The 72,089-nt window shown below is 41.1% G+C and overlaps 1 protein-coding gene across 1 annotated transcript; it reads right to left on the bottom strand.

Annotated features, from left to right (window-relative positions):
• Positions 1–22,654: 22,654 nt before the first annotated feature.
• Positions 22,655–70,362, bottom strand: SH3BGRL2 (SH3 domain binding glutamate rich protein like 2). The gene is made up of 4 exons (XM_084624479.1): positions 70,088–70,362; positions 47,428–47,613; positions 26,745–26,825; positions 22,655–25,204 (listed from the first exon to the last, which is right to left on the bottom strand). Exons 1-4 carry the CDS (start codon positions 70,130–70,132, stop codon positions 25,190–25,192), a joined length of 327 nt encoding a protein of 108 aa, XP_084480605.1. The 5' UTR covers positions 70,133–70,362; the 3' UTR covers positions 22,655–25,189.
• Between the last annotated feature and the right edge of the window lie 1,727 nt (positions 70,363–72,089).

Genomic DNA, 72,089 nt, shown 5'->3' with positions numbered 1-72,089 from the left:
CAGGAATAGGAGCTTGCAAAAGAGACACCTCAGCTAACAGGTGGGATTGAAAGACTTAAATGTCAGTGGGCTACTAACAGCTCACATTGAAAACTTAAGGCACTGGACAGTGGGGCTGAAAAGATGAGTTCTGTTAATGCTAGCTTTGCCACACACTGCTAATGTTCCCTTAGAGTCCCTTAATCTCTCTGCCTCGGCTTCCTGTCTGTACAATGAGACAATAGTACTATTTGTATTGCAGCCCTGGTGAAAGGCACAGTCGGAATTGGAGTTCTATGGGGCTGGGTCCTGTACAAACATACAGGAAGACATGATCCCTGCCTGGAAAATTTTACAATCCACTTGAAGTGTATGTAACGGTCATGGCTATGAAGCAAAGTTATATGCACAGGTTGACAGTTTAAAGCCCCGTCACACAACTTGTTTTTAATAACTAGTATGCTCTAACCCCAACTGCCACTCTACCTGGCATCATCAGGTAGATAGTTTCTTGAGGTCTCCTGTGAGGAAGCAGGTCTTGAGGAGGGATTTGACAGCTAAGACCGTAGTCAGCTGTCCCTTGGGTACAGTGAATTGAGGCAAGTGCCCCGGGCCACATGCTTTGGGGGTCCCCACGTTTTGATAAAATCATGAGGAGGTGGGGGAGGGGAGGAGGAGCCCTCCAGCCAGAACCTCCGCCTCCCACCAGTACCGCCTGCCCACCAGTGGGCCCCGCTGATCAGCGCTTCCCTCCCCCTCTCAGTGCTTGCTGCAGATCAGATGTTTCACGGCATCAGGAGGTGCTGGGGGGAAGGGGAGAGGAGCAAGAGCAAAGCGTGCTCAGGAGAGGGAGTGGAACTGGGCAGGGCAGGGGTAGGAAGTTGGGGTGGACTGGGAGTGGGGCCTGGGCAGAGCCTGGGGGTGCTCAGAAGATTATAAACTTGGCACTTATGTCCCAGGCCCCACACCCCACTAAGGATGGCCCTGACAGTAGTGGTGGGAGGGGTGATAAGAAGAATTCATTAATGATTGTGAGGTACTTTGATACGATGGCGATAGGCACCATATAAAGGCCTTTATGTAACTCTCATAGCCTGGTTAGAGTACTGTAACTCACTCTAGGGGGAGGCCACATGGGAACTCCAAATTGTGCAGTATATCTCAATCCACCTCTTCAGCAAAAACTGCCGGGAGCACTTTACACCATTTGCTCCATAGTTGTCAAATATATAACTCAAGGTCTAGGTTCGAATCTCTAAAGTTTAGTGGGAATAATTTATTGCTATTTTAGGCCCCAATCCTATATCCTGAGAATGTCAGAAGCTGGGAATGAGCGTCAGGATGGATCACTTGATGATTACCAGTTCTGTTCATTCTCTCTGGGGCACCTGGCAATTGGCCACTGTTGGAAGACCGGATACTGGGCTAGATGGACCTCTGGTCTGACCCAGTATGGCCGTTCTTATGTTCTTAATGCTTACCCACATCTTTGACTTTACTCACAGACACAAATGTTTGCAAGATCAGGACCTTAGTGACCACCTCCCTGTGATGGGCCAGAGAGGGTCCCCACCCCCATGGGGAACCACACTAGCACAATGAGAAGTCATTGATTTTTTTTTTCATTTATGCATTAGATGTCCCCGTCTACCATTGTTGGTTTGAATTCGGTTCAGAGTTGACCAAAATGACCATGGAAGGTCAAACCCAGGAACCTTCTGTATTTCTAAAGTCTTGTTTAGCCCAATCTGCTTTCCAAGCTTTCTTCTGATTGTAGCCTGATTGCATGAGGCTAAACAAATGTTCCCAGAAAGGCTTGCGGGACTTAAGATGTTCTGGGGCGGGGGGCTTTGTCAAGTTCTTGGTGAATAGGAAGACACCTGTTTTTTCTGGATTTGCTGAGCTTTGCAGAATGTCGCAGCAGTTTGGTATATCGGCAGGGGAGAAATGTTACAGAACGGGTAGCCATGGTGTTGGAGTTGACTGAAGGGTTCCTGTGATGCACCTCATCACTATATTCAGCTGGGTATCCACAAGTCGCATGTGGCTGCATCTGCTCCATATTCAGCTACTGAATATATAAGTGCTATTGCAGATGTTTGCAACGCTGATGCACCCCAGGTTGTACCTTATGTTGGCTCTTGTTTTTATCTTTGCAGCTATCTTCTCAAGGTCATGGAAGATGAGGGTGTGGGTGAGTTTCACTCTGAGATATGTTGGAGTGTAATCATTTTACACATTTTTACCATAGAAATCTACTTTTAGTGTGTTTTTGGCACTCCTATTATCAAAATGAAATGCACTTACTATTGTTTTTCCAGGCTTTGGTTTGAGCCTCCCTTTCTGGAAGTATTGTTCCATAATTTGGAGGTCCTCAGTTAATGCTTTCTCAATGTCCTGGAGGTTTGATGCTTGAATTGTCATGGCAAGATCATCTGCTTATCCAAATTGGCGTTTTTTAGCTGGAGGCATATCACTTTATGTAAATATGAAAAAGAGTTGGCACAAGTACAGAGCCTTGTGTTAGCTCATTGTTTGTTACAGGTGAGCTGGTCTTATTACCCAGGTACACCCGAAGGCATCTGTTACTCAGCATGGTCCATAGCAGGCAAAGTGTTTGGTAGCAAGGTATAATTTTAGCAAGTTTCAGCAAAAGGTCCTTAATCCATAGAGTATCATATGCAGATCACAGTTTGACAAATATTTCTGCACCAGTCTTTAGGGTTTTTTGATAGCCAGCATCAATGTGAGTTGTGAGTGCCAGAACATGGTCACAACAACTGTCATAAATATAAAGGGAAGGGTAAACCCCTTTGAAATCCCTCCTGGCCAGGGGAAAGCTCCTCTCGCCTCTAAAGGGTTAAGAAGCTAAAGGTAACCTCGCTGGCACCTGACCAAAATGACCAATGAGGAGACAAGATACTTTCAAAAGCTGGGAGGAGGGAGAGAAACAAAGGGTCTGTGTCTGTCTGTATGCTGGGTCTTTGCCGGGGATAGACCAGGAATGGAGTCTTAGAACTTTTAGTAAGTAATCTAGCTAGGTATGTGTTAGATTATGATTTCTTTAAATGGCTGAGAAAAGAATTGTGCTGAATAGAATAACTATTTCTGTCTGTGTATCTTTTTTGTAACTTAAGGTTTTGCCTAGAGGGGTTCTCTATGTTTTTGAATCTAATTACCCTGTAAGATATCTACCATCCTGATTTTACAGGGGGGATTTCTTTATTTCTATTTACTTCTATTTTTTATTAAAAGTAGTCTTGTAAAAAAACTGAATGCTTTTTCATTGTTCTCAGATCCAAGGGTTTGGGTCTGTGGTCACCTATGCAAATTGGTGAGGCTTTTTTATCCAACATTTCCCAGGAAAGGGGGGGTGCAAGTGTTGGGAGGATTGTTCATTGTTCTTAAGATCCAAGGGTCTGGGTCTGTAGTCACCTAGGCAAATTGGTGAGGCTTTTTACCAAACCTTGTCCAGGAAGTGGGGTGCAAGGTTTTGGGAAGTATTTTGGGGGGAAGGACGCATCCAAACAGCTCTTCCCCAGTAACCAGTATTAGTTTGGTGGTGGTAGCGGCCAGTCCAAGGACAACGGGTGGAATATTTTGTACCTTGGGGAAGTTTTGATCTAAGCTGGTAAAGATAAGCTTAGGAGGTTTTTCATGTAGGTCCCCACATCTGTACCCTAGAGTTCAGAGTGGGGGAGGAATTCTTCCTGCTCTGCTGTGATGCTAGACGAACTAGGAAAAGGCAATTCCAGCTGCAGTAATCTCATTAAAATGTGGGTCATTCTGTGTCATTTCTAGTTTAGTAATTTACTGTAGCTACAAGAAATGGAAAATGCCACTATTTATAGTTACAGATAAAGCAAAGGGATTAATTAAAATCATTTTAAAAGGAATCCATGGCTTTGTTTTTAATTTAACCTCAGACTTGTAACACTTTTTTTATATAAGGTTTATTTTCTTTGATGTAGTTTAATTATAAATAGACTAGAATAGCTGAAGGTTGTCAGATTTGCTTTAAGGCTATGTCAAACAAATTGTTTCAGTCTCGATAGCATGTTTGTATATTCTGGAGCTTACTCATAGTTTTTAATGAACATACACAACAAAAGCACATGCTGGAGGTCAAATTAAAATATGCCATTTAATGAAGCAGTTTCACATCCAATAATTCTATAGAACTCTACTGCCCTCGTCCCATGAACATTTCAAGGATGTTCTTCTTTTGCCTGCTCCTCTGTACCAGGAATACAATATTTATCCCAACAGCTTATAGGCAACAATAGTTTTTCAATCAAGATGAAATTCATACCTGTTCAGGGGCCAGCACAATGACTATTCATCACTGAAGCACTCAAAATATGGGAATTTCACCCTTCGTGAAAGATGCCATGCTGGTTTTTTTTCACATATGCACGATCATCCATCCCTTTAAGCTGACATCAGGTGAAAGTTAGAATGGTCATGTGATAAAAGTTTTGAATCTCAGGTACTATTGTGTGCTACTACCAGAGTCCGATTAATAACTTGGTGGTGCTCTTTCAGATGAACTTAGGGAATGTCTACACATACAGTGTTCAGCGGCACTGCTGCAGCACATTGGTTGAAGAAGCTCTATGCAGACAGGTGAAGCTCTCCCATGGGCATAATAATGGCAGAAGTTGTGTTGACAGGAGAAGCTCTCTTGCCAACACAGCGCTGTGCGCACACAGCCTTAGTTTCTTCTTATTTTACAAAAAAGAAATATTGTATATTTGAAGAGAATGTCACTCGTCTCACTTCTGATTCTGATATGTGAGATGTTTGTTTGAACTGCTGTGAATATAATAAGCTCCCATCTCTCCTTTGGAAAAGCAGAGACTTTCAAAGCTATTGTAAAAATCAATTCGATTTTTATTTATTTACCAGTACTTTTAACATTAATTAACAGAGAACGTACTTTAGTCAATCTAATTTTGGACTATGAAATATGCAGATGAGAGCTATCTGTTTAGACTATTACTTAGCCAAAGTATATAGCTTCAAAGAAACAACTACACAGGTTAAAACTAGTTTGCTGCATTTGTTAACCTCGCTGCAATAAATCAATGAGACAAACCAAAAGCATGGGAAAAGTTAATTGTCCGGTCACTTGAAAAAGTTTGTCGAGCCTTGCATTAAACAACTGGCTTACCCTTCCATTATGCTCCAAACCCTCTGCCTTGTGGTGATACAATTAGCCTTTTTTAATCTTTTTTTTTTTAAATAACTCTGAGAAACCTGAGGTTAATTCCAGAGAAGGAATTTTCTAAATTGTAAACATTCAACTTTTCAGCCTGAAGTCAGTCTCTGAAAGACTTCACTTTACTTTTAATGACAGACAATCTCCTGCATCTAACTCAGTCTTTGATGATAACATCTTAAACGTGTGGTCAACTACTGATTCTGTCAGCAACCAATCAGCAGCCACAGTTGTACTGTAACTGAGGCAGGAGTGGCATTTGCTGTTGATGTCCAGAGTTTCAAAGAAGCATCTTCTGCTTCTGTAACAAAGATCAAAGATAATGGGACAAGTTCCTAAAATGAAGTGAGCAAACACTACACAAAGTAACAGATTGGGTTGCAGATCTCTGAAAGCAGCAGAATCCTATTTAAATATTTGTGCATGTGCTGTTCCAATTGATGGGGGCTGCATTTTTCGCTTTTTTAAATATATTAGTGAAAAAATGCGGTCTCCAGTTTTAGTAACACAACGGGCGATGTGGTGGTTGAGGGACACTGAGGCCTTGAAGGCACAGTGGGACATGGAGCTAAAAGCCAAGTGCTGCCAGCCCTTGTCTTGAGTGATTATTGCATAATGCCCATTTCCCCCCTATTTGTGTGGGGGTGTCTGTGGGTGAAATTCACCCCTGGCCACTGGGGCCCATTCAGGGCCTGCCACTCAGGCTTCATGTTAAGGGTTTAAATAAGCTTCATGCAGCTTAAGTGGTGCCCAGGGGCTTGTGAGGGCCCTCTGCACTGCAGTGAATTTCATTCAACAAGCTCCAGTTTTTGCCACTATGTCCCACAATTACTGGCACACAGCAGAAGCTCCTCTTTGAGAGGGTGCGAGCAAGCCTGCAGTGTTTGGCTCACGATTTATTTGTGGGGGGGTTGGTTTTTTGTTTTTGTTTTTTAAAAAGGGTTTTACAAAACAATGTGAATAGAAAGGGGGTGTTTTGTTTTTCTAAATTTTAAACAGTCCCCAGCTCTGTTGCCCTACCTGTAGGAGAACCAGGAAGTGCCTGATTTCAATGTCTGAGCTGAATGAAATGCCTTCAGCCCACAGCCCACCAATTTTTGGAAAGCAAATTGGATTTTATTTGCAAATGTTACCATGCCCCTGAACAAACGCATGTAGACAAACATACTGGGCACCACCATGGCACTTCCCCATCTCCATTTTGGGCACTTACCTCAGCCAGAAGCACTGTACTCTGGCTACATATGCTGAAGAATGCAAGGAGGAGAGTACTGCCTAAAGCTGCCTGCAGTACTAGTGACCTAGGGGAGGCATTTCTGGGCTCCAAATCAGCAAGTTCTGAGATGGCAGCTCTATAAACATCTCCGTCCACAGCTTTTCAAAAGTATAGCAAAGACTACACATGATACCTCTGACTCACATTCTTACACTGTCCATAGCTGATCTTTGGGGACCATGGTTTTACTTGTTCTGCCTAGCACCTGGGTGCTTGAAAACTAACCATAACTGTTAACAGCAGGTAAGTGACTATACCTTGGAACATATGCCATTTAAATTGATAGGGTCCCTCTACACCTTTCTACTTGTCACATCATTTATTACAAAGACTATATTGGCCAAGATTTGATCATGCTATAACATATGTCTTCTGTTCAGCCCTCTAGATCAGTGGTCTCCAAACTTTTAGGCTCGTGCACCCCCAGGGTGAAGACCGGAAGACCTACCGCAGGTGCGCTGCTGATGGAAGAAGACCAGCCGTGGATGTGCAGAGTTGTCGCCGAAGGAAAAAACTGGCAGAGTGCCATCCAGCGGCACTCCTGCTGCCGCGCACCCCTGGGATCTTCTTGCGCACCCCAGTTTGGAGACCACTGCTCTAGATGTCAGCATTACACAGGTCATCTAGTCAGTGCTTTTAATACACACCTGTGAAACCTAATGGGTCAAAATCATCAGTGGTATAACTCCATTAATGGACTCCATTCCATCAGGGATAAAATTGGTCCTCTAACAATATGTAAAGGGGTGGATCTTAAACAAAAATCAGTTAAGGTTATTTATTTTTAAAGTAAATTTTTTTCTGGATTTCTCCTAGGTTATCATCACTTTTAATGTGCATGTTTATATATAGCTGATCCATGAACATGCAAAGATGGGTCCTTTTTTCTGAGGTTGCGTCTTCCTCAGAGGTAATCTTGCCAAAGCATTGTGTGACACCTAGTCCCACGCTTCCAACCCCCCTCTCCCACCCCCCAGGTATGGCTTCATCCCCACTAGACTATGGCAACAGGGGAAGGTTCTTCTATAGCTTACTGTCTGTCAGGCAAGACAATGTTTGAAGGAGCTGTGCAGCCTGATGGCATCCTGACTGATCGCTCTAAAATGGATCACTACAAAGGTGTTAAAGAAGAGTAACTCACTGGGCCTTTCTCCTGCCTGATCAAAACTGTGGCGAGGGGGATTAGGAGAAGGAAGCCATCCCCCTAAATTGGAGGAACTGTATTGACAGTGGGGGGACTCTCACTACATCCAGGATGGTTTGCAGGTTCTCCTGCCCATTTTACTCCATTCCATGTTTTTGTGAGTAAAGAGTGTGAAGTGCATGGATACTAATTCTAGTGATGGGGGCCATCAAAGTTACTAGATCGAACACCCACTCTCATTATATAAGATGAAGTTCTAAAATTGGAAGTGGGGGAGCAGGGTGTGGTGGTGGGGAGCTGGGTTCCTTTCTGCTCCCTGTGCTGGCGGCTGCTAAGCATCTTGTTAATACTACAGTTGGTCAAAAAATTTCCATCAAAACTTTTTTCAATGGAAAACTCATTTTTGACTAAATGAGAGGTTTTTGCTGAAATTCTGTTTTTCCTCAAACTGAAAAACATTGTTTTTCCACAATTTTTTTTTTAATTTTCATCCCTTTTCCCCACATGGAGAGAGGGGTGGGCAATATTTTTAACCATCTCTAATTATAGTTCTAATTAACAAAACTTTAAGGCTGTAGTAACTTAAAGACTTAGTTTCATTTACACTAAGTCCCCTTTATACAACCATGGCATTGCAGAGGGGGCCTTAAAATAGGTGTAACTATGAGTTACCCTACTCCCAGCTCCCTTTACACTACTAGGGGGTGGAAGGAGCCTAGTGTAAATGAGTGGCAGTTAGTTTGAGAGGACACCACCCAGGAACAGGAGTCATGTTGTGTGGGGGGTGGAGTATCCTAAGATAGGTTTACATGAGCGTAACCTGGAATGTTAGAGCTGTAAGGGGAGGCCGGGGGGGGGGGGCAGCACATGTGGTTGTGTGTTGGCTTCCCTGCTCATGTGGTTTCCTGGGGCTTTTTCATATCACATAGACATCAACTATATTATTGGGGAGCATAATGGGCATACTCTGTCCCTAGCCTCTGATGCCCCAGACACCTCTCAGACTCCGTCTAGTTGGTGGCAACTTCATGTGAATTTATTTAAATCCCCAATGCCCCTTCAGTCTCTCACAGCAATGTATTTACAGTGTTTCTTTAGCCTTTTACCACAGGGCCAGCAAGGAACAGCTTTCCCTTTCGTTAAGATCTCAGCCCACACAGGGCTCATCTAACAAAGATCCCCACCCCCACATTTCCTTCCTGTGTCATCTTATACTCCTCAGCCAATGGTCTTATACCCTCCCAGCCTGATCAGCTAATGAGCTGCATAGTCCCTATCCACCTGCTCCACAGGAACTGATCTGGGTGCTGGCTCACCTGTTAACTTCCTGTGACAGAGTACAAGAAGCTATAACTTTCCTTCATATTGCTGACAATTTCGGAAGTTTGATGAATGGATTATTTTTTTTTCTTTACTTGCCCACTGCATCCCTGTCCTGCCGGGCTGATGCAGGGTAGACCTGGTGCAGTCTCTGGAGCAGATGTCCATTTATTTCTTTGGCTCATCACTGAGACTGAGTGTCTGGGTGAGGTGGAAGAGGATTCTCCAGAGCAGCGATGTAGTTACACTTCCCAGTTGGGGAATAGAGTTTAGCTGCTGGGGCCTTGTGATCTGGTGCAGGGGGTTGAAGCACTGCTCAGGTTTGGCACCAGTGCCTCCCCGTCATGATGAATGAGGGGGTAATGGGTCAAAGTGGAGTGGGTGGCACTGTGACCTGGTGCACAGGAATTGCAGCGCTGCTCAATTTTGGCCCCACCATTGTCCCAGCATGCTGGAGGGGCCAGGGACAGGGGGAACTGAGCAGGCAATCAGCAGCACTGCTCCCTTCCTCCATGGCTGTGAGGTGCACTGGCTAAGAGGGATGGGGGAGCTCTCACTCTCCCTCATGTCTGGGCTCTGAGGCAGCATGAGTCTCTGTCATTCTGGGGGCAGATCCCATTGCTGCCCCCTCCCACCTCAGCTCACAGTTACAGATGTGGGCTGGACTCCCCTCCCGCTCTGCCTGAAAGCCCTGATGTAAGCCAGTGGCAAGGGATGCAAAGGCCAGAAGCAGAGACTTAGCGGGGGTTGTGTGTGTGCACCCCCAGAGCTGATCCCAACCCAGTGTCCCCTCATATCCAGCTCTCCCTGAGGGCCAGGCCCAGCTCAGTGCTCTGCTATAGGGGTATGGCAATAGGGCAGCAGGGGTGACTCAAAACCATGTTGTTGCAACACAACACACAAACCCAAGACTGTACTATCCTGCTTATAAAATGGATACAATATCTATATTAAAGTCAAACAAGTTTTTTATTTAAAACTATTTTATTACATATTTATCTATTTTGGAGAAAAAATAGCCACCCAGACAAGGTTCTATTAATTCTAAATATTAAACTGAATTTTTTTAATTTTTATTTTGTACAAAATGAAACAACAGCAAGCAAAGTTTTTTGTTTTGTTTTTTTTTGTTTTGTTTTTTCCATTTTTTGGAAAGAAACCAAATGTTTCCTCAACAAGTTTGAGTTTGGTTTCTGAAGCCCAACAGGTCCCAGCTGTAGAAAATTCTGAAAGCAGTTGTGACTCAAGTGAGGCTGTTGGAAAGAACCAGAAATTTCAGCTACCTAGGTCATCAACTTATGCCCTAAACTTTTGGCCTGATAGTTGGAAACAAAACCAGTGGAAGGAATTTAAGGAGAAGTACCCCTGGCTGGACTGCAAGGAGAGAAAACTCGGTAAGTACACATTAATACTGTGAATTCAAAAGGTAGCATTATGTATATGAATTCAACCAAACATTCTAATAGTTCTTATACTAAATTATATGTATACTTCTAAATGAAAGGAGGACTTGTGGCACCTTAGAGACTAACCAATTTATGTGAGCTACAGCTCACCATCAACTTCTAAATGAGTGTTCCATACACATTGTAGCTTGCCATCAGATGGTGTTGTTATAAATCCAAAGAATAATTTCACACTTTCTATCTCCTAATGCAAAAAGTTTTGACTCTTTCTCTGTGTGGGGTATATCGTAAGAATGATGGCTAACTGGTGCATCTGTCAATCTGCAGTGTGCCTGGCTTTTCTCTTTGACTGTTATGTTAGCAATAAGCAACATGGCTGTGGTATTAGCTGCACTGTGATAGTTTATTGAAAACTTTTCTAAAGTGACCACCTTTGTATTACATGCTGCCTGGGCCAACTGGAGTTTTTCAAGAACAAAGTGCATCTCTTGATGATGCCTGGTGCAGCTACTGTGTTGAAGCGTCTGGCAATAAAAGTAGAAATATTAAGTTGGCATCCTTCAGAATTGAAGTTAAGTGGATTCCAGAGCTCATGGGATAGTGCATAAAATCCAAGAGCAGAGGAAAGCAAATGTGCTTTAAAAAAAACAAATAAAAAAAAAACCATGGCAGCAATTTCAGGAGTCATAGATGAGGCAAGTGAGGCTGTATTTTGAATTGCTTATTATTTTGCCAAGAACAATCGCTCACTCACAGACCATGAACATCTGAGTTACAAGAACCCAATGAAGGAAACATGGGGGAATTTTTGCATTCACAATATAGCGCAACAGGCATTATGAATCGCATTGCAACAGTGATGTGGAAATAGGTCACCATTGTGAACCATTTCAAAGGCTTTATGGAAAATTCCATATAACTACAGCTGTTTCTCCCAAACATAGAACAAATATTTACTCAACACATCTGCCTTTTCTGCATTATTGATGATTCTACCATTTCCATCTAGTAATGAACCAATACCATTGTCAGAATTCTTTTTATTCTTAATATACTTTAAAAACTCCTTATTGTCATTACCTCTGCTGGCCACAGATTTCTCCTTGTATCCCTTTGTTTCTCTTATCAGTTTTCCACAATTCCTAGCTGCTGATATATATTCACTACTATCATCTTCCCCTTTCTTCCATTTTATACTCTATTTGTAGATGGACATATTTTATAGCTGCCTTCAATTACCCTCCAAATCAGATCAGATTTTTAGTGACTAGAGGTTTCTTCCTCAGTTGTGGGATTATGGCTTTTGGGGCAGCTATAAAATTCCCAATGATCATTCATATTTTTGTTATAAAAATTCTCCCAGCTGATTTGACTCATACCTGTGTTCAGTTTAGTTTTCTCAGATTTCTGGGTGAGGGCTTAAACTACATTTTTATTTAATTTTAAGAGAACCCCCCCATAGATATTGAACCCAATCCTTGTTGCTGCCAACCCCACCTGGCACAAGGGTTACACTTATACTGTTTTATGCTGGGGTAAATATTGGCTTCAGTGGAGTTACTCTGGATTTACACTTACTTAAGCGAGAGAAGACTGAGGCCCCTACTTTTACTCTCTCTCTCTCTCTCACACACACATATATACACATTTTAACTATAGTCCTCGCTACTTAAATTGTTTTAAGGTGTTTTTTCTTTTTGTGTGTGTGTTTTTTTTTAAACACTCTCAAGGCCTGTAGGATTTCAAAGAGCACATCCTGGCCCCCCATTTCTGACACTTTGGAATTAAACCGAAGTTAAAAAGAGTAAAGAAAACGTTTAATTCATGCACTTCCTCCACCCCTTTAACATGCCCAGGAACGATGATGAACTGTAGTATTAGCTCTCAAAGGGCTAAAACTAGAAATTGTTACATGGCAAGACTTTTTGCCATTCCTTCATTATAGCTCTAAATTAAGTAGTAATTTTGTTAGTCTAACCAACAGAGGAGCTGATCTTGATCTCAAATATACTGGTATGAAATCCTGATCCCCTTGAGGTCAATGGGAGTCTTGCCATTGACTACACAGGGGCTAGGAATTCACCCACAGGGCTAGATTCTGCATGTTGCTGAGCACTTTAGCCCAATCTATCAAGGCACTAAAACTCCTATTTAAATTCAATAGGACTGCTCCCATGCTTAATTTCTATGGGACTAACACGCTTTAAATTAAGCGCATGCTTAAGAGCTTTACTGGATTGGGACTAAAGTGCTCAACATCTTGTAGAATCAAGCATGAGATCAGAATTGGATCTAAAGAATAAGAAACTGGAGGATCAGTGGTCTAACTAGAAATAAATCTGCAATATTTTAAAATGTGTAATCAAAAAATTGTTTGAAAGGAAGGGGGGGGGGAAAGCTATCCAGGTTAAAGAAGGATGTAGGTGACTTTATCATAGATTAACTACATTTTAAATACTCCTCCTGTTCTAAAAGCACAACTGCTACTTCTTGTATTGCTCTCCAAGCTCTCTGCTGATGGAAGTGCTTTGTGAAGTTTGCTTTGCTGATATGCCACTGCTTTTAGAAATCTCCACCTCGAGACTGATGAGTACTTCACCGACAGACTTCAGCATCTATGTGGAAGCCTCCTTAAGTTAGGGAGGCACTGCAAGGGCACAGGGGCCTGTGTGCATGGAGCTCAGGGCAAGATCAGGGTTTAAATGAGAATCAAAGGAGAGGACCTCACAGAAGCAGACAACTGCAAGCTCAAAAGCCTTTGAAGCAAAGGGATGTGAATGATAAATTATGTTAGACAATGAAAGGCCTGTCATCAGAACAGCTACTAAGTAAACAACACTCCTCAGACATGGCTATATTTACTTTGCAGAGCAACTTTGACATAAGAGCTGGATACTGAAAATACTTCTGAAGATCACTTCCTTTGTAAAAACTCATTTTAAATTGCTTTGTGAAAACTGCTCAAGTCAGTTTCTGCCAATTTACTTTTAATGTTGGGTGAGGGGATTGGTTCTTTTTTTTAAAAAAGAAAACTTTTGTCAGTTCAAAAACCTCTACCTTGCAGAAGGTTATATATTAGCAGCAGCAGACCTGAAAACAAACACATTTGCAAGCCCTTTTCAGATGACGTGAGATGACAGATGAGTTAGTGCCCACACAATAAATAGGGAGACTTACTCCAGTAGAATTCTTTGCAAAGTTGCATTTAGCAGAGATTGTCATATGGCAATAGCAATAAGAGAAGAGTAAGCATAAGTTGGCAAAGGACTTTGACACAAATAAGAGAACTGCAGACATAGCTTTAATTAGACAATTTACAATTTAAATTATAAAACATACTTTAACACCTCAACACTCTTGGTATCACATTTAAGTGTAATTATCAGCTGCATATATATCAGTGTTTCAGACAAGAGTACTATGTATGGAAAGTTATGGTAAACTATCCACAGTCCCTTTACACAGAAGGAATACAGACTATTTTAAAAAGAAAAAGAATACAAATGTAAAGTTAACACTAGCCGCAAACATAGTTACTGGAAAGGATTACATTTCTGGGATTCTTGCAACTTCACCTTGTGACAGCACCAACCGTCCTCACTAGAAAAGGAATTGGCTGCCCTTGCCATTTTTTGCGGAGTGTTCACGTTGGTTATCAAATCTGCTAACTAATCATTTCTTACAAGACAGGTGTGAGATATCAATATTCCACTAACTAAGAAAGTGGCTAACATTCGATGCATTAACAAACTGAAAAGAAATATCTGTTTGGCAACAGAGTAAACTTATCTTCAGCAAATGTCAGAAAAAAGCAGTCTCACTTATCCATCGTGACATTGTGATCAGATGGATAAAGACAATGTAACAGTTCTTTATATTTCTAATATTGCTTATTGTGTTTCTTAATCCTTCAACAATTGCTTGCCAGGGAAATGACTCACTTGCCCATGGATCTAGTTGGAAGCAGCTCATTGTCCTGGTTAGGCAGTGAGCATGAAGTGCTCATTGTTATTTATTGGGCAGTTGTACACATGACTGGAATTGGCTGCCCTAGTAATCCATAACCCTGGCATTTTATAGTATAGAAATGAGTTTGCAAAACCTAGCTGTGAATGAAAGACTACTAGATTCTGGGTTGGTATAAACTGATGTAAATTCACATCAGAAAAGCTATACAGATCCTCTGGTGGTGTAAGTCTGATCCAGAAAGAGTGCCCCTATAATGTTTGCGGAGTTGCTCTAGCTGTGTCATTTCTGTATGTAGAAGGGTACGCCAAGGAAATACAGGGTAGGAACAAATGGTCAGTTTTCACAATGGAGAGAGAGAGAGAGAAAAAGTGAGGGTCCCCCAAGGATCTGTACAGAGACCTGTGCTATTCATCATATTTATTAATGATCTGGAAAAGGAAATGAACAGTGAAGGGGCAAAAGTTTACAGATGATACACAGTAGTTAAGTTCAAAGCTGACCAAGAAGAGTTACAAAGGAATCTCACAAAATTGGGTGATGGGGAAAACAAAAAAAAAGAAAAGAAAAAAGGGCAGATGAACTTCAACAGTGGTAAGTACAAAGTAATGCACACTGGGAAAAAATAATCCCAACTATACATATATAATGATGGGTTCTAAATTAGCTGTTATCACTCAAAAGAGATCTTAGAGTTACCAGGGATAGTTTCTGAAAACTTCAGCTTAATACACAGCAGAGGTCTAAAAGGCTAACAGTATATTAGGAACTATTAGGAAAGGGACAGAAAATAAAACAAAGTATCATAATGCCACTATATGAATTCATGGTATGCCTACATCTTGAATACTGTGTCCAGTTCTGGTCACCCCATCTCAAGAGAGATATAGTGGAACTATAACAGGTTCAGATAAGGGCAACAAAGATGATCAAGGTCATGGAATGACTTCCACATGAGGAGAGACTATAAAGATTAGGACTGTTCACCTTAGAAAAGAAGAGACCTAAGGAGGGGATAAAATGGAAATCTATAAAATCATGAATGGTGTGTGTGTGGGAAGTGTTTTTACCCTTTCCCACAATACAAAAACCTGGGGTCAACCAGTGAAATTAACAGTCAGCAGGTTTAATTCAAAGAAGAGGAAGTACTTTTTCACATAATGCACAATTAACCTGTGGAACTCCTTGCCATGAGATGTTGTGATGGCCAAAAGTATAACTGCATTCAAAAAAGAAAAGGTCCATCAATGGTTATTAGCCAAGATGGTCAGGGATGCATACTTGGGGCAACCCTAACCTTCTAACTGCCAGAAACCAGGATGGGAAGACAGGCATGGATCACTCCAACTGCCCGGTTCTGTACACGCCCCCTAAAGCTCTGGTACAGGCCACTGCATGAGACAGAACACTGGCTAGATGGGCCATTGGTCTGATGCAGTACGGTAGTTCTTTTGTTCTTATGAAATGTGCAACTTGAATTCTTTCCTGTGGTTCCCTGTTGAATCACTGAAGCTGCAAATTATGACCACAATATTAATACTGCTGTCATGATCTGAACATATGAGGCTTGGGATGGAGTAACTAATGTAGTTCCGTGGACAGCTCAACACTAGGAAAGTGGGGGGAGAGAGCCATAAAAACAGTAGATTAGGGTCATACAGCCAGTCCTAAATATCAAAATACTTTTTGCCCAAAGTTTTGTAGGAAAGCATCCTTTAAGAAAGATATAGGTATGTGATGAATATTGGCATTCCTGATTTTAACTTATTTGCTGGTCTGTACTCATCTGAGCAATGGAAAGGTGGCAAAGAAAGGGGGAAGGCATTGCTGGCTTCCTTAGAAACTCTTTGAGACGTTAGTACAAACTTTTGCATTGTAGAAGCTAAAGACACATCAAAACATACATTTTCTGGTGTGTATCTGGAATTCTGGATTAGCACAAATTGTCAATGCAGTATGATATATTGTATAAAAATAATAAATGGCTCAAACCCCCAAATGCCACATTATATATGAAAGTGTTCAAAAAGGCAGTATCCCTGCTGCGTGATGCTTAAAATGCACCATATCTTGTACCCCATAGACAAAGCCAAGGCTTTAATGGCCACCATTTATCCACAACTAGGTGTCCTAAATCCCTCACGTGTCACTGAAGTATATGCCCACCTACAAATCAAATACACGATGAGTGTGTGTTTTAGTGACAGTTTGGTACTCAGCTTTCTATAGAATAAATTAGCTTAGTTTTTGGTCTCTTCTCTCTACATTCCTTCAATGCCTCACTCTTCAGTCTCCTAGTCCTTCCCCTCCAATGAACTTTTCTACCCTTCTTCTACCACTCCAAATCTCTCTCCATTCATCCATCCATCCCTTCTTTCTTCCCTGTTTTTGTTCCATTCTCCACCTTCAAGCGGTGCCCTCCTTTTGCTGACTTTCCACTGCCCCGATCTTGATTTTCCTCCCTGCCATTCTCCCTCTCGGATTATTTCTTGCTGCCTATTGAGTAATTGCCTGCACCTTTTCTCCTCTCACGTTCCCCTACTTTGGGCTCTCTGCCTGTTGCTTCTTGAATCCCAACTGCAGTTGTGTGTGTTAGTAAGGTGGTGCTGCTGGTAAAACAGTAGAACCTCAGAGTAACAAACTGATCAATCAACCCCACACCTCATTTGGAACAGTAAGTATGCCATCAGGCAGCAGACACAAAAAAGCCAATACAGTACAGTACTGAGTTAAACAAACTACTAAAAAAAGTTTTTAAAAAATTTGACAAGGTAAGGAAACAGTTTCTGTGCTTATTTCATTTAAATTAAGATGGTTAAAAACAGCGTTTTTCTTCTGCGTAGTAAAGTTCCAAAATTCTATTAAGTCAACGATCAGTTGTTACAAACATTTCAATGAACAACCTCCATTCCCAAGATGTTTGTAACTCTGAGGTTCTACTGTAGTAGCCTTTGTGGCTGGCTTCCCTCCTTGTTCTGCTCTGCAGTGAGACAGGCAACAGAGAGCTGATATGCCAGCAGAGGATCAGCTTTTCAAACATGGAGTGATAGCCTGACTCCATTGAGATCAATGGTAGTTTCCATTGGCTTCAACTGGGCCAGGATTTTACTTAAGCCCTCATATATATGCTTTTGTATGTACAATATCAGTTGCCCAGAATTAAATTCAAGCAAAATTTTGCATTCAAGATCAGAAACTAAACTGAGCCTTTTCTGAAAACCTGGTCCTAAATAAAATAAATGGAGAGAGAACGCTGTAGGATTGAATTCAGAGTAGCAGCCGTGTTAGGCTGTATTCGCAAAAAGAAAAGGAGGACTTGTGGCACCTTAGAGACGAACAAATTTATCTGAGCATAAACTTTTGTGAGCTACAGCTCACTTCATCTGTGAAGTGAGCTGTAGCTCACAAAAGCTTATGCTCAGATAAATTTGTTCGTCTCTAAGGTGCCACAAGTACTCCTTGTTCTTTTTGTAGGATTGAAGTCATTCTTTAATTTGACTGATGTTGAGAAGTGCTATTTTTACCTTTGAATTTAAAAAGTGCTTTGAAACCGTAAAATAGCACTGTTCTTACAAGTAACAGAAGGCAGAGTCCTGCAATAGAATCCTACAACTTAAATTAATAGACAACAGCATGATTTTTTAAATCAGGATTGTTTTGAACAGACTACCAGAGAATTAACTGTAAAAGCTCAGTATTTCACAAATTGACTGCTAGACCACACTACATTATACAGTACTTTTTAGAGGATGCAGTTCGAAAAAGAGAGAAGCTTTCAACTCAAGTCAAAGATTTCCTATGACTTGTCTAAAAGCAAACCGAGTTCTGTTTTTCAGATTACTAAAACATCTAAATAACAGAGAGAAAATTGTTTAAATCATGTTCCTTTGTATGAAAACCACTGCTCCCCTAGTCAGCTGGATTAACCTTTTAATCCTTTTTTTCCCCAAAGTTAACCCATTTGGGTTTCTGAAAGCTGCTTTAAACACAGAGACTACTGGCTCTGATTGTCTTTTCACACCAGTTTATACTAGTGGAAGTCTAGAGACTTCAATGGAATTACTTCTGATTTACACCACTGAGTGAGAGGTCAATCAAGCCCAGTATATTAATGTCTGATGAGAGAGACAAGGTAGGTGAGATAATCTCTTTTATTGGATCAACTTCTGTTGGTGGATGGGACAAGCTTCCGAGCTTCAGAGAGCTCTTCCTCATTTCTGGAGAACGTAACCAGAGCATCTAAGAAATGTATAATGCTATATAATGATGGCATCTACTTTTTACCTGCTTATGGTAAATATTTGGAATTGCAGAAGCTTTGGAGAAGGCTATACCCTAGAATCAGTGTGCTGTATATTTCACTGCCTATGTATGAGCTTGGAGCAGGGCATGAAAAATACACTTGTACATATAGCAGAGAGAAGGAAATTTTCCATGGTAATCGTGAGGGCCATTACTGCAGAACTTAAGCCTTCTTTTAAAAAAGACAACATCAATTTAAGGTTCTATCACTTATCACTGTAGAAATAACATTTCAAATGGAAACTGATGTAGTTCTGGGAGTTGGGGACTTCATACTTATCAGACACCAAGTAATCCGAGGCTAATATGAAGGATGGAGCCCCCATGCTAGTTTCTGGGACAATCCAGCAGCTGGGAGATGGAAGGCGTTTCACCAGGGTTTTGCTCCTGACCTTCACTTCTGCCTCTCTTTCATGTGAGAATCTAAGTGGTTTTGTTCTCTGGCTAGTATCTAGGTGTTTATTAAATAAATACACAAATACATGGCATTTCATGACAATCTTTAGAGTAAGGTCTATAGAACCCTGTTGATTTTAGCTCTATTAAATTGTGTAGCGTTAATTCACTGTAGACTTGAATTATGTACTCTGGTAGCAATTTATGAAAGTAACTTGCTTATAATAAAGCTAAGAGCCATAACACCAAATAAGTCTCAGACGTTTCTTACTGTAATATACATGTATGACAAACATAAATAAATGAAAATCTAACTTCACGACGGGTCTAACTGAATACTCATGAAGTTAACATCAAGAGTCCGTCCATTGACTTATCTTAGAAAATAAAGCTAAAGTTGCAGTCCAAGAGATACCCCTCACCACCTAGATAGGAACTGGGGAAGCCAGTTAAAAAGGAGTACAAACTTTGAGAAGAATTGAGTATTTTGCTACCTGATACTTTTATTTAAAAGATTTTTGTGTAAATATTGCAGCTGATGAAAGATTTTTTTATTCAATGTCAATCTTTGATGAGTGAAACAGACAAAATGAATGGTCAACACCTGGAGGACACTGAGGAGAACTGTCAGCCCTGTACTGGAGAAAAAGCTTTCTACAGGCATAATGTAAAGGTATTAGACACCCTTTGTGCACATGCCCTAGAGAGCACACACAATGTTCAGGATATTGAGGGTATGAAAGCAAACAGAAAGGAATCATATGCAGTGATTAAGCTAAATGAATTCAATGCATGGCACCTCTGTGTACAGAATTATATTTTAATAGGTTTACGATTTGAAAGCATGTATATGTTAAATGGAAGAAAGGATACTACATGTGCAAATAAGAGGACATCTGGTCAAGCTACTCTGCAAACCTAGAATAATTTCCATCCCTTCAGCAAAATCTAGTTGTTTCTGTCCAGTGGTATTTGACACAACGCAAATCTGATATACTGAATCACAACCTCCTTCCAGTCTCGCTATTTAGACATACTTGTTCCAGTCCAAATCCTCAGCTAGTGTAAGTTGATAAAGCTCCATTTACTTCAGAGGAGTTATCCTGGCTTACACCAGTTGAGGAACTGGCCCATTTTACTGTATGGATAGCATTTACTTTGTACACTTGACTTCCCTGTGTGCCTGAGACCTCTTATTTCCCTTATCCGATGGTAATACCTCTCTACACTGGATAGAGGAATCTACAAACTGGTACAGCGTGCATGGCAATGTTTATGCCAAAGATAATGAGCCAATTTTGGAGGAGAGTAAGGGGGAGAAAATTGCATGGTAGAGAATGGCTCTAAGGGAGCTGCAAATGATGTAACTTGTGCCTTTTGTCAGCCTCTTACAGAGAAAATTACACCAATTTAGACTCATTTAGCCTAATACCTTATAGGGAACACCAGAAAGTGCCCCAGTCAAAACAGTAGGTTACATTTATTTCAGATAAGCCTAAGGAAACCTGGTTTTATACATTAAACATAGATATGTAAAAAACACCCCACCACTTATGAAAATTTAGAAAATGGGCGCAGATCTTCAGAGGGTATCAATTGTCATAGTTCCACAGGCTTCAATGGACCTATGACCATTGACACCAACTGAAGATCTGCCCAACTCTCTTGGCACTCATACTAACTAATCCAGTACTTAAAATAAACACCACAAGCTAATGAATTGCTACTATTTAACACTCTGAGGCTAGGTCTTGATCCTGAAGGTATTCGGGACATTGTGATTACCTTGTAAGGCAATAGGAATAGAGGGTGCTCAGACTCTTGCAGGACAGGCCTCATCCTTCTGCTGGAAGCTATGACAGTACTGTGATGCTCCTCCATCATGGGCTGATTCAGGCAGACTAGTAATGTGTGAATTAATTGTGTTATTTCACTGATTTCTTTGGCATATTTTACTGCAGGGTCCTGATGATTTCCTTGAATTCAGCCATTATTTATGAGATGGTGTAGTATATAATTTAGTTAAGATAATTAAAAAAAAATTAGACTGTCTAGAATGTGCTCAAATTGTACTTCCCCTCCCTCCCCAAACCCATGTAGAACATTTATGCTATCAAAGGGAGCATCAGTTCTGCATTTGTGATGTCAAGGAATGTTACAGGAACAGTTTGAACAACAAACTTTATGTAGTGGTAGAATCCCCAAGGCCAGGGAATGCTCTAGCTGATCTATTAGGCTTCTTCTCTCTTTCCAATTTCTACTATTTTTATTCTAGACACAAGAAAATAATCATAGGCCAAATCCTCCTTGCATTGCTCATGCAGAGTTCTAATGAAATCAGTGGGACTACTCAAGCAAGTAAGACGAGCAGGATTTGGCACTTCCTGGCTAAGTAAGTCAAGGATAAAATAAGAAAAACCAGCTCCCCAGAAATGTAACATCTAACAACAATCTTTAAGAGTCTTTATTGTTAACTCAAACCATCTCTGTCACTACCAGCTGAAAACAATAGTTAAAGCAGTTCTGTTGCCACTAACAAATCTTAGGCCCCTATTTTTTAAAATCTTGTCAAAAAATTAGACTCCCCCAAACAAAATGACCTGATTCTATGAACTGCTAAATGCTTAGCCGCTCCCAGTGACTCTAATGTGAGCAGGTAATTCATTTTACATTAAAAGTAGATTCAGGAGCTTAACTTAGGCTCCTATTTTTCAAAGTCTTAGACTTCGACGTGAATCATCAAAAGCAAGGTTATTTTTAAATGTTTTACTCTTTAAATTAAAAGAAAGTACAAGATGTTTAAAAGTTTATCAGTCTGATTCAACCCTATTAAAACTGTGTGTATGTTCTTATTCTTGGAACCAAAACTCAAGATATATATATAATAAGGCTCTGTAGTAACAGTCCTACTTCAGCCAAGGCACTCTCCAGTGCTTTGTGGCACCTCTCATTTGTTACAATACAACAAACATACCTATTAAAACCACTGGTACAGTGGCTGTGTGCACCCCCTCCCAGTTCAAACATTTTCTCTTGATTACAGTTTGGTAGTAAAGTGATTGCTAGTGAAGTGGATGGCTCAGAGTTTTTACAAGGTAGCCAAAGCAAAAGGGCCAGATTCTTGCCTTGGTGCATACACAAGGTTTCTCATTGAAGTGCACAGGAATCATTCACACACATCAGAGGATAGAATTTGACTTTCAAGCCTGATCTACCATTCTTTGCACAACCAAATTCCCATTTCCTTAATGGCAGCTTTAGCTGTATACACAGTTTTCAGGTTTAATTCACATTAGACCTGATTTTGATTTTCTCCCTGTGTTTAAACTGGGGTAACTATTGGTATCGGGTCAGATTCTAGTCCATTGTTTCTTTGATGTAACTTTTTATGCTATTTTAAAAAATTAAATAACTTGGCATTTGTTTCAGCTACTGCATCTGCCTTCAACAAAGCGTTCTACTTTTTAACAAATTTCATAAATATAAAGCTGGTTAAAAAGAAATCCAAGTCAATTTTTGTAACAAACTAAAAGGCTACATAATAATTAAAAAATAAGGCTGTAACCCAATGAAAAAACTCAAATTCAAGAAACTTACAGTTTTAAAAAAAATCTGAAGAAAATTACTTCTCTAAAAGGGTTTTTAATGCCAATCTGTGCAAGCAAAATGGACATCTTTGGAGCTATTCTTGTCTTCCAAATAAATAGTGTCCACACTAATCTTTTTAAAGAAGCCCTTTTACCTTACAGTGATGGTACTGGTTTTCTGTTCAATTATAATTTTAGACCTAAAACCTATGGACCATTAACACAGGAGGAGTTCTGTTAAACTCAATGAGTGAAATTCTGGCCTCAGTGAAATCAATAGAAGTTTTGCCATTGACTTTAATGGGGCATGGATTTCACCCAGTGATGTTAAAACATATGCATAAACTTCCTCAGAATTGGGACCTTAGGTAATTCTCTAAATGTACAACATATCAAGTATCAAATCAACATATCAAATCCAGGATGGCTTCTCTCTAATTTACTGTGTAACTATGTAAATTACGTTTACTTAACATTGCAAGGGGATGAAACTTTCTTGCACTCAGATTAAGAACAGTTGTCCAGAACTTGTTAACTTTAACAAAATGGATCTCTGTTTCAGATTCAATTTGCCAAATCCATTTGTACAGTGAAGTTAAGACACATAAAATATGTGATTATAAAACTACAAACACAACTTTTATCATAGGCAACATATTAACGTTTTAAAAAATATATTTCTATTTGAAAATCTTGGCTACAGCACCCCCAGGAGAGGAATCCAGAGCAGGGGCTGATGAAAATATAACACCGGAACCAAATTCTGCTCAGCCTACGTGTGTGGCTCCTTTTACTTCAATAGGAGCAGCATGAGAAGATCAAAAGCAGAATTTGGTTCACAAAATTCCTCTCATGTACTTTTTAGCATTTTCTTTTTAATACAAACACAGCCAGTAGAGTTCTGAGTGGAGTATGTGTAAATTGAGACAATGCTAATTAAGTGAAGGGAAATCACCTCTCTTCACAAAGCAGTAACAGTTGACAGAGCTATGGATGTCAGTCCTGCAGAATTATCCCTGTGCCTCTTTATTCACACCTGACCATATGCCATTTGCCCAGCGAAGCCAGAATACTTACTGGAATAGCACAGTCAAATGACCATCAAACTGTTTTGGAAGAAAGCTCCCATGATTGAGCAGAAGCAACATTATGAAGTTCAATAGCTGTTATTTTAACAGGGTAAAGGGATTCCCATTCCTAAATGCAATTAGACTAGATTACAGACAATCCATTTGCTAAACTGTCAACTCTCAATTTCAATTTTTAAAAAATGGTTAATGTCATACAGGGCCAAACTGAGCTCTGCTACACCAGGGTAATTCCCAGGGGCAGTTTCTGCTTCCCTTATTCACATTGAATAGTAACTGATGCTTCAATCCTGCAAGGGGTCAAACGCTGTGTCCTTATTCAGTAAAGCATATATACACCGGCTTACCTTCAAGCATGTGAGCAATCCCATGGTCTTTAACAGACTTCACCTTCGAGTCATGAGGACTGCTGCTGCGTTTAAGTTATTTGCAAGATCGAGCCCTACCTCTAGGAGTAGTTCCACCAACATCAATGGGGCTAAGGGTGGAGTTTAATTCTATTCAAAGTGATTAAGGGACGCAGAATTAGATCCATAACTTTAGAAATCTTTTAAAACAGCCAAATGATGAGCTCTAAAATTGGAGGTGGAAAGTCATACCCAAACAACAGATATTATGTAATGGCTTCATATGAGGTCTCTTCAACTGCTATACGCACAAGTTTGACACATACCTCTCACATTAAAGTGTCCTTGAAAACAATTATTTTGTTGGCAAACACATCAACAGAACAATTTTATTGCAGTGGGGGGAGAGAGGGGAACCCATGGATGTCAAGACAGCATCAATTTGAGTTCTCTCCCCCACCCCATTAACCACTGTTTTTATAACAGCCAATCGTCATGTGAATTTTTGATATGAATCATTTAGGGTGGTGGGGTTTTTTTTTTGTTGGTTTTTTTTTTATGAAAGAGCTTAGTAGCCCACACATATTGCAATACACATGTTCTAGCATAGACAGCACAGTAAATATACTGAGCAGAAATCTGCAGTTTTTGGCATAGACCAAGTTCTTCATGCTGTTTTTCATCTTCTGTATCGTAACTAGCATCACGTTCTATTAACCGTCAAAATTATAACGCTCATGATAAACTAATTTTATCCAGCCTGCAGTAGCTGAAGATTTATAAAGGATTCTCATACTTGCCAGATCCCCTTCAATGCTAATACAGATTTTACACTTCCATTCCTCAACATCCACCCATCTTCAGAGTTAAATAGATTATTTGCTAGAATACCAAAGCCAGTGAAAATGTAATCCATAGACAGATGTGAAACATCAAGAGTGGGCATTTTTTAAAAAAGGAGTATCATCTCACCCTTTATCCCATTTTGTGTACACATTAATTTCACACCTTTGGAAAGCACCTCTTCCGTGGCAAGCAAAATATTGATTATTCACATTGGCTTTTTATCACAGTGATCCATTAGGGAAGCAGTCATGTGCTGAACAACAAAGTTTTTCATCCAGGAGATGTGCTTGTTGAATCTTCAAAGAATTTTTCTAGGGTTCTGACTCCTGTTTAAAAGAGAGGGGGACAAAATCAACTAACTGTGTAGTTCTTTATTCTTCTTTAGGTCTGGGGATACTTATTACAGCTTGAACTCATATTTGTTCCTACAAGTATAACTGGATGAACAAATATACCTTCCAAATATGGAGTTAGAGTGTGTGTGCATTTGCAATTACAACTGAAATTTTCCACACCAAATACAGTACCTGAACATTGCCATGCAATATCTAAGGGACCATCATCAACTGGAAGATCACACTTCTGTCTTAAATGGTTACCCACCTTTATTACAAGTAACACCCAAGATCACCCTATAACTGCAAGAACCTAGCAACACAATAACATTAATGTTCGGTTACTTTGAATGCTTGCCAGCCTGTCTGGTCAGTTTCAAAGTTTAGTTGACAGCCAGCTGCACTTCTTGCCTCACGTTTTAAAACTAGATCATTCACATACTGTTCTGGGGGACTTCACTCTTCTCCTGGCCTGCAACAGGGTGCTTTCCAATAACAGAGCAACGAGCAGCTGCTGTTTCTGATTTGGGGGTCAGAAGGGAAGCTTTTTCCTGGGACTCTGGCTTGAAGGTAGGGAGCAAGGAAAACCAAAGAGGTGGCTGCCAGAGGAATCTCCTTCTGCACTTTCTCACCGCCTGCACAGTGCACAGACTTCAGTAATAACAAGTCTCTAGAAGAAGGGAATCCTTCTTTATGGATATTTATTTTTTCATAGATAGCCCTGGGCCAGGATTTGGCCCCTGATATAGCACTTGTGGCAAAAGGAGAATAAATTCAAAGGATCCAAGGGCGAAAATAAAACTTGCCCAGCTGTTTGGCCCATTGCACAAAGGATCCTCGTACAGTGAGACAATGAGATAGTCCAGGATCACAACAGGTAAAGCTGTACTATATCAGGAATTATATTGTCTACTCAACAGGAGAAGCTAACTGCATCTGACGGTTGCCGTGCATCCTATGCACTTCCTGCTACATACATACTTCCTCCAAGTTTTAATTGTCCCACAAGGAACTGCTACAAGGAAGTGGCTTCACCAACACCCTGAATCAGTTAAGTGATTTTTTTAAACATCTACTGACCAAATGTTGACCATCACTAGCTGTTTTTCCAGATTATTTCCAAAGCAAGACAAAGATGTTTTTGCATCCTTAGCTGCACTTATGTCAATGATTAACGGCCAAGTTCTGCTGATACATCAGGGTAAATCCTGAACAGCCACTCTGAAATCAGTGGAGTCACTTTAGATTTACACTGGTGTAACACAGCAGAATTTTGCCCTCAATGTGTAATTGACAGAAGATAATTACAGCTTCTATTATATATCAGAAATTAAAACAGGTAAGATTTTGTTTGGTCTAACATGCTTTTCTGTTTATTATTCCAATTTCACACAGCTCACTAGTATAATATTGGCAAAGAAAGAGAGAGAGAGGAGCATCAGCATGAACATGCTGACCTCTCAACTTCTCTCAAAGCAAATTCAAGCTGAAGATTGCAAGAGGAGTCAAAGGTCTGTAAATCAATATTCACCTTTGATGCCAACCTAGGTTTCAACCCTAGAAAGGAGAAGACAGTGTTGCTTTCCTTTGCTTCAAAAAAACAATCATAATCCTAGAGAAAAGAGAGTAGAAAAGATTAATTAACATTTCAAAAGCTGTTTTTCCACATGATATTTTTATATTTATGCTATCAAAGCTCTGGTTGATATGTAACTATGCTGGGGAAAACAGTCAAACACTTGTGTTCTGCTGTATAAACCTGACAATTATTCTAAATTTAATGAGAATTCCAGACCCAGTGGAAGAGTTCAATTTCTCATTTAGGTTCTCTTTAGTTTTCCATTTTCTTCAGATATCAAGTAAAGCCTCCAGCATCTGAATGGCCAAATGAATGATCCATCTAGTGCAGTATCCTGCCTCTGACAGTGGACAGTACTAGATGTTTCAGAGGGAATAAACAGAAACGGGCAATTTCAAGTGATCCATTCCTGTAGTCCAGTCCCAGTTTCTGGCATTTGGAGGTTTAGGGACACCTGGAGCATGGGGCTGTGTCCCTGACCATCTTGGCTAATAGCCATTAATGGACCTATCCTCCATGAACTGATCTAATTCTTTTTTGAAGCCATTTATGCTTTTGGACTTCAAACATCCCCTGGCAACAAGGTCTACAGGCTGACTCTGTGTTGTGTGAAGAAGTACTTCCTTATATTTGTTTTTAAAATCAATATTAATTTACATATACAAGAAATGTCTGAAAGGTTCTTGGTCCCATATTTTTAAAGATATATAAGCACCTAAAGATGCAGATAGGTTCCTAGTGGGATTTTCAATCTGCATCTTAAGGCACCGAAATACCTTTTAAAAATTTGCCCTTGCTGAGTTTATCAGCTCAACTCCTTGAACAATCCTTTTCTCATGGAACAGATACCTAAACACTCTGCCCTTTGAAACCAGAAATCATTAGCCAGTAATTTAGACAGTATGAAATTACTGTATCCTTTTAGAAAAATAAGTGAGAACATGTTTTCAGACTTGGCCAGTGAACAAGTTTCTACTACAGCACAGATCTATTCCTTGGGTCATTATGGTTTTCCCTGACTATGTACAAGTTAGATACTACAGGGGAACATTCATGAGCTGTCTTGTGGTGCCTTTGATATTGTTTAGGTTAAATATCTACAGAGGCAAGAGAACAAAGACAGATCTGAAGAACAATAAGTAGGGTTGTCAACAGTCCCTTATAACAAGGGCTATCCCTTATTTTTTCATTTCTGTACAACAAGATCTGGAGTTGCTGAGTTCTGCAAAAAGCAGCAAGAAATACCCATGGCAAATGTGGGTGAGTACTACTTATTAATTATTATTATTATAATAATGATAATATCAGGAGTAGGAGTGGAGCGGGGGTGCTAAAGAAACAGTCCCTTATTTTTCAAATACAACATTGGCAACCCTAGCAATAAGTAAAGAACCAGGGAATTTAACGCAGACTTACAAAGAAAACTGTGCTGATCTAAAATGGTTCTGCCAATTTAGAAAATTGAAGTTATGGGTGTGTGAGAAATCAGCATGTGGTGTATAACTCACTCTTTAACCTATTAAGTTAAATTAATTTTTTAGTAGGTCAAAGGCCTAGCACTACTTGAGCTCCTGATGAATGTACAGCTCACCACTCTTGTCTATCTACCACATAGCTCTTGCCCTCACCTTAAAATCTGAGGTGATTTAGCTAACCAACTGGTACAAGACTGGGAGTCAGGAAGTTCTGTGGCTCTGTTATGGAGTTGCAGTGTGACCAAGGGCAATCAACTGAATATCTTGTACAGCTTCCTTCCCTCCCACCTAAATCTAGAAAATGGGAATACCAATGTTTATCTAACTACTTATGTGTCGGACACAAGGCTGGTAGAATACCTAATGTCTATACATCATATTTCAAAAATAAAAGCACAATGCATGTGCTCAGTAGAATTTACTATTAATTCTCATATTTCTTAGCTACTAGTTACTCCAAAAATCAAAAGTATAAACACAGTAAGATTTGGGATAAATCCCTTTATGATACTGAATGATCACAAATACACACTGCATTGTTTACTTAGCTCAGCTTTGAAGGATTCTCCAAAAACTTCTCAGCCCAGGTTAAAAAAAAATAAAATAAATCTATTAGCCCACCTTTAACTCTTAATGCTAACATGCACAGCATCCGTGTCTCCATACACCCACACACACGTCTCAGCCACTCAACACACTCATCCTCAGTTCTCTCACTTGAGCACCATATTTATCACTTCTCTTCCTCCTACCCTTCCCAGACTCATTATTTCTCTTTGCTGACCCATAAAGTATCACTTCTCAGCATCGCAACTTCATTACAAAAGCAGTTGCTTCAGACCCTCCCCCAGTCAGGCCTCAGCACTCTTCCCTGCAGTTGGGCCTCAAGTTTTCCCCTGATGGCAGGTGACATATCTCTCCTTCTAGATATGTTTAAGCTTTGATTTCCCAATTCCTCCATGCTCCCAGACTGGGACATGGAGAATCTGGGTAACCACTACTTCTTCCATTTTGGCCCTCCACTTGTTTTCTGAGATACAGAGCCTTCTTGAACTCGCAGCATATGTCGATCTTAAGGCTGCATTTGATTCGGCTGACTAAGGGTATGTCTTCACTACCCGCCCGATCAGTGGGCAGTGATCGATCCAGTGGGGATCGATTTATCGCTTCTAGTCTAGATGTGATAAATCAATCCCCAAGCGCTCTCCCGTCAACTCCTGTACTCCAGCGCTGCGAGAGGTGCAGGCAGAGTTGACAGGGGAGTGGCAGCAGTCAACTCACCGCAGTGGAGACATCACGGAAAGTTGAGCTAAGTATGTCAACTTCAACTACATTATTCACATAGCTGAAGTTGCATAACTTAGATCGATCCCTGCCCCCCAGTGTAGACCAGGGCTTAGGCACTCTGTGCAAGGACTTAAAGGACGTAAGTGTTCCAACCACTCTGCTGGACTTGATCAGCAAGCTGCATAATGGAACCATTGCCCATGTATGTCTCGGGAATCAGACATCGGCACCTTTTAAAACAGTATCTGGTGTCAGGCAGCACTGTGTCTTGGCCGCTGCACTCTTTAGTCCAGCAATGGATTTCATAACCTGACAGAATGCTGCATTAAGATCGTGGTATTATGCTTTCAGACCTTGACTATGCTGATTATGCTGTTCTTTTAGTACAGAGCCCCAACAGGTTTCATGAGTCAGTCAAGGTTGGCCTCCATGTTTCATGGAAAATGACAAAGCTGCAAAGCCTACAATTAGGTCCACCCACGACTCTAATCTCTTTGAATAATGAAACTGTTGAAGCAGTTTCCAGCTTTTATTATTTAGGTTCTATACTCATCAGTTCCTCCAACTCTCACATGGAAGTTCTTCACTGGATTGGCATTGCAGTATCTGCCATGGGTCATTTATAATGAATATGGAATTATCATCATCTCAGCAGGACAACCAAATTCAGGATCTATTTAAGCTGTAGCCTCTCCGTACTGCTGTACAGTTGTGAAATATGGACACCATGCTGCTCAGACTGGGCAAAGCTAGAGGCTTTCCACACAGAATGCCATCATCATATATTGGGCACAAAATGGAATGATTTCATTCGTAATGCAGACATTCATCGTCGCTCCGGCCTACAGACTGCTGGGGCCATTCTCCACAGACAGCGTCTTATGCAATTTGGACACATTGCCAGAATGCCGCAAGACATTTCTGCAAATGCCATTCTCCGCGTGGCTTGTAACATTCGGGATAAAATTTCACCAACGGAGGGGTGGATGCGGCCCAGAGGCAGACCCCTATTATATGGGTGCATCAAATCTGCTCTGACTTTTAACTCTTGGCTCATCAAGCCCTTGCGGCTGCACAGAAACGGACCAAATGATCTCTACAGTGGACCTTTTGGCTAATTGCTGAAGATGACTACTTCTTCAGAACCCTTCCCACAGCACACCACTGACTCTTTATAATCCTGTATTTATGAACATCCAGTTAACCCCTTCCTTGCTTCACCATAGTAGCTGTTAATGTATCTTCCCCAGTTCCCGTCAACACCCCCAAAACAAATAAAGCAAACAAAGATCAAACCAAAACCTAAGTATTTTCACAGCAAGGCCAACAAAACAAATCTGGAGTTTTTAGGTCATCATTTGTAGATATTGGCTCTGCTGCACCAAAGCACTCAAGAACATGCTTAGAGTTAAGCACCTTGGTAGTCTAATTTATTTCAAAAGGCCTTTTCAGGTACTCAGAGTTAAGCATGTGCTTGAATGCTTTGCTGGATTGCAGCCATTATGAGCCAAATTATGGGTCACATTTTTCCCAAAAGAGAACTTCACCTCAATTTTCAAGACACCATAACTTTAAAATTCCATTTCTGTGGGTTTAAACCACCCCCCCACACACACACACACAAAACTTCCCATACAGACTCCCTGGGATGAAGGCATGCAAAATTCAATTTTTTTCAAGGAATTTAAATGGGGTAGGGAGTTAAAATCAGGTTCATACCAATAAGCTAGCTTCATCCTGAATTATAGATCAGCTAAGGCCACTGCATAACTAGTTTCTATTTTGTTTTCTACCAAATCTGTATGTGTCTAGGAGTCTGCTGTCTTCTGAGGACAGCTGCCATTTTGTGAGGTACATTTGGGGAAGCATTTTAGAGGAGATGTAATGTGTTATCTCATGAAGACTTTACTTTTGTCATTTCTTGTTTGTTCTTTCCCTTCAACTAAAATAAAAATTTATTCTGACTGAACATATATAGCGACTGTTTACATATAGAGAACATAACACCACTGAAGTTAATGGTCATTGTACAGCTATGTGAAAGTGCAGAATTTTATCCAGATGCTCTCTGGTACAAGAGACTAGAATACATGACTGGTGTAGGCGGAAAGCTTTGGGCTTCGGAAAAGAATGTTTTCTGCAATGCTGTAGGCTGAGGTAATTCAATATTCTATAACTAAACTTTATGTCTAGTGACACTTTCCATTTATTCAGGATCCATGTAAGCATGCTTCTTTAGTTCTACCCATCCTCAATTAAATGTTTTTCTTTATTTGTGATATACAATTTAAGTTTGGCTAATGTGAAGTTATCTAGGACAGTTGTTTGCTTTCACCCTCAGGAGGAGTTTAAAGTACTAATAGATAAACAGCTGGCCACTTGGTCTATGGCACAGAGGAAGATGTACTCTCTCTCAAATAGTGCCACAAGGGTACTGCTGAGGACTTCTATGTGCACAGGGAGCGCTTAACCATCCATGGCACCAAGCACTGTTACAATTATGTTTTAAAGTTATAGTGTGTTCAAAAACTACATTTTCAGTTCTTTATTTTATTTATTTTAGGGGTAGGACTAGTTTTACCTAATTTTGAAACAAAGTACATATTACAACTGAATGGCTCACCAAAATAAATTTTACAGCTAATTTGGTTCTGAGACAAACTAATCTGAAGTAAGTAAACAATCTAGTTTTGGACCTAGTACAAACTCATGGTCAACAGCCAAACAGGTATACCTAAATAAAATTGATATATGTGGCACAATAGAACATGGCAGAAACCAATTGCGCTTAAGGAAGTCACGTCAATATCCCTGATAGAAACAGGATTGTTTAATAATTAATTATTTTTTAGACTTAAACATCCAAAGGGAAAAGAAATTGTGCAGCAGTTTCACATGTGGTTTTAAGCCATTGAGTTCTGAGAGCTCGACTGGAGAATCTACATAAACACATCTGCTATAGGTTCAGCTTGGCTGTATTAAACAGATAAAACTACAAGTATTTTGTTTTGTTTTTTTGAAAAGGTGGCTTATTACCAATATCCACATCCCTATTACTTCAGTAGAAAACATTGCCAGGGCTGGCTTTGAGATCACTATCATGTTATATTACTTGTCTTGTTTTGCTCCTACTTCAGCAGGAAAGCGTAGCTTGATCCAGGAGACAGAGCCTGTGAATGGAATTCAGAACAATAGGGATTTACTTCCACCTCTGACTAACTTACTGTGTAGCCTTGGGAAAGTCACTTTACAAAAGTTACGTGTTTTAAGACCTTCAGATCAAAAGCATTCTTTAAGTGCTAATCATTATAAAATGATCCAGGGCTGATTTAATATCTTGCCACCCCTTGCCCTGCAGAAGAATTTGGAATTACCCATTTTGGTTCTGAAAAGTATTTTCCAGGTTAAAAACAATGAACAAGACCAAACTAGCAGATGTTTAAAAGAGAATAAAATCAGCATACATAGTTAACTAGTTATTCATCTAACACAGGGCAGAACACTTTGAGCCATGAAAAATAATTAGCTAAAGACATGCTTCTCACTATATAACTATATTAGACGATATATTAAGATGCTATGACACTTTTATACTGAGCTGAAGAAATCGTCATTGCTTAATAATAGAGCTGGTCAAAAAAATTTGGAAAGACAAGTTTTGTTGGAAAATACAGGAAAGTTTAAAATCTGATTTTTCATTCTAATTCAGGATGAAAGTATTCTGAAGTGTCAGATTTTGAGTTTTGACCAGTTGTATTTAATAGTATACAAGTGGTAACTTTGTAAACTACTGCTGACCATAAATACATTTAAAAGGATATTATCAAGGTTGACAAAATTTGTCCCGCCTAAATAAATAAATATAATACAAGGTATGTTATAAGTGTCTCTACAATATTGACACTACTAATATGAAAAGACCAATGCAGTTATGGGCTGCTTACACAAAGGTATCACATCATAGACCAGGGAAGGGATAATCCTGTCTAGATAACACTGAGGGGACCACACTGTATGCATTTCATGTATAAATATAGCATTGATAATATCCCTTTCAATGTATTTATGGTCAGCAGTAGTTTACAAAGTTACTAATTATGTCCTGTTAATGCAGAAAATTCTGGAGACTTGAGTGGCAGACAAATGTCAACAAAACTCAGTGAATAGAGAAGACCAACAAGAATGATCAATGAACTGGGCAGACTGACTTACAAAGAAAGACTTAAACAAAACATCTAAGGAAGCTAGGAAACCTGTCTACAAGTAACTGAAGATGGCAGGTCAGAGGAAAGAGTGATTGTTTAGGATGGTTTAAAGGGGATAAAAGAATAATGAGATGAAAGTAAGCTAAGAAAAAAGCAAATTCACTGGTGCAGGGGAAACATTTCCTAAACATGGAATGAATCTTCTTTGGCTCTGACTTTGCGCTACTGACTTCATTTAAAACTAGACTGGATGGAGCATTAAAGAATATGCTGTAGGAACTACCAAGGAATGGACCAGATGGTTTAATAATCTGTATCTCTCTCTCAGTTTTATTCTTAATATAAAAGAATGAAAACAGCTCTGAGGCTGCAGTAACTTGAACCCTGGCTTGCCTCAGAAGAGAAGTACAGAGGCCTCATAAAGCCGTATTTCCCTTACTGTCTACTCCCGTAGAGTGACGGTGAGCCAGAATGGAGAATCAGGCCCTATCCAAAAAGGTTTCTTCAAATGCACCTGCATGGCTGTAATTAAATAGTTGGTTTGTAAGATGCACTGCAATGTATCACATCATAGACCAGGGAAGGGATAATCCCTTAGCAACAGCTAAGTATCAATGATGTTAAAACCTGTTGTTAGCCTCATTTTCACAGGTCTGGGCACTTGCAGTTCACATTAAAGCCAATGGCTGCTGTGCAGAGCATACAAATAAAAGTCATGCAACAAAGGCATGATAATTATATTAACGTTTACATTGCCAGAAACTGCCAGAGTGTTATAATGAGAGGAAGCATGTTCTACTGGTTATGGTACCAGAGTAGGACTTGAGAAACGTGGGTTCAGTTCTTGGCTACACCACAGACTTCCTATGCCAGTTTCAGTACATGAGTTTACATCCTACTCCTACCCACTTCAACATGAGAACTGCTGGCAAGTGGGAGGCTGAAGGGGGACTTTGCCTCCTTTGTAAAGTCCCAATTCCATGGCCCCTCCTCAGTATCAACTACTAAGTACTTGTCTTTTTCTGCCACATACACCACCACAGCTAGTATCCAGAGGGTGGTATGTATGCATGCGTGCTCTGAACTCTGATCCTAGCACCAAGAGATGGGATCACAAGTGATGTGATTATGAACAAAGGCCATAATTAATTTGCTTCAGTATTGTGTTAAGTCTTTGAAAGTGGGTACACTGAAGTGCATTTAAATAGATACTATATCTGTTGAGAGAACTGATTTTTCTCTGCACAAAAAGCTAAGCCATATTGCAGTTCAGTGTTGCTAAAAATAGATGCTATGCAGCAAAAGACAGGTTACAGAAGACCATTCACACATTTTATGGGCACCAGATCAAAGCAAACATTTTCAGTAGGTTCCACTTATGAATACCAACTAAATATATGTCTGCTTATTAACAATAAACGTATTATAAAGGGCACTCTAAAGGCTGTAAATTGTAGTTGTAAATAATTTCTCCCAATATATTTCTTTTAAAACAAAAAGGATTTGGGGTTTTTTCTTTGTAGTAAACAAAAGAAGCTCACTTACCATTTGATGAACAAATCTGCAGCAATCAGGTGTTTAGCTTTACATACCAGGATACTAGAAGAGTTAAAAAAAAAAATCTAGCTTCCCCATGTATAATAGAGAGACTTAAAAAAACCAGCATAAATATAATTATAAGAGCACTTAAAAGGGAAACCTATTCCAATGCCTTATTCTGTAAACAGTCTCACTTTGGCAACCATTTATTTGCATTAAATATGATTGTCACATCAGGACTCTAGCGAAAGGGACAAGACAACTTATCTTACACAAACAGTAAAAGACAAAAGGTGAGGGGGGGCTCTTAATTGAAATAAACTGAATCAGCAGTCTGCTTCTCACTGAGTTAATACTGTATGTCACTGAGAATGAGACATCAGCATCCTGACTGAAAGAGCAATTCAGTTCTGTGGGGCAGATGACACACACATATTGATCTGATTAGGGTTACAGTGGAAAGCTCTTATTCAGCACAGCTCTCTCAGGAGACTGAGTTAATATAAAAAAAGATTGTCTGTACAACACAGAGCAGTCTAAAAACAAATCTCCAATTAGCCAACCTTCTGATAAGACCACTAGGCTAGGATTCTTAAGAGATAACATAACATACGCGATCTATCTCCTACTCACACAAAGGTTAGATATTTTTCACTAACTTTCTCAGTTGGCAAGATTTCAAAAACAAAGCCTTTATTAAATGCCTGGGGATACATGTTAGAAATAACTCTGCTACATGGACAATAGGTAACACGCTCTGACTTAGGGTATGTCTACACTACAGAATTATGTCGACCTAAATTACAGCGACGTACAGCCACCGCAGTAATTAAATGGCTTTTGCACATCCATGCTATGCTTGTGCTGGTGGTGTGCATCCTCACCCAGAAGCACTTGCACCAATTTAACTGTCAGCGTGGGGCATTGTGGGCGGCTTCTGAAAGGCAGCAACAGTCGATGTAAGCAACACATCTACACTGACACTGTGTTGACATAACTACATCGACATTGACACTACGCCACTAGCTGCCTTCCATCGACCTAACTCTGTAGTTTAGACCAGGCCTTACTGATGTCCACCAACAACAACAACAAAACATTATCTAGCAGCCTTAAAATATCACAGTACTTAATGACCAGCGAGGAAGTATCATTATTCCCCATCTGTAATATGGGGATCTGAAGCACAAAGAGGTTGTGCAAGATCAACCAATAAGGTCCCAATCTTGCAATGGATTCAGCACCGTGCCCCCAGTGACTTCAGTGTGGGGCTCAGGAGTCTACGGATGCAGAATGTATTGCAGGATCAGTGCCTGCATCAGGGGAAGTGCCAGGAATATCATGGGTCTCATGACTCCCAGCTCTCTGTGCTCTCCAATGCATCCTGCTGCCACTTTAGGGAGAATTTGTTTTGATAAGATTATTACTGAATTAAAATTACAAGTATAAAAGCCTGTGTCTTTTGGGAAGGTGGGGGTTGTCTTGTTTTAAAGATAGATAACGAATGACGAACTATAGTAACCTTCCCCTTACCCAAGACTGCTGTTAAAGATATGTAACCCATAGTACTAGCATGTCCGCACACATTTGAAATGATGACAACTTCCCTAAAAGTATATAATTTGAATACACTAGCTGTAACTTTAAAAGGGATGAACTTAAAAAAACCCATCACCACCAACAAAATCCAGACTTTTTACCTAATATTGGTATAAGTTACTTCAGAGCACTATAAAAGGAAAAGAGAATTTTTTTCCAGTTTGTTTACTTTATGACTAATGGTTCCCCTGGATAATCTCTTCTCCGCGTGGGTCTTTCACACAATCACAGGGAAAGTATTTAAAGAATAGAAAAATGTGATTATAAACCCACAAAAACTGGCTAAGGAAATGAGGGGCAGGAATAGTACCTGAAACTGTATTAACTTCTTCATAAGTTTTAAACACAGTAGATCTCTTTGGTCTACGATAATCCTTAGAAAATACTTTTCCCCCTTCTTGTCTTTACATTAAAGTAAACAGAAATGGAATTATGATTCTTTTTGTAGCATTTTTCTGTTTAACTGATTTGTTGAAAGATTCTCTCTATTTTTAAGACCAGATGTGTTGGTTGTTAAACAGTTAACTCAAGGGCCTGCGCTCCTCTCCAAGAGGCAGAAAGGAATAACATGGGGCTGAAGGTCTCTGAAAGCAACCCATAGGCTGAGGGAGTAGCAGAGAGAAGGAACGTGACAGCTCCATGTAGCCCACAGCTACTCTCTCTACACTCACCCCCATTTTTGGAGCGCCAGGAGCTTTGGGGTGAATGGTATCCTGCCAGCATGGAGAAGAGGCAGAGCTGGGGAGCAGCTGCTTTGTGCAGCATGCATGTAGTCCTTTCAAATGCTAGGGGTATTACTGCTCTGCCATCTTTTCCCTACACTGCCTGATTGGCCAGGGCTAGGCTCTAAGATACTATGGTAATAAGGGTCATGTAAGTATCTGAGCACTTCACAATCTTGGATGCATTTATCCTCATATCACCCCTGTAAGTTAGGGAAGTGCTAATATCCTCATTTTACAGATGGGGAACTGAGGCACAGAGAGACTATGGGCTAAATTCACAAAACGATCTAAGCACCTAACTACCAATTTAGGTGCCTAAATCCAGAATCAGCCCCCACTAGGAGTTAGAAAATGCCCACTTCAGCTGCTGCTCAACCCTGTAGGCACCTAAACTTGCTCGGCAGTTTTTGCCGTAAAAAGTTCCCTGGGTGCCCATGTTTGTGAATGAAGCCCCATGTCAGATGTCCAGATGCCTAAGCTCCAGAGTGATTCACATATAGGGAAAAGATAGGCATTCCCATGCCTAACTCATCTGCAGGGCCCAATCTGATAGGGTGAGCTCAGAGCTCGCCTACCAGATCAGGCCCTTATAGGTGAGCTTACAGAAAATACCAGACAGGAGGAACAACTGCCTCACAACTTTTAGCCCAGTGATTAGGGTACTCACATGGGATCTGAGACAATCCTGCTCAAATCCTCTCTCCTCCTGAAGGGGGAGAAGGGATTTGAACAGGGAGCAGCCACATCTCAGGTGAGTGCCTTAACCACTGGGCTCTGGGATATTCTGATGGGGGGCTACCAGCGTAAGTTCGAAAGCTTGTCTCTCTCATCAACAGAAGTTGGTTCAATAACAGATATTACCTCACTCACTTTGTCTCTCCCATATTCTCAGAGACCATTCAAGGTGAAGTGGCCCATTATCACCATCCCAGGTACAGGACAAATGGGGGGCGGGGGGGCAGTGTTTGCAGAATATTGTAAAAATTTTTCTTTGATTCTTAATTGTTCATTTAGAAAGAAACATTCACTATAGAAGGTAGTAAATGATTTTGAAATCTCAGACTCATAAGTCTGGTGATTTTGTAATTAGATTTGTTTTATGACTACTAAAAGCCTATCTAGAGCACGGGGGATGTCAAGTACATCTCTCAGTAGAGTTTGGAGATTCAGGGGTATGGAGAAATAGAAAAGCAACCTTGACAATGAAGCCCTCAGTGGCAGTAGTACTGGTTGTGTGTTGTGTATATACTTTTTGATAGAAGTTATTCAGCTGTGTGTGTGGTGGCCTAATTCTTTTTGGCTTTACAAGTTAAATTTCTTTGCAAGATAAGGACGGTATCAGTTTGGCCTTTCCTACAAGCAGCATTTAGTCAAATTAAGTTATTCTCTTTGGTCTGAAAGGTGGATGCCATTTATCAATTCTCCATTGAGAGCATGCAAGTCAAAAACCTTGATTTTTGATACTGTACTGCATTGTGTTAGCTATTATAAGGGATTTATTCAGGGCCAGATTCTGCTGCTCTTACTTGTGCTGAGTAGTATCTTCTTGCATAAGTAGTTCAACTGATTCCAGTGGAGGTGGGTAGAAAGAATCTAGTCCTGAATTAAAAGTAATCAGTAATGCAGAGATATTACCGAGCTTTAAATGGAAAGATATTTCAAAGCCAATAGTATTAATCTAATAATGAAGCTGCACTATCCTGACACTGGTTGGGGTAGCATTAACCCATCTGCCTTTAGATCCAAAATGGGAATTAATAGGTGTGGTGTGGTAACAGAAAAGTTATATTCTTGCCTAGCCGTTCCCAGTTATTTTTTTCCAGGCTTACAGAGAGTTACTGTATTAGATTAAATTTACTGTAGCCTTGAGGGCTGAGAACAGAGGTGGTTGTGGTGCTTTATGGATATTTTGCAACCTTAAGAAAGGACTGCTACCTGGAAGTTATGCTTCCCCACATTAACAGACAAGATGGAGATTTTCTGATTTTTATAATAATGCAAATTTAGATTGGAGTCCAAGGATATTGGGTACTATGTGCCTCCAACACCAGCAAAAACTAGTTAAAATTCAGATCTCCATTATAATTACCTGTTTTGTATCCTTTTATTCTGAAGTGTCCCATGCTTAGTCTCATGCCAGCAGCTTATGTCTGTTTTATTGAAAGCTAATTGCTCAGTTTATTTTTGAATTATGGGAGACCATTTTTGCTTACCCTTAATTCAAAAGTGGTGGAACACAAGAACCTCCGAGAATGCAGCTGGTTAGCCTCTCAGACAAAACAAGTTAGGTAAGCATGAAAGATTAAAACCTGAAATAACTATATAAAGCTATCAAAAGAAGCCATTTCCAAGGATGGTCAATAGGCAACTGCCGTAACTTTAGCACCATCCAATGAAACTTTTCCTTCTCTATAACATTGTAAAGACTGCAGAGATAATTACAAACTTTCCTTGTCTGGCCTGAAAGGGGCAGCCTGCTGCTGGCATAGCTTACATAAGAGAGATTATTTGTAAATGTCTCATTGAACAAAGTACTACCAAAAAAAAAAAAAAGCCTTAGTCAACAATAGGAAAAGCGTTGTAGGTTTTGATCCCACACAGAAAGCTAATGTTGTGCCAATACTAAAAGAAATAAATGGGATGAGCTAGATAATTATAGACCTGACAGCCTGACATCAGTCCCAAGATGATGCAGAGGCTTTGTGAATCCCAGTGATTTTTCTAGCGGTTAGGCATGGCAACACTCAGCATCACCACACCTAAATTCCTTTGTGAATTTAGCCCAAAGTCACATAGGAAGTCTGTGATAGAGTGGGTAACCTGGAACTCCCAAGTCCCAGGCTAATGCCCTAACCACTAGAACATCCTCCCACACCAGCTTCTGAGGCAGAGTGGCTGAGCAGAAGCGAGGAGGTGCATAGATGCAAAGGCAGTCCTTCTCCATGGATACCCCGAGCTCTAAAGGGATGGAGCTTGCTTTTCTTGCAGATCCTCTAGCTCTGTAGGGTTTGACGATCTCACGCCCTGTCTCCTATGCAAGTCCACTAATCTCAGTCCCTGTGGAGAGCAAAGGGCAGAAACTCTGAGGTGGATCCTTGTAGTTTTCCGAAGTCCTCTTTCCACCTCTGACACGTAACACCAATGCGGGTGTATTGATTTGGTTACTGAAATACTTCTAAATAAGGAAGAAAAATTCAGTCTGTCAGAATTGTGTTTATCTGTCAAGTTCATTCAAACATATCAAAATGAGATTTTCAAGTTAATAATGAGCTAGGAAGATTAGTGCCACAGTGATTGTCTGTGTCCTGACTGGTTTCTCCTTTGGCAAATACTGTAGACCATCTATTTTATTTCTTTCTTTAGTATGAATGTACACAGCCTGATGGAGCTGATTCTAGAGTTTGTCAAAACTCTGAATTTCTGGTTTCTGGTAAATTATGACATTTTGAAATTTGTTTTTGGTCCTAATGATATTTAAAATAAAAATAGAATATTTCAACTGATGTCAGTTTCAGTAGTAGCATAAAATAAATGTAAAAAAAAAAATGAAAAGATTTTTAAAATTTCAAAACAAAATGTTGGAAATCCCCGAAATGAAGTGTTTCCAAGATGAAATAACTTTCATTTTGAAGAAAAAAAAATTCCACAGATGTTATTCAAAATCGCCACTTCAAAATGTTTCTAATTTCAACAAAAGTGGCATTTTGTTCAAAAAAACATTTTGATTAAAAGTTTCTGGCCAGGTCTAGCTGAAACTTATGTGATAACCTGAAGAGCAAGGTGATAAAAAGATATATCCCTTGACAATAGGACAAGAAGTAATGGGCTTAATTTGCAGCAAGAAAGATTTAGGTTAGATATTAGGCAAAACTTTCTAACTCTAAGGGTAGTTAAGCTCGGGAATAGGCTTCCAGGGGAGACTGTGGAATCTCCATCATTTGTGGTTTTTAAGAACAGGTTGAACAAACACCCGTCGGGGATGGTCTAGGTTTACTTGGCCTCAGGACAGGAGGCTGATGACCTTTCAAGGTCCCATCCAGCCCTACATTTCTATGAATCTTTATCATGCATTTCTGATTGCCTCCACTGCTCTCTGCCTGGTAATCGTTTCCTCAGGACTTACTCCATGCTAACCCTCCTGAGCAGCTTCCAAGAAACAACTCTGTTTTTGTGTGTGTGTGGAGAAGGGGGGATTGGCAGGGTTAGGAACAACCTGCCATAGAAACAGTTCCTCCTTAGCTCCCACTACACCTAGGGGGAAAAAAAAGAAAGATGCTTCCACTTGAGACATATGACAAGCAAGATTCATTCCTGTACCAGTGGCAGGTTTTCTGTACCGTACGTTAAAATATCACTACTTCTAAGTTTTAATTTGCAGCCCTGCAGAGAGTTAGAAAATGGAGTTTTATTTCACTGGGAAAGGGAAGATGTCCAGCTTCCCAGTACAATCCAAAATGCTAGCCCTAAGAGGGCCTGGTGTCTGATTTTAAAGTCATAACATTTTTAGGTCTAGAAGAGTAATTTTAGGTCATTTCTGGAGGATTTTATAGCTCTCTATCAGCCCTGAACAGTTGGTTTAATGGTAACTAAGGCTCCACTCCTACAATGAGCTCTGCATAGATAGATATCTCCACCCATAGGGAATTCAAAGGACTGGGGGAGAAGACTGTAGAGCAAGTGGGATAGATATAGATAGATTTTAAATTATTTAAATTTCTACCATAACAGAATACCTGATAGTGTGGTATACTATAAAGGTTTACCAGCAATCATAACTACAAAGTGGTTTCATTTTTATACTACCACACCACACCATTGTGTGCATGTATATATAATGGTGATACGCACTATAAATTACAGAATCATGAAAGCTTTCAGAGGAGCAGCCGTGCTAGTCTGTATTCGCAAAAAGAAAAGGAGCACTTGTGGCACCTTAGAGACCAACAAATTTATTTGATAAATTTGTTGGTCTCTAAGGTGCCACAAGTACTCCTTTTCTTTTTGAAAATCATGAAAGAATCATGTTTTGGAACTCATGAACACTATATTCAACTTTCTGAATTTTTATCTTGCTGTTAAAACAACATTTTCTTCAGTACATTTATTATTTTCCTGCATGGTCTTCTTACTCCACTGGAGCTCAGTAATGTTTGGAAACATTACATGCATAACCTTAAAATGTGACATACTGAACAGGTAGATTTACGGAATCCTCTTGCCTTCACTTGTATCATCAGAACATTTGCTCCTTGAGCAGGCAGAAACAGACAGCCCAGAAAAAACGGTTGTGACATCTTCAGTTGCACAGGTGCGTGCTGATAAATCAAGGACAGCCAAGTAGCATGCTGACAACCAATAGTAAGAATAATGTAATTATACAGATCAGTATTTCAGGAGCCAACACACTGGCAACTAAGGCATGGCCTACTTAGCAGGGACATTTTATTGCTCAAATAAAAGCAACGCTGGTCTGTTTCAATCAGAGATTAAAATATGAAGCATCACTGAAGTTTTTACGTAGTATAATCCTTGTTCTAAAACTTCTATATTGACCTATATTCTATATATATATTAAATATATATATATATATTTAGAGACTTAGCGACTGATTTTTGTTAAATGCAAAAAAGTTTATAGAATTGCTTTTAAAAGTGTTTTTAGTTACTTATCTTTCCCCCTAGAATGGTTAGGGGGCTGGAGCGGGGGGGGGGGGCGGCGGGGCGGCAGGGAGAGCAAGAAGAGTTCAAAGCCTGCTCTTATTTAGGTAACCGAACACAGTGGAATTCCCTATTTTAAAATTTTTTGTTTTCAAAAAAACCTATATCAGATCAATGAAAGTCTCATTTAAAGCATGAGCGCTCGTGCTACGTCATCAGAGAAATGAGTAATCCTGAACACAAAAAGTTTTAGACTGGGTAGACCATTTCCAGTCAACTGGATCCTGTTCACTCATCTACCTAAGCATTAAGCTGAAATTAAAAAAATGATCCTTCTAGTTCTGAAGTTCTCCCACTGATACCAAGCACCCCATCTGGGGGAAATGGCTGTATATCATTGCAACCATGGTACTCTACTCACTTAGTTCTTCTTTCAAATGACTCTGGTGTTTCCTTTCTTTCTGCAATATCAAACAGACTATAAACTCCTTGGGGCAGGAGCTATGTGCCAACTTCTCTCATTTACGTGGTGTAAGCTAGAGTAACTACACCGAAGTAGTTACCCATTTAAACCAGTGTAAATGAATGAAGCTGGTCCTCATGTCTCTTTTTTGTCTCAAGTGCCCCACACATCTGTGATGCTATAATAACGTCCCTGGAACGAGGCAACACATATAAATGACTACAATAGTAAGAAGCACTAGCACCAAAATTGGACTTTAGTTAAATGATTCATGTTGACGTGGGCTTAGGGCTGCCATCAGTCTAAGAATTTTACTTGCAGACTATAGGCACTGTTTTTATTGCAACATCCCACTAGTGGAGCTCGCTACTGAGCAATTGTGAGGCAGAGATCTCAGAGACTGAAATAGCACTAGGCAGATCTATGAGGACATCTACAGTTAAACCAGTTCAGACACAGTTTCAAGGGCTCTGAGTCTGTGCACTTCAGGGCAGGAGCTAATCAGCAGGTGGTGGTACAGTACTGCACAATTAGGTGTGTCATGTTTGTTTTGCATCTTGTGAACTATTCAGCATTAGGTACGGTTAGAGACACGATACCAGAACAGATCGTTCATTGGTCTGCTTCAGTCACTTTAATCTCCAAGATATCTAATGTAAACACTGAATAAATATTCCCTTTAGAGAGCAATTATACTCTGAAAAGTGAGTAGTTCAAAAGCCACCTTCCTACTTAGCAGGTCTAGTGCCAGTGTGTATTCATAGTCGTGTCTGCTGATTTTTACCAATGCGGGGGGGAGGGGGAGGAAGAGCTTACATTACTTTTTACTAATCATCACTATAGAGCTTACACTTCTATTCAAAAAAAGAAAAGGAGGACTCGTGGCACCTTAGAGACTAACCAATTTATTTGAGCACAAGCTTTCGTGAGCTACAGCTCACTTCATCGGATGCATACAGACTAACACGACTTCTTTTCAAGTGACCTTGTCTCTATAGTGGCTTGTACATCAGCAGTTGGGTCCAATTGTAGAACCGTGCCCACCTGTGCAACCCTAGTGAATCAATCTAGAAAAACATGCATCTGGTTAGCTTTTTTCCTCTCACCCAAATGCATGAAGAAAAGACAATCCACAGAATCAGATAAGAGGGTTGCATAGCTAATCACAAGCAGATCTGGCCTATATAGTTTTTATTGCTGGTGATAATGCCTAAGTCAGAGGAAAAAATACCCAAGTTAGCTTCCTGTTGCCATGTTGAGTTTGCGGACCAGGCAGTTGGAAAAACGGAGCAGACCTTTGTAAGCTGAGCACATTGGATTTAAAAATCACTACGACACACAAAAAATTGAACCCTACACTGCCATTTTCACTAAGGCTTTGTCTTCAAGGACATTAAAATGTGTGTGTTTTGACAGCAAGAAAACTAAACACACAACAGTTAGCTCACTATAAAATCCCAAGTGGAGACAAGACACTTCTAGTGTTTATTGGGAGGTTCCTAGGCAAGATCAGCACTATACACCTCCCTTGCCCCCCACCCCTTGATCTTGGCTAGTTTACCTCCCTGTAAAACTAAAGTGGCTCCATTATGTTTTTACAGCAGCATTACGAATGTGTGTTAGTTATCTCATGGTGTAAACATCTTTTTGTTAGCAAAGACACAGTCCAAATCTCTTTTCAAAGTAAAGCTGCTCTTTAAAGTTGTTCACACAGATTGTACAGTCTAGCAACAGTAACAGAATTAGGTCTGCTCAAAAAAAAAAAAAACCAGATAGCAACTGCACAGATATAGTAACAAGATGATTTTCATGACACATGGAAGACTCTTTCCATCTAGTTAAACACAACTTGTGTTTGGAGTTAGCTAGTTATTATAAAACATGCTTAAATACACGAATAAAAGGAACCCCAAAAAAGATGCAAAATTAGCATCCCCAAAAATTTCACATTCCTTCCCCAAATGAACCAAGTTTTGTATACTTGTGGAACTTCCACGGTACATAAGGGAGAGGGCCACAAGTATCCCCTCATATCCTAGGAACATGTGAAAAATACATGCTTATCCCTTCCAATGGACCTGTTGCACACTGCATTATTTGGACACAATTCACACAGCTGGGATTAGAGCTACCCCAGTGCAAATAAATAGGAACAAACAACGTGCCACACATGGGATAGCTCAGTGGTTTGAGCATTGGCCTGCTAAACCCAGGGTTGTGAGTTCAATCCTTGAGGGGGCCATTTAGGGAACTGGGGCAAAAATTGGGGATTGGCCCTGCTTTGAGCAGGGTGTTGGACTAGATGACCTCCTGAGGTCCCTTCAAACCCTGATATTCTATGACTATGACATAGTATGGCTGAAGACCAACTGCTGTTACCCTTCTTCCCCACACAATGAAGCTCACCCATCTATCAAATGCACAAACCTTTCCACCACCCCATCTGTTAGATTAAGGGTTGAATCATCTCCCAGATGCTTTGACCCGCTTGATACCCACCTCCACCAGACATCCACCTGCCTTAACACATTGCACCCTATAAACCAGACATCCATTTCAACCTATCTCCCAGATGTTTCAATCATGAAAATACATCCACCCATCTCACCTTCCTGCTGCATCAACCCACAAACACAACCCCTGTCTGCCTCCAGTTATGTCCCTGGGGACATGTCATCCAACAGTCAAACCTACTGATCTCCCAACCAGCCAATATGCACACCCCACCTCCTAAAGGATGCACTGGTCAAGGGATTGAAGAAGCAAGAGATGAAAAGCTGCCATGTATTGACAAGCCCCAACTCTCCACTTTTTGCACTAGTTTGACAGTGATGACTTTGTATTCAACACAGTTACTCCTGATCTACAACAGTGTCAGGGGAGAATCTGGCCTACCATTCGCAGTACTGTTTAAAAAGATGATAAAAAATTCCATATTAGGCCATTCTTCTTAAATTAAAATGATAAGGCCTTCTCCTCAGCCGCTGTATACTGGCATAAACTCCTCTGGAATCAATGGACCTATGACAGATTATAACAGCAGAGGATCTAGCCTGCAAACTGTTGTCAGAGTGATAAATTCTCATGCTTAATAAAAACCTTCCCCATTTTCAGTAAAGGAAGGCGAGTCTTAATTTTATTGTCTCCTGAAGAAAGCCAGGAACGAATTTTTAAATAATACAGTTCTCATTTATGCTAAAATCCCTTATAATTCCAGTGTAAATGGGCCTCAAAGTGGGGGTAAATGTATCTTGCCCTACCGGGGCAGTGTAAAGGAGTCTTACTGTAAACGAGAGTCTCAGGCAGTAGCTCCAGTGCTCTCAGTTGAGGTACTGACTATTCCTTTCTCAGAATCATATGTTAGCATCATAAAAAAAATATCACTGAACAGCAGCAAAACAGGGCATCTCTAGGTTCTGATAATCTCACCAGCTGCTCTGCCTTCAAAGTTGTGCTTCATCAGTGTGTCCATTCATCATTCTGCATAAGAATTCTTGAAATGTTTGTGAAGGGAAGACTTTTAGTGGAAAATGAATTAAAATTCAATGGTCACCATTGAACTGTCAACACTTGCCAGGTTAGTACAGTTATCTCCCATAATATGTTGTGCACACTGGAAAATGCTGACTTCACAATGGTCAACACTAACTTAACGTAACCAGTCTGGACCACAAAGCTACTTACTCCACAGTACTGATCATCATTAAATATCTGGGGTGGCAGCGGATTGCCCTGTGCAGGCTGTCTTTCCTCAGGAATATTTTTATACATCCACTGTCTTTGTTCCTCCAACATTGTGATATCCACCTCTTCAAAATCTATCCTGTTGGCTTCCAGAAATCGTATCACATCTTGCTGCCTCTTCTTTATCTGAGAGAGAGAGAGAGAGAGAGAGAGAGGAAAACAATACATCACAGCTAGCCCATCATTACTAAAGATATGTTTACAAGCCTGAATATGCTTGTCTATTTTTTACTCAAAGGTCAAAAGGTTCAATAAGAAAGTCAAATATTTCTAAGTTAAACATATGTGACTTAACACTGCAGTTTCTTTATTTACAAGTTACGAAAGTCTACAAAGTTCTGCCTCATTTTCTAGGCAGTTGGCTGTTTGTTTTTGGGGGGTAGTTTTTGTTTTTGTTTTTAAAAGATGCCTGTGATAGAGGAACACCCTGACTGGTACTCCAAATAAGCCAAAGGTAAAAGAGTAGCTGGTTTTCAGATTCACCATGCATTACTGGCCACATTTTAAAGGTCTTTAGGCACCTTAAGACACAGATAGGCACCTAGTGAGATTTTCCAAAGTGTCTACATACCTTTTAAAATGTGGCTGTGGGTTTCCTGAATAACAGTTTATTCATATCTTAGGTTCATACAGAACACGCGCACATGCTTTGAGATGGAGATGTTCTTGTCTCATACCAGCTTTGTCTTAACTGAAAAAAAGGGGGGAGGTGCCCTGTGGGGGGCTTATTTTGGGGGGGAGGGTTAAATAGAGATTATCTTCTTGACAAAGTCCTAGCAGAAACAGCATACAGGTAGCTTTTACCCTGATGCAGCTAGTCAAAGTCAACTCTATATGACTGCACCCGCCCCCCCGCAGTGTTTACCTTGACTAGCTAAAAAACTGCCTGTGCCCTGTCTTCACTAGCACTTTGTATAAAAGGGATAACTATGTAAAAACACACCTTTTTTGCAGTGAAGACATAGCCATAGAGTCTTCGAGATTGAGGTAAAGCCTCTGGGTTACTAATTCAGCCAGGATCTGTTCTGCATTACAACCAGCTTCACACTCTATTTCCAGCACGTCCAAAATCCTTCTACTAAGGCACATTCCACCTAAAAGGGGCTACACACTGTATTCACTATACAGTCAGACTACTCAAAACATGTTTCCCAGCCATACTGTTTGGAGATAAAAACTTATATTTAAGAATTTTACAGTATAAAAATACTGTGGCGCAAGATCCATCCACTCGCTGGTTGGTTTAAACTATGGGTGGATGGATGTTACCTTTGGGTACCATAGGACCCAGACGGTATTTAAAAACTATCAGTTTTTCAAGTGTGTGTACGAGCTGTATTTGTCACACCACTCTTCATATTGGAGCCATTTGATACATCAGATAACAAAAATAATAATCTTCAGTGAAATTTATTACAGATTACAGTAAAAATTCATATTGTGCCTTTCAGGTGACTTTCAGTGGTGAAATAATTACGTCCTCCTTGAAACAAAGACCATGGATATCTCCAAGAGGCTTTGGTCCAATTTCTGCAAAACAACGTATTTCTAAAATGTCTGAACATTTATGTGCTCTGCTGAAGAAGGAAACCGATTGGCTTCTAAATGTGTATTCCTTGTAACGTAACAACCAGTTATTCAATACATTTGTGTTTCTTTCAGTGGTTGGTTCCTTCTTTTACGTATGCCACACTGATTTTTCAAACAATGCACATTATGAAAGAGCAATCACTCTCATACAAAACTTTTCTTCTAAAACTGCATGCAGAAAATACAAGATTACCAGTAGTAGCTCAGTTACCATCATTACCACCATTTTTCTGCTAATCAAAGCACAATGCTGAAAGTAAAATGACTTCTTGTACTAAGACATTAAACTCATAAAGGAATCATATTGTAGAAGTGAGAGAAACAGTTCTTATCCTCAGTAACTTACAATAGAAGATGAGAGACAACTTCAATCTGAAACGGAGATTGAGATTTTCTTAAAACTGGCCATTTTATTAAATATTTGGTCAAGTAAAGATGTGCAGGCTAAGATGATATTGCAGGAGGGTTTTCCTTGGAAATTCTGCATGTGTAATGAAAGATTTTTAAAAATAAAAATGCCTTCCCATTTCACAATGTTCATTCTGCCTGCCAATTTCCACTAGTCTTGGACACTGGCGACACAGACTACTGACAATTGCAACGTAGATTTAATCAGATCCTCAACTGTTGTACTGATCACACAAAGTGAAAATTCTTGGATTTCCCTTACCTTTTATATAGCATGATCCTAATCTGCCTTTAACATAGTAAAGAAAGTCATCACAATTTAATATAGTATTAATCTTTAGAGCTCAGTGCTTATAGTGACTCCTATATTATCTACATGCTGATAATTTAGAACATATGTACTTTGTTTTTGGTTTTATTGTTAATCCATACTGCAAGTCACAAAAATAAAACTGAAAAAAACAGAAATCCCCATCTACACCAGATCTAGACTTCGTGTTTGGAGCTGGTCTCCCTATCAGGGTTACAAAACAGCAACAAAAAGAGAGTGTCATGTAAATATACACAGAACTGCTGTAATTATGTAGTTGGTCACTCATCGTTAGTAAAATTGCTCATCTGATAGATGGGGCTTTTGCAAGGGGGAAACTGAAACGTCCAGGTTCTTATTTCTTGTTCATATTTTTTATTGATTTACTCCAGAAAATGAGAAGGCATCCACTGCTAAACCACATGTACTGTTTCTAAAAGATACTTCAAAGAGGGGCTGACTAAATGGATCTGTAAGAGCTATTTAGATCTGTGTGAAAGTTTCGTTAACTTAAAACATGGTCAGATTCACAGAGTGATTCAGCAAAACCAACAAGAATCAGGCTAGGTCACCCCCATCCTCACAGGAACTTGCCATTTCCAACAAGTTCAGTCTATCCTCTACTTTGCCATCCCCTATGTTTACTGAAATGTGTATGGGGAAAGATGGCCTACTGACTTGGCTCCTGTTGTCTTCAGTGAAATGGATGGCTTGCTCCCACCTCTGGATTTCCAGGGGGCAAAGAACTTACCTCCTTTCCTTATTCTGATTTTTTAGGACAAAGCAGAGCTTGCTTTCTCACAAAATCCTCTTTCTGAGCATCCTTTAGGGGAACAGGTGACAGACTGGTACTGAGACACCCTGGAGTTAACTGAGTGAGCAGGGAATACATGCAGAGGTTTCCCCAATAGCCTGGTGCATCCCAAGACATCTCTCAGTGCAGAGTGCTGAAGTAGTATTGACAACTGTCAGACCTCATGAGCCTAGCTTGTGATCCTACAACATCAGGATGATGATAATGCTTCATACTTCTGCACCATCTTTGATCCAAGGACCTCAATATGCTGCACACAAAGTTAGTTAATTTAGTGTCATGACCCCTCTCCGGGGTAAATCAGGATTACTATCTCCATGCTATATAGGTGATTACACTCAGAGAGAAATATTAATGCAATCTTTTCCTCAGGGAGAACTGCAAGACACTAAAATTTACTCACCCTTGAACTTAAAAGATTCTTAAAATACACTCAACTCTGCTCTATCCTGCCCACCTGTTTAGCCGAAGTTCCAAGAACAAATTAGTTTTCTTTATAACATGGAAAACAGTGAGACCATGCATATGCATCAAACAAGACATTCTGGTTTTGAGATAGCATGAGAACATTAATACTTTCTGATATGAACAGACAATAAAGATACACCTACTGAAATGAAAAAGTGTACCAGCACAGTGCCTGACATTCCCCAGGCTGTACGATGGAACGACACAGATTGCCAAGCAGAATTAATGACCACTGCATACTACTATTAGTACCTTTTAAACCATGTTATATATCATTGGTGTAGTATATTCATTCTGATTCTAAGATTCTTATCAAAGATAAATTAATTTGCCAAATTTCATAGCACTTGCTGCAGCAATGCTATGGGCTGTAACTGAGGCCAATATAAAAATTAGCCCTGGAGTGCCACAGGATTCTAGTGACCTCTGTTATATTGATCGAAGAGAGAAATATTATAATAAGTAATATTTACATTTCATTTTGGACAATTTACGTTTGTATTATCAACAGAAGGAAATGTAGGAGATTTTGGGATTTATGAAGAAATTAGCTCGATAACATACCTTTTTGTCCTGTAAACATAGGATCAGTATGTCTTTAGAAATCTGAGTGCAAGTGAAACGTAAAGAATTGGCACTATGACTAGCAACCTATGCTGTAATGTTTTTCAGGCAGCTGTAACAACTGTTTCATCAGCTTGACCCAAGAGAACTACCATCTTCAGGGGATCAGACTCCATAATGAAATACCATGCTCTTATTTTGTATGCACAATGAAAGTCTTCATGGAAATAATGGATATGTGAGGACTACTGTTTTTGTATTCAAATGGAAGTCTGTCTTGACACAGATATTGTATGTTTGTCTCCAGAAGGTGGTGATCAATTACCAGTCCTTTCTTTACATAAGCTTTCCCCCCCTACTCTTCCAAAGTAAAAATATATCAGCAACATGTTGTGGATATAAAACTATTACATCAGCATCTTCTGTTACCATGTTAGTATTCAGACAAAGCATTTTTACCAAAGATAGGTAAATGTTTTGTAAATCTCTTAAAATGTGAGCAATTTACCTTTGAGGGGAAAAATAGATTTGGTAGCTGTGCATTATAAGGTGTGACTGTTGATCGAAATGCTATTAAAATTATAACAACCTGCAGGAAATTGTACCAAAGAGCCATTCAGTCCCTCTGGAGCCACAAGATTCTTTTCTGAACCTTTTCTCCTAGGATTTCTGTATTTTTTCATCACCACCCATGAGGTGGGCAGACAGAATAGATCATGAACTGTTTACTTCCATCACTAAAAACAGACACTAGATTAACTTCAGTGGGACTCATGAGTAAGGTGAGCAGGATTTGGCCTGATACTTAGAGAGGAATCAAAGTGATCTGGTGAACTCTAGCCATTTCTGAACTGAGAGCGTCTGAAGGAGCACAGATAGTGCAGACACGTCGTTTCATATAGCATTTGTTCTTTGGAAGGGAATTGTGGTTACAGGGCTAGCTGCACCACTGTTCCCTGTCTGGTCTCTCCGAGTGCAACCCTCCCTCCTCAGATATTTTACCCTTACTAGTCTCAGGGTGGAATCTCCCAGTTCTTCCATTTTTAGATCAGGACCCAGATACACTACCTTGTGGTAAGTGGTTGGTATACACACACTGCAGGCCTGACTGGGTTTCAGGCACCTGCAGGAGAGACAGAGACACCTCAGATTAGCCAGTTGCCGGATAGTTAGGGCACTTACCTGGGATGCAGGAGACCCATGATCGAGTCCCCTAAATTAGGCAGAGCAGCCACTTGAACCTTGCTTTGCCTAACTCCAGGGACTTGATCCTGGGTCTCCCACATCCCATATGAATGTCCTAACTACTGGGCTATAGAGTTAGTCTCTCTCTCTGAATGAATATTTTATTATACAAAATGGAACAGTTCCAACGAGAGAGAGAGAGAGAGAGAGAGAGAGAGACTGTATGACCCAGCGATTAGGACCCTCAACTACAATATGGGAGACCCAGGTTCAAGTCTCTTTGCCAAAAAAGGCAGAGGAGAGATTTGAACCTCGGTCTCCCCCATCCCAGGCGAGTGCCCTAACCACTGGTCTTCTCTTTCTCTTCTGTCATATATTCCACTTTGGAATGAAACCAAGTATCAAAACAGAAATATTGTTTTCCAGCCAGCCCCAATAGTTATTTCCCTTCCATACAAGCGTAAGCACTTTTATACCAATATTACTGAGCTCTCACTCAGGGAATTTTATTGCTTTAAACTATACTTGTAGAGTTAAAGTGGTACAATTTGTCTGTAGACTAAACCCTTAGAAGTCAAGCATGTAAATCCAATTTTGATATACATCTAAATATGCAATTAATAGAGTTATTTATAGTCATTGTCCCACAAGGTTAATAATTATCTTGCAGACATGCACCACCCTCATTCACCAGTGCAAACACTGCCTCTCCATCCATAGACAAATGAATAGCATCCCTAGCCAAGCACAACAATTGCTTACATGAAAAAGTACAGTTAGGAAAGGATTATTATTACAGTAGAACCTCAGAGTTATGAACACTAGAGTTACGAACTGACTGGTCAACCACACACCTGATCTGGAACTGGAAGTACACAAATCAAGCAGCAGCAGAGCCAAAAATAAAAAAGTAAATACAGTACAGTACTGTGTTAAATGTAAACTACTAAAACAAACGGAAGTTTTAAAACAAGGATTTGACAAGGTAAGGAAACTGTTTCTGTGCTTGTTTCACTTAAATTAAGATGGTTCAAAGCAGCATTTTTCTTCTGCATAGTAAAGTTTCAAAGCTTTATTAAGTCAATGTTCAGTTATAAACTTTTGAAAGAACCACCATAACACTTTGTTCAGAGTTACAAACAACCTCCATTCCTGAGGTGTTCGTAACTCTGAGGTTCTACTGAATTTGTGAGACAAGGTGGGTGAGGTACTCTCTCTTATTGGGCCAACTTCTGTTGGTGAACGACGCATGCTTTTGAACGACACACAGTTCTTCTTTGTGCAGCTTGAAAGCTCGTCTCCTTCACCAACAGAAGTGGGTCCAATAAAAATATATTAAGCTCACCCATGTCATCTCTCTAATATCCCGGGACCAGCACAGCTACAACAGCACTGCAAACAACAATTACTATCTGTAATCCAGCACAAAAGACCCAGTTACAATTGGAAGTGCATTGTGTTAAGCGCTGTACCCCCCCCCTCAAAAAACCCCACAAACAAAAACACCATCACAGACCCTTAATGTAATTTACAACTTAAGGGCCCAGTCCTGTACCACTGAAATCAGTGAGTTTTGCCATGGACTTTATAGGGAGCAAAGTCAAGCCCTAATACAGGGGTGGCCAACCGGTGGCTCCGGAGCCACATGCGGCTCTTCAGAAGTTAACATGCGGCTCCTTGTATAGGCACCGACTGCGGGGTTGGAGCTACAGGCGCCAACTTTCCAACGTGCCGGGGGGTGCTCACTGCTCAACCCCTGGCTCTGCCATGGGCCCTGCCCCCACTCCACCCCTTCCCACCCCCGTCCCTCAGCCTGCCGTGCCCTTGCTTCTCCGCCCCACCAGAGGCTCCTGCACACCACGGAACAGCTGATCGGGATGTGCGGGGCTGCTGGTGGGTGGAAGGCACTGAGTGGGGGGAAGGAGGGGAGCGAATGGAGGGCTGCTGACGTATTACTGTGGCGCTTTGGCAATGTACATTGGTAAATTCTGGCTCCTTCTCAGGCTCAGGTTGGCCACCCCTGCCCTAACAGGTAAGACAGAGGAAGAGTGGGGAGGGAAGGGAGATGCAATATAAACTAAAGGGGTTAGAGAGAATGGTAGCCACCGTCATGTTGGTTCTGTGGGTTTTTAATGATCTATGCACAAATGTACACAGTATTGTCTTCCAATGAAACTACACGTAGCAGCTGAAGACAGGAAAGAGAAACTGCATTGTATGAGCAGCAACCATTGTTCTACTGTGGTTATTGTTCATATGCTCATTTCACATACTGATAAGTATTCCTCTTGGACTTTGGTTGTTTACTTTTACAGAAGACAGAATTTTATTACTTCCTTTTTATATGTAGATTGTACAAATTCATAGATTAATAAAGTCATTGTGATCATTTAGTCTGACCTCCCGCATAACACTGGCCATAGGACAGCCTGGAATTAATTCCTGCTAGAGCTAGAGCATTGTTTTCAGAAAAACAGCCAGTCTTGATTTAAAAATTTCTAGTGATGGAGCATCCACCATAACCCTCGCAACTGGTTTCCCTTTGTTTCTCCGAGACTTTGACATGTGGCACTATACGATCGTGGCTACTGAGTATGCTATTTAACTTTTGTCATTCATAATCACAGACAATTTAGTAGTAACCTCACAAAGAAACTATAAATCAGGCTATAGATCATGGGAGGAGGGGCTCAGAGTCTTGAGGCAGGCATTACTGGCCATTGCTTTGAAAATGTACAGCGCTCCAGTGAGACTTGGCTAGATCCTGGGCTGCACCACCTGAGAAACAAAGCACAGAAGGGGCAGCACAATGGGAAAGGGTGGGGAAAAGGTGGTTTTATGCCATGTTGTACCACCTGGATTCTGAGTTGGAGCCAATATGTAGCAAGCACTTAGTGATCAGGAACAGTCAGCATGGATTTACCAAGGGCAAGTCATCCCTGACTAATCTAATTGCCTTCTATGACGAGATAACTGGCTCTGTGGATGAGGGGAAAGCAGTGGGCATGTTGTTCCTTGACTTTAGCAAAGCTTTTGACACAGTCTCCCACAGTATTCTTGCCAGCAAGTTAAAGAAGTTTGGGCTGGATGAATGGACTATAAGGTGGATAGAAAGCTGGCTAGATTGTCGGGCTCAACGGGTAGTGATCAAAAGCTCCATGTCTAGTTGGCAGCCGGTATCAAGTGGAGTGCCCCAAGGGTCGGTCTTGGGGCCGGTTTTGTTCAGTATCTTCATTAATGATCTGGAGGATGGTTTGGATTGCATCCTCAGCAAGTTTGCAGATGACACTAAACTGGAAGGAGGTAGATACGCTGGAGGGTAGGGATAGGATACAGAGGGCCCTAGACAAATTAGAGGATTGGGCCAAAAGAAATCTGATGAGGTTCATCAAGGACAAGTGCATAGTCCTGCACTTAGGACGGAAGAATCCCATACACCGCTACAGACTAGGGACCAAATGGCTAGGCAGCAGTTCTGCAGAAAAGGATCTAGGGGTTACAGTGGACAAGAAGCTGGATATGAGTCAACAGTGTGCCCTTGTTGCCAAGAAGGCTAACACCATTTTGGGATGTATACGTAGGGGCATTGCCAGCAGATCGAGGTACGTGATTGTTCCCCTCTATTCGACATTGGTGAGGCCTCATCTGGAGTAGTGTGTCCAGATTTGGGCCCCACACTACAAGAAGGATGTGAAAAAATTGGAAAACATCCAGCGGAGGGCAACAAAAATGATTAGGGGACTGGAACATATGACTTATGAGGAGAGGCTGAGGGAACTGGGATTGTTTAGTCTGCGGAAGAGAAGAATGAGGGGGGATTTGATAGCTGCTTTCAACTACCTGAAAGGGGGTTCCAAAGAGGATGGATCTAGACTGTTCTCAGAGGTAGCAGATGACAGAACGAGCAGTAATGGTCTCAAGTTGCAGTGGGGGAGGTTTAGGTTGGATATTAGGAAAAATTTTTTCACTAGGAGGATGGTGAAGCACTGGAATGCGTTACGTAGGGAGGTGGTGGAATCTCCTTCCTTTGAAGTTTTTAAGGTCAGCCTTGACAAAGCCCTGGCTGGGATGATTTAGTTGGGGATTGGTCCTGCTTTGAGCAGGGGGTTGGACTAGATGACCTCCTGAGGTCCCTTCCAACCCTGATATTCTATGATTCTAAGTTTCAGAGTAGCAGCTGTGTTAGTCTGAATCCGCAAAAAGAAGAGAACAAATTTATTTGAGCATAAGCTTTCATGAGCTACAGCTCACTTCATCGGATGCATGAAGTGAGCTGTAGCTCACGAAAGCTTATGCTCAAACAAATTTTTTAGTCTCTAAGGTGCTGCAAGTCATCCTCTTCTTTTTATGATTCTAAGCAGGACTAAATCATCACGTTTTCTTAACATTTCATAGGGACTGTTACTTATCAATATCTTCCTTCTTTGACAGTAGTTCGTATGCTTCTACACCACTTGGTTTTGCTGCCTTAAATTACACAAGGGGGGAATAAACAGTACAGAGAAACCTATTCCCATGTCTCATTTGCAGTAAATATTTTGCTTTATTCAGAGCAAGCATTCTGAGCTAATGCTATGTGCTTTATCAGTCAAATGATTCTGTAGCAATGTTTTGCTGACACACACTCTGCCCATGAATTTTGCTAAGTGTGGTCTGTGCTTGCAGTTTTACAATGTAATTGATGAATAAATTCCAGGGCTTACAGCACATTCACTGTTTGTTTTGAGAGCACCAACAATTGTTTTAATTTTTTAAAAGTTGTAAAGATGCTAGGAAGTAGCAGCTCCTTGCTTTTTAAATGGTGCTACCAAATCTGCTCCAATTAGCTACAGGCTAGCAAACGCTGAGTAACTGATACTTGTGCCCACATCTTGAGAAAATTACAAACAAGAAACATAACTGCAAGACTAATTGCAAATGTAAACATATTGGTGGCTTCAAACATACCTGCCAACACTGAATAGGTGTAGGTAGGGCTGCATGGGGAGAAAAAGTGGAGACTAGGAGAGCTTTTTGAAGGTAAAGGAATGGGAAGAGTTAAATATCTTGCTATAAAAGAGGGACTGTCCTGTACTAAAAGGAAACATTTTTCAAGTTACTAAATTAAAATTAAATAAAGATTTTAATGGATGATAAAAACAAATGGCGTCCCTTCCTCCTGCTTCATGAAAAGCTCTTCAGGCCCAGTGCTACCAGCATGTCCCTCCATCTCCTAGGTGTAGGGATGGCCACGGGGGCTCCACACACTGCCCCCACCCCAAGCGCTGGCTCTGCAGCTCCCATTGGCCAGGAACTGGAGGGACATGTCACCGCTTCCTGGGAGCCTGCAAGGTAAGCACTGCCCAGAGCCTGCACCCCAACTCCCTGCCCGAGCCTGGAGCCCCCTCCCACACCCCAAACCCTTCATCCCCGGAGCCCACAACCCCAGCCAGAGCCCTCCCCCCCACGCACCTTAACCCCCTGCACCAGCCCTGAGTCCCCTCCTGCATCCAAACTCCCTCCTGATGCCCACACCCCCTCCTGTGCCCCAACCCCCTGCCCCAGCTCAGAACCCCGTTCCACATCCAAATTCCATCCCGGAGCCCAACCCCTCCTCCCCTGCCCCAGCCCTGCGCCCCCTCCTGCACCCAAACTCCCTCTCGGAGCCTGCACCTCAACCTCCTGCCCCAGCCCAGAGGCCCCTCCCATACTCTGAATCCCTCATTTCAGGCCCCACCCCAGTGAAAACCCCCTGCCCCAGCCCAGTGAAAATGAGTGAGTGAGTGAGGTTGGGAAGAACAAGCAACGGGGGGGGCGGGGGGAGGAGGGATGGAGTGAGCAGGGGCAAGGCCTCAGAGAAGAGGCAGGGCAGGGGCAAGGGTGTTCGGTTTTGTGCGATTAGAAAGCTGGCAAGTCTACCCAGAACTCCCTCCTGATGGGCACGCTGGTTTATAGTTTACTCTTTCAGGAACATGTGATAGCTGAAGCGAATAGACACAGACTTTGCAAAAGTATTTCTAAAATTATTTTCTTTAGACAATACAAGAGACAGATCCAGCTAAAACCAGAAACACCTACACGCCATTCCGTGCCTCCATCTCCTCACCAGTCTTGAGTGGTCTTTGGGATTTGGGTCAACATTCTTTCAGGATTCCAGGTCCCCTCTTCAGGACCATGCTCCTCCAGCTCACAGCTTATCCTCAGACTCATGGAGAATCTCTGACCTTCGCAGTCAGCTTCCTTCAGTGCTGGCTGGTCTGCAGTCAGCAGGTCCTCCTTGGCTCCTAGAGCCTGACCCTTTTGTTCCTCTCTCCGAGTCCCTCTCTGCTTTTAACCAAACATCTCAGTCTCTTTGTTCCCTTTCTGGGGAAAGTCCACTGCTCCTCTTCCTCCTCCCCCCGCGGCCCCTCCCATACCCCTTATCTGCAGTGAGAACTGGTTCTCCTAGCCTTCAGCCATCCCAGTGTCCTAAAGTGCTTCCATCTGAATGGGAGCTTGCAGTTTAACAAATTTCCATTGTCCCTAGTCTGAGAGAGGCATGATACCAGCTCTGAAAGCAGATAACGGATTCCACATACACCGAGGCACTCATTGATACAACAATTTCATAAAATCAACCAGAATTCATAAGTTGTACATAGACAGGTTCTCCAAACCATCACACGTGCCTCTTCCTTAGAGTAAAAAGAAAAGGAGGACTTGTGGCACCTTAGAGACTAACCAATTTATCTGAGCATAAGCTTTCATGAGCTACAGCTCACTTCATCGGATGCATCCACTGTAGCTCACGAAAGCTTATGCTCAAATAAATTGGTTAGTCTCTAAGGTGCCACAAGTCCTCCTTTTCTTTTTGCGAATACAGACTAACACAGCTGCTACTCTGAAACCTTTCCTTAGAGTACTTTCTATCAAGAGCAATTCAAACAGAACCCGAGCTGTTTAAAAAAAAAAAAAATCTTAGCTCCTGGAGTAATAGGCACATTAGAAATCTCTAAGGAAGAGAGCTAACTATATGCACTATGCTATGGCAAACTGCCTGGTTAAGTGCCACTGCAGCTGCTTTCGGGGAGTCAAAAGCCTATTTGACTGGAAAGACTGCTGCCCTATATGGGGCCTCCTTGGGTTGCACCTCTGTATTAAAGATGAGATAGTAGAAAGTGGACCATCATACTTTTCCTTAAACTTTGAAATGTCCAAGGTGTTTCAAGCTATTTGGATGTCCATTTTGAGAAGAGTGCATCTCTCCTGTGGCATACATAGTGCAGCAGTTGCTATGGCAAGTAACCATTGGTTTAGCTAGGTAGCGAATGGTTATGCAATACTGCAGGGGTGGGGGTGGTTTTTAGCTTCTCGTGTCTCTTTTTTCCCCGAAGATGCACATAGGCGAGTGATGTTATCTTGCACTTCTAGCAGGGGACTGGGAGTCAATGCAACTGGTTTTGGTAAAATTACACTTCTGTCACATGTGATAAAAGCCCCAGTGTGGGTACAGAAATTGTCTTGAATCAGACATGCTTTCCTTACCTAAGAAACGCAGTAGAAGCAAAAATAGGCAGAGTACATCTGTCACTGCAGGCTCAAATGTAACAAGAGCATCAGAAACGTGCATGGCTCTATGATGGACTCTGCGATGGTTTCTCTTTTGTGCTTATGTCAAAACAGCAATGCAACGAAATAGAAGACGAAAGAATGCCAGGACTGTCACCTCCTGTCATTTTATAAATCTGAATAAAGAAGAGTGAGGTGGGTCTGCAGTTAATCAGTATTAAATTAGAGGTATGTTCATCTGATTCTGCTAAGGCTTCATCACATCTCCTGTTATGGCTTAATATTTTCACAGTAAGATGTAACTGGGAATGTGATTTAATCATCAATATGAGAAACAGAGATAATAATCCAGCGTAGTAACTAGTTATTATGGTTCCTGTAGTACAACAGATTCCCTTTGCATTACTTTGCAAGACTAATGATGTTTCTGATATTTTTGACGTGCACAGAGGTGGAGGGGGAAGCATTTCAAAGAGGTGCTGTCTAGATGACTCCGATTCCAAACAGCCGGAGCTGTTCATCCTTCAGCTTTTCATGAGCCACTCGGTGTGTGTCTCTCACTCACACACACACGCCTTTTAAACTTCAAATGATCAAAAGCTAGTTCATAGCCTGTAACATTACTTATTGGAATTTTACAAGGGGAACACAGATGTAGAAAAGCTACCTGATTTGCCCAAAGCCATGTGAAAAATTAGTGAAAAATCCAGAATTGGAAATGTAGTTGTTGGTTCCTAATCCCATTCTAGGACTTCACTTGCCCTCTTATTAATTGTCTTGCAGTAAATTTGATTCTCTTTGCTGGACCTGGACCTCCGATTTTGTAACCCACATTTACTCTGTGTGGTTTGCTGGACCACAGAGGTTTATGAGTCTCCTACATCTTTTTTTCTAAGAGAGCTGAGCGTTTTAGCTCAGACAGTACAGGGTTCAACTTTTCTATCTGGTTCAATCCCCACTGCTGACCCCAGGGACATTATATTACATTTGTAAAGTACATCAGTAGGGTGCTTTCAGGCTGGAGCCTAGAACATTGCACAAAAGTTTTACATTTAAGAACAGCAATATAAAACATTAGCAAAAATACAAACTGAAGATATTTTGTTTTTTGAAGAACTCCTCCCCCCCACCCCAACCCCCACCCCCTCATTGCCAAACAAACACACAAATAAGATACCTTTAAGGTTTAATTACTAGGCACAGAAAGCTGCAATGCAATTCTGTGAACCTTGTATTTAGTCAATTGGGGCCTGATTCAAAGGCCACTGAAGTCATCAAGGATCTTTGGATCGAGCCCTTACTGTATCTGATACAGCAGCTATTACAGCACCTTTTGCTAACACGACTGTCAAGACGTTGCTGCAGTAAGGAGAAAATCAAGAAAATCAGATGTGGCTACTTAACACAGTAAAACATTGCAGCCCAAGAGGTCTGACATTAACTTGATATTTTCCTTGAACAAGATGTCTGCACTCTGCATTCAATGTAATTCATGCCTATGATTTGTTCTAGAATAATTTGTTTCAATAATTAAAATACTGAAACTAGGTAAAGGAAAAATGCTGAAGTTTTGTGCTGCTTAGAATGCTTTGCCCAAACAGGCACTTTGGCTAATGGATCCTCAGAGCCAGTAAATGCCTTTAAATCAGATTGCCTAAGATAAGAACTTTCACACAATCCTATTGATCCATGAAATAGAATGGAATTCAACTCACTCTCTTGGTTGTGTTGGCTTTGCAGGGGTAACAGGAATAAAACCAGACATCTAAGACCAAATCCTGCAGTGAGCTGCATGTGGATAGACTCTTGTACCCATGCAAAGCAACACTGAAGTCTTTTTTTATTTTTGTCACTAAAGTAAGCAAACCTGATGCTGAATACAAACACAGCTCCAGGTTCTCTTACCTCTTTGGGTTTTAGTTGGATTACGCAACTGCTTTCTAACAACAGAAATGGGTTATGGATTATTTTTCAATTTCCAAAACAAATGTGATTGGAGTATCTTAATTTTGCTTTTCCTTGATTTTTCACATTTGCATTGTGGATGCTATATGTCAGTAACCTTAACTGTTTGAAATCAAATTCAGTTAGCAGACATGGTGACTTAATAGATTAAGGATCTTCTACAATCAGTGCCAGTAGTGACAATAAAGAATGAAGCAAGACCCAATAAAGGGGCCACAGTGACCATTAGTGAAAAAAGGTCTATTCATGGGCTAGACCATTGTCTCATGGAACTGTTAGCTCTACAGGCTAAAGAAATAAAATCTTTAAAAATGTATGAATTGTTCTTTATCATTTCACAATCATGCCAGAATGAGTGAATTCAGAGAAAAGAGATAACCTTAAAAGCACATGTTGTGCAATTGTTAGAGATTGGGGTTATTCACGTAGCTGAAGTTGCGTAACTTAGATCGATCCCCCCCGCCCCCACTGTAGACCAGGGCTGAGTTCAGGACATATTCCCCTGAAGGGACAGAAGTATAGGGTGAAGAAGCAAAAGGTGGCAGGGCCAGCAAAAACCTGCTAGGCTGTCTTTACGAGGTTTCCCACTGGGTTTCAACTGCATCACCTAAAATATGTTAAACTACAACTTGCCCTGTCTACACTAGGGTGTTTTTAAAAACTTTTATTTTAGTCTGGACAAGGCCTTAGGGTTTTCTGTAGTGCCCACAAGCAGTGATAGGGGACTGTATGGTGCAAACACTGAAAGGAATATTTACATTCCAATTAAAGCTGTTTTACTGGATATTTTTAAATTCATGAAGCATTTGCATCTACAGGTTTCATAATAAAATAAAGCCATCAGAGCTATTACAGTTCACCATCAACCATACGCAGGACTAGAAACAGCGATGTGCTTGAAAAGTCTTGGGATTCTAACACCAAAATGAAGTGTTGAGGTATTTTCTTTGCTGCTTCTGGTGCTCAACCTCTTGCTGGATACCATTTTACCATCCCTCCCCAAGAGGGCTTATTCTTTGAACTTCTACACATATTTATAGACAGGCCATTTTTCTTTTCTCTGGCATAGGTCAGATTGCACTAAGTGTCAGGGATTTAAAAAGAAAAAAACAAAACAGTGAGAATACACCTAAACAAAGGGAACACTGTGCTAGCAATGGTTAGTATATTTTTCAGGGACATTTCCAGCTCAGTACATTTAGTACAACCTGGGTATAATTGTGGAGATTTCAAAGGAATTATATTGGAGAAAACTTGGACCATTATGCTTGCCAAACAATGTCACCTCTCCTCGTGGTTAGCATACAGGGGTTTTGTTTAAACGAAAATAAGATGATTCATTCCCCTGTCCTTCACCCCACCTTCCATGCAAGCACATTCACACCAGACTTATCACAGGCTAAAGAGGAAGAAGGTTTGTTAAATCTCCCTGTTAGAGTATTGGCAACACATTGCTGTGTAGATAACAAAGAAACCGAACCCAGTATTGTAGGCTTGTTGAATCTTTATTTAAAAACAAAACAAAACTAGTAATTTAACCAAAATACCAGTGTAACCCTTCTGCCTGTCAGAGTTGGCAGCAACAAGGGCCGGGTTCAATACCTAGGGGATCCATTCCAATAACACAATGCAAACCGGCTCGAGCCCCCACCCAGTGACCTGGGACAAATATATACCACCCCCGCTGGGCGCCTCCAAGAGGCAATACTTCCCCTCTCGCAAGCACATAGTCTGAGTGTAGCAAAAAGCCTTTTAATAACAGAGAGAAACAATGTGGCATTATGTTGGGGAAACACCACCAACAGGATTCATAACACAACCCATGAGCAAAAAAACCCACCCCAAGAAAATTGGGGCATGCCCCTTTCCCTTTGGTTCTTGAGTCCAGCAACCCCAAATCACCCAAAGTCCCAAAAGTCCAATGCCCCAAAAGTCTCTGTCCCTGGTCAGGGCAGCCCCAGAGTTCGAAAGTTTATCTGTGGAGCTTTACCTCCCAACCTGGGTGGAGATGGGACGGGGGTAAGAGGCACCTTACATGATCTGAAGCTGACCGCCCCATAGCTCCATAGCAGCGCTCCGCTCCGCCAGCCGCCCCACGAACTCCTTCGCTCAGCTCCGCTCCGCGTCCCACCAGCGGCTCCCGCCGTCCTACGAACTGCTCCACCAGCCTGTCCACAAGGCACTCCAGCCATCCCGCAAACTGCTCCACAATATATCTTCAGGCTCCCCGACTACTTAACACAACACTCAGTGATTTCAGCTCTTAGTCAGTTCAGCTCTTTGGTGAATTCAGCTTGTAGTAGGGGAGCCTCAGTGCTGGTGCACCATTAGCCCAAAGTGAGCTCAGCTGCCTGTAACTAGACTCCTAATGGAATCAAAATTAGCTCTGATATTCCACAGTGGAGAGAGGAGGAAGTGCAATTAGCATGTAAGGCCCTCACCAAGGGGCCCATGCCACCAAGTATTAATACTTGTCCCCAGCCTCTCTCAATTCACAGAGTTTTAAAACCCATGACCCTTGCCTAGCGAGTGCTACTTAGTTGATGGTGAGTCCCTCCATCATAACAAAAGGCCAAGTACAGTTCCAAGCACAGTTCCCATAATCAGGATAATAACAATTTATTCTTCCTGCCCCAATAACAGAGACACTGGGGATCCCACAGCAGCCAAAGTGACCATTTGGGCAGCTATGGCCTCATTCTAGGCGGGGTGGGTGTGCCTATGCAAATGAGATCGGCTCCTGAAGTTCTTTTCCACAACTTGCCACACCTCACCACCAGATGTCAGGGTGGAGCTCATCCTGGCACTGCTTACACCAGTAGTGAGGTTAAGAAATGAAAAACAAAACAGTCATACCACACACCTTGTTACAGAACATTGATCTCAATGTTATAAATATAGCTACAATGGGCCAGATTCTGATATCATGTAAATCTATTTGACATCAGTGGCGTTATTACCGATTTACAGAATCTTGCCTCTGGCACAAAGCCGTGCACTGTTAAGGAACAGGTAGTAAAGGTATAAATTTCTTAAATAAATCACACACATTTAAAAATGATGGTATATCAGAATTCAGACAGCCCTTGTATAAGTACCAATATTGATAAATAACTGTTATAACAGGATTTTGCATAACTGTGAAAAAACTATTTTATTTCTATATCTGCAAATACCAGCTAGTCATAATGTTTTTCATTTTCAAAAACTGCCCATCCCCTAGTCAGTACTACAAACTCAGGCATGGAGACATCCACATTACATTTTTTTTTTTTTTGTATATAGCATCTTTGCTCAAAATCTAGTGCCAGCCAAGGAAGAGAGAGTGCCTTTCAGTCTAAGGTATGTTTTAGGTATCAGTCACTAATTTAAGTCCCAACATCTAAAGATATTTCTTTGTAAATTCTTATGTGTGCATATTTCCTTTTGTTGACACTCCTGTTTCAGATATGCATTATGAAAACTCCAAATATAACAAAAATAATCTTAATTTGCTCACATTGTAAATAGAACTCAATCAATGGCACCATCGCTCTTTGCGGAGCAAGGTGTATGCGCCAATGAGTTCTCTGATTGCTGCTAAGTCCGACACATGAGCGATGGGCCTGTCCACAGATAAGGCACACCCATACACTAACAATGCTCTGAATCCGAGCAGCAGATTCTTTCCTCCTCTGACGCCAGTCCTCACAAAGCCCGATCCAGTCTGCTTCGCAATGCCTTGCTCCATCTATCTACATGCAAGCTGACGCTGCTAATTAGAGTGACATTCTTCACTTCTTTCCCAATCATCCAAAGGATTCCAAAGGATACTAAATCATCTTTGCAAGCATCCTGAAATCTGCACAGTGGTCTGCCTCTATTTTAGACACTTCTTGAGCTTCAGAGTACAGCGCACGCTTCGGGATCTTGTATTCCAGCATTCACTTGATATGTCCAAGCCACCTGAGTCTTTTCTTACTAATCAACATTCCGATGAATGACATACCAGCATGATTTAACACTAAATAGAACTAGTTTATCTACAAACAATGGAACAGAAAGAGAAGGTAACTGTACATCCACAGCAGAACAGAAGGGCAGCAATAATTTCCTAGGGAAAATGATGGAAGAAGCATTGCCTAAGACATTTAAAACTTGATTGGACAAAGCACTAGCAAATGCACTTGAGAGAACAGTCCTACATGTATGGATGTCCTACAACTTCACCCAAGATGTCATAAGGAGTGGAAATCAAACCATCAGTTCCTTCCAGACCTGTTGGTGTGGGTTCTGGAGGGGTGTTTCATTATTTTCTAGTGCCCTTGGCAAACAGGGAGATAATGCTGTGTCCTGAATTGCACGGGAGAAGATGCAGGCTCGGCTTTCCATGCACTTGGAAGAGTATGGACATGACCTAGCCGGTCTTTCCCTTCTCTGATACCTGATTCTACAGTGGTCTTCTCAAACATCAAGAAATAAGTTTTAAAACTTCACTGTTTTAGAGTATTACTAAAGTAGAGAATCGGTAATGGGTTGCAGTGCCTTTCCCCTTTATGTCACCTATTCTATTCTGCCCAAAGATACTAACAAATGAAAGTCTTTCCTATCAGATGGCCGTACAATAGCTTATATAAAGTGAGTTGGTGGTCTTAGTCCAGTACTAATGGTACACGTCATCTAAGTCACCATCATAATTGGCCCTACTGCTGGCAGCCAAAGCAGAAAAGCCAGTGGATGAATTGACATGAAAATTAAACTTCACTTCAACCCCAGAACTGGGATGGCAGGGTAATGGGAGGGAATCTCTAACTGCTGCTGATCTTGGTGTAAAAATTAACTTGTTTGTCAGTCAGGTAATAACTAGCTCGATTGGCCCAGCCATCCCTACCTGTGCCCGAAGCTGGGAATGGGCAACAGGGGATGGATCACTTGATGATTACCTGTTCTGTTCATTGCCTCTGAAGCACCTAACAGTGGCCAATGCCAGCAGACAGGACACTGGGCTAGATGGACCTTTGGCCGTTCTTATGTTCTTATTCTTAACTATTCTAGCTGGTGATTATTGGACCAAGCTTCTCCTCCCCTAGCCCCCCCAAAAACCTCAAATAGGTCATTATGGTTTGAAATAAATATGAGACAAATTAAACATATCAATATTGCACTACTACAATATGAACTGACTGCCAGTTAATGGGAGGGAGTGTTTCTATTATGAATGCTCACTGAGCATGTACTGTTAAAGTTCTGAAGAGATTCTGTATTTGCTCAATAGGCTACTGAAATGGATAATTCGTTTTTATTAGCTGTAAGCATGAAAATACTAAGCATTCCAAGCACTTCATGCCAAACTGTATCAGACGACAAACCTGTCATCATGCAACTGACCTGAACACAAACAGTGCACAACAGAAGACCAAAGGAAGAGAATACATAAACCTTCAGTGGGGAACAAAGTCCACTGTCACTCTACAAAAAAAAAAAAAAAAAAAAGAATGCCAATAATAGCACTGCTCAAGCATAAAGTATACCAATTATATCTGAAGCCCTCTGATGTTTCTCATTAAAGAACACATTCAGATGAGCATTTCCATTCCGATTGTCTTCATGGAAATATAAGCTGTCATTTTAAATAGGAATATGGATATTTATAGGTCACATGCATAATTAATTAACCAAGAGAAAACTGTAAGGACTTCAGCTACTATCAAAGGACATAATGATTGATGCCCTTCAAAGTTTAATTCAAAGAGTTGTGCCCACTTCAAAATACTTGTTAACTTGCAGATATGCCTTTGTCCTGAGGTTGTTCTGTGGTTTGTTTTTTTGTTTTTTTTTAAAAGCCTCCAGTAATTATCAGTAGACTTTATTTTGTTTGTTACAGTGCCCTGAGGAAAAATACGTATTTCAGACTAAAGCAATGCTGTTGCAAGACTCCCCTTCTCTATCCATGGGACGTGACTAACAGTGTTAAAACTAGGTTTCAGAGTAGCAGCCGTGTTAGTCTGTATTCGCAAAAAGAAAAGGAGTACTTGTGGTAAAACTAGGCTGCTTTACTCAAGAAATCTCATCAATAACTTAAGGAAGAGTTTTAAGGTTTTTTTTAAGTGTCAGCTTACCAATTTTGTTATACTTTCTTTAGTCATTTTAATTTTTTCCAAGCACACACGCATGACCCCAGACCTCCCTGGACATTTTAAATACCTTTCATTTCAAAGCAGGCAGGCTGATACAAAAAACAAAAAACAAGCAGGACAGCATAAATAAATTTTCTCTCACAGTAAAGTTTTTGTACGCCAGTGCTAGATGAAGACTGACTACATACAACCAAGTATAATTATGTTGGAAGCAATGCTACAGTAAATACTAACATTCTAGTCTAAATCAAGTTTAGAATGGAAATGGTGGAATAACAACAGGGAGGGCTGTACCATGATAAGAACTTCTGCTAGGAGAGAGGAAACAATCTATCACAGCAATACTCTTATAATAAAATGAGGAAATACACTTTATTTAAAAAACAAAAACAAAAAAAATACCAAGCAGATATCCTGCTCTGCTTGTTTTTAAACTAAATTATGGGAATCATAGAATTGTAGGACTGGAGGGACCTCAAGAGGTCTTTTACTCCAATTTATTTCACTGTTTAAACACCCTGACAGAAAGTTTTTCCCAAATAAGCAACCTAAAGGGGAAGGATAGCTCAGTGGTTTGAGCATTGGCCTGCTAAACCAGGGTTGTGAGTTCAATCCTTGAGGGGGCCATTTAGGGATCTGGAGCAAAAATTGGCGATTGGTCCTGCTTTGAGGAATTTCCAAACACTAGATGACCTCCTGAGATTCCTTCCAACCCTGATATTCGATGCAGGCCCGGCTCTACACTTTTTGCTGCCGCAAGCAGCACGCCAAATTGCCGTCTGAAGAAGGGAGCTGCCACTAAATTGCCGCCGCGGGTGGCCGAAGAAGGGGGCTGCCGCCGAATTGCCGCCGTTGGACTGTGAAGATACAAGCTGATGCTGAATTGCCACCGTGGTGAAAAAACTCATGCCGCCCTAACGACGCATGGCCTGCCGCCCCTTTAAGATTGCCACCCCAGGCACCTGCTTGGAATGCTGGTGCCTGGAACCAGCTCTGATTCTATGATTCTAAACCACCCCTGCTGCAATTTAAGCCTATTGGTTCTTGTCCTATCCTCAGAGGTTAAAAAGAACAATAATTCTTGTATAAGGCAGTTCCTCAGAGACTGTAAAAAGAAAAGGAGTACTTAGAGACTAAGGTGCCACAAGTCCTCCTTTTCTTTTTGCGGCTACAGACTAACACAGCTGCTACTCTGAAACCTGTCAGATACTGTAGTTTCGTGGAATTTATGGTTCAAATTTGAGACCTCTTTTCTTACTCCACCCCACCAAATCTTATCAACAAAGGCACCCCTGTCCACCACTAACTACTATCTGAAATGTAGGTCCCCTAAGCAATTGGCCCCACCCAAATCCAAGTGGTTCCTTGGAATTTCCAAACATTTGATGAGCAGCAGAGTTGTGCGTAAAAAGAAAAGGAGGACTTGTGGCACCTTAGAGACTAACCAATTTATTTGAGCATGAGCTTTCCTGAGCTACAGCTCACTTCATCGGATGCATACCGTGAATGTTTGCAGCGGGGAAGCGCCATCCCCCCAGCCAGCTTTAGCGATAGCAGCGTGGGTGGCTGGGGAGCCCAAGCAGCCAGCTGGCCGCAGCCACCGCCTGCCCCTCTGCCCCTCCAGGTGCGCCTCCCACGCCCCCCATCACTCACCGCCACCGAGCCAGAGGAGGATGCGATGAACACCCGGATAACCATCCTCACTTCATTCGCCGCTTCTCTCCAGCCAAGGGGAGGCGTGGAAGGGCTAAGGGGGCTTCCACTCCTGCAGCTGAAAGCCGCTGCTGCGAGCTGGGGGGTTGCTTGCAGGACCTAGCCCGCCTTGCTCACCCCGCTGAAGCCCAGAGGCGCTAGCAGCTCCAGCCCTGCCTCCGCCTCGGGACTCCCGCTTCGCCTGGCAGCAGCCGCAGCCGCAGCGCAGACACCCAGAGCTGAGCGGGAGGCAGGAGACGAAAGCAGGACGGGGGGATGAGAGGGGCGTGCGCAGTGGTTGCTGGGAATTGTAGTGCTGCCGCTCTGCCAGTTGGTGGATGTGTTTCCAGGGGGCAACCTGCACCTCCCAGCTGGGGGGGCGGCAGGTCGAACGGGGCCCCACCCCGGTCTGAAAACCGGGCTTTAGATCCGTCCCCACGGTCAGGTAGTTTAGTAGGGAACAACCTACTGAATAGTAGCCGCTAATTCTGGCTGTCTCTAAATTCTGGTGGCTCCCATAGGGGACACTTCGAGGAGGCCTGATTCCCAGAGATGTTGCACACCCGCAGCTCCCATTGACTTGAGCCTGAGTTGGGGGGCTCAGTACCACGGCCTGCCAGGCATGCTGGTCACCCCAGTTATTTATGGCCAAGGATCTAGACACCCTCGCAAATCAACAGTGGAACAGAGGCAAGTAAGGACCATTTTTAAAGATACAGGCCACAGTGCCTAACAGCTTGTTTTCATCTGCAGCATTATTAAAGTACATCCATAATAAGGGCTTCTTTCACATTGAGCTTTGCCTGCATGCCAGCTGATGGTGTTTAGAAATGACAAAATCCTATTTTTCAGCTGAGTTTTGAATTCCCCTCACTCTCAGCTTTATTTTCTACTGCCTGGCCTAGTGTCTACCCGTCTGCACAAAGTGGGTGTCAAAGGCCACCATTGTGATCTGGTGGCATTTTTTACACTTGCTTCACACAAGTGAAAATTACAACACAAGGTTTGAGACCGAAGAAAATCAGACCGCTTGCCCTTTCAGAAAGTCATCCTAACCCAATATATTTCAGTTGCGTTAAAGTGGGTCCCAGTCTTCACCCAGCTGTACATATTTATAGCTTTCAAATGTTGGCAGGTATGTGGCAGATTTTCTCTGAGCTGATTAGGGTAAAGAGATGTCTCAGTTTACCAGTCAGTGGCTAATAGGGATTGAGCCATCCTCAATAATGTTCTTTACATTTAAAAAAAAAAAAACAACCCTTGAAACCTACAGATTGTGTCTCTAGCTAGTCACATATTCCTGTCATTGTTACCCTCATCCTCCTAGGTCTCCAGACCCAGCCAGGTGGCCAATCACCCCTCTGATTAACCTCTCCCCACCACATGATCTATCCCTGCTGCTGAATTGGCTTGTGTTGTTCTCCATTATGCTCATGTAATGCCACTGACTTAAATAACATTCCACGGGCACAGGAAGGGCAGAATGTGACATTTGGACTTTCCTTTGCTGGCAGCCAAAGGATATGAATGTCAAGCACATTTTTAAAGCTATTTTCATATTTTATTATATATATTGAGATCCTGAGACATTGTTTGGCTGTAAGATTTAAAATAAAAATAATATACAAAATCACGACACGCAGTGTCTATTTAGGTCCTGATCCATGAAAGTCATTGGAAAGACTCTCATTGACTTCCAAATAAGCTCTAGAACAGACTATCAATATCCTGAAGATTAAAGCACAATCTTATAAACTAATAATGCTCCTGTCTTCTGCAAAGATTTAAGAATTATACCTCACTTTATTGAAATCAATGGGACTGCTCACGTGGGCAAAGCAATGCACGAGTTTAACACTTTGCAAGACTGGTCCTAAAGATGTTGCATTCATTCTAATACCATGTTAGAACCTTTTAAATAATATTTATTTCCTTTCCAATTTTGTCTTTTTTATTATTTGGC

Source organism: Lepidochelys olivacea, assembly GCF_965140295.1.
Source record: "Lepidochelys olivacea isolate rLepOli2 genome assembly, chromosome: 3".
In the NCBI taxonomy this organism is placed as follows: Eukaryota; Metazoa; Chordata; order Testudines; family Cheloniidae; genus Lepidochelys; species Lepidochelys olivacea.
Note: the sequence above shows the minus strand (reverse complement) of the source record. Positions and strands in the feature narration are given on the sequence as shown.

Bases quoted from the DNA above. Each gene is read 5' to 3' on its own strand.
- SH3BGRL2 (XM_084624479.1), bottom strand. From the start codon at position 70,132: ATGGTTATCCGGGTGTTCATCGCATCCTCCTCTGGCTCGGTGGCG. The intron at 47,614-70,087 runs GTGAGTGATGGG...TCTCTCTCTCAG, and splicing joins CCTCCTCTGGCTCGGTGGCG to ATAAAGAAGAGGCAGCAAGA. The intron at 26,826-47,427 runs GTAAGTAGCTTT...TCTTTTCTCTAG, and splicing joins ATGATGATCAGTACTGTGGA to GATTATGATTGTTTTTTTGA.